General features: G+C 36.1%; 5 protein-coding genes and 1 long non-coding RNA gene across 13 annotated transcripts in view; 3 read left to right on the forward strand and 3 right to left on the reverse strand.

The window, feature by feature from the left end:
• Window positions 1-12063: 12063 nt before the first annotated feature.
• Window positions 12064-13470, reverse strand: LOC109104508. Its single transcript, XR_006161577.1, has 3 exons — window positions 12901-13470; window positions 12724-12805; window positions 12064-12283 (listed from the first exon to the last, which is right to left on the reverse strand). It is a non-coding gene; the product is annotated as an uncharacterized LOC109104508 (long non-coding RNA).
• Window positions 13471-14894: 1424 nt separating this feature from the next.
• On the forward strand, window positions 14895-26582 carry LOC109104063 (exocyst complex component 3-like protein 4). 2 transcript variants are annotated; one of them, XM_042768575.1, is made up of 14 exons: window positions 14895-15191; window positions 16605-16898; window positions 17139-17219; window positions 18366-18578; window positions 19612-20230; window positions 20801-20918; window positions 21037-21162; window positions 22187-22287; window positions 22661-22759; window positions 24085-24208; window positions 24493-24615; window positions 24762-24914; window positions 25001-25119; window positions 25210-26582. In XM_042768575.1, exons 2-14 carry the CDS (start codon window positions 16619-16621, stop codon window positions 25424-25426), a joined length of 2373 nt encoding a protein of 790 aa, XP_042624509.1. In that variant the 5' UTR covers window positions 14895-15191; window positions 16605-16618; the 3' UTR covers window positions 25427-26582. The 2 variants fall into 2 exon arrangements, with proteins under 2 accessions (XP_042624509.1, XP_042624510.1); XM_042768576.1 differs by lacking the exon at window positions 17139-17219 and having other exon boundaries at window positions 14897-15191.
• Window positions 26583-51782: 25200 nt separating this feature from the next.
• Window positions 51783-57644, forward strand: LOC109103835 (tumor necrosis factor alpha-induced protein 2-like). Of its 2 annotated transcripts, none has more exons than XM_042768578.1 (11): window positions 51783-51909; window positions 52823-53483; window positions 53952-54063; window positions 54764-54886; window positions 54984-55078; window positions 55216-55308; window positions 55394-55520; window positions 56538-56663; window positions 56753-56908; window positions 57049-57170; window positions 57260-57644. In XM_042768578.1, the coding sequence occupies exons 2-11, from the start codon at window positions 52939-52941 to the stop codon at window positions 57420-57422; spliced, it is 1662 nt and encodes a 553-aa protein (XP_042624512.1). In that variant the 5' UTR covers window positions 51783-51909; window positions 52823-52938; the 3' UTR covers window positions 57423-57644. The 2 variants fall into 2 exon arrangements, with proteins under 2 accessions (XP_042624512.1, XP_042624511.1); XM_042768577.1 differs by lacking the exon at window positions 51783-51909 and adding an exon at window positions 51918-52057.
• Window positions 57645-58042: 398 nt separating this feature from the next.
• LOC109103836 lies at window positions 58043-65669 on the reverse strand. Of its 4 annotated transcripts, none has more exons than XM_042768581.1 (13): window positions 65287-65669; window positions 64806-65204; window positions 63054-64647; window positions 62019-62520; window positions 61819-61912; window positions 61584-61697; window positions 61372-61472; window positions 61143-61241; window positions 60838-60970; window positions 60330-60446; window positions 60074-60226; window positions 59394-59515; window positions 58043-59264 (listed from the first exon to the last, which is right to left on the reverse strand). In XM_042768581.1, exons 3-13 carry the CDS (start codon window positions 63256-63258, stop codon window positions 59111-59113), a joined length of 1794 nt encoding a protein of 597 aa, XP_042624515.1. In that variant the 5' UTR covers window positions 63259-64647; window positions 64806-65204; window positions 65287-65669; the 3' UTR covers window positions 58043-59110. The 4 variants fall into 4 exon arrangements, with proteins under 4 accessions (XP_042624515.1, XP_042624514.1, XP_042624516.1 ...); XM_042768580.1 differs by having other exon boundaries at window positions 64806-64917; window positions 65052-65669; XM_042768582.1 differs by having other exon boundaries at window positions 64481-64647; window positions 64806-65669.
• A 147-nt stretch (window positions 65670-65816) lies between these two features.
• On the reverse strand, window positions 65817-69001 carry LOC109104280. 3 transcript variants are annotated; one of them, XR_006161472.1, is made up of 7 exons: window positions 68956-69001; window positions 68097-68576; window positions 67678-67765; window positions 66937-67050; window positions 66723-66823; window positions 66513-66612; window positions 65817-66306 (listed from the first exon to the last, which is right to left on the reverse strand). XR_006161472.1 is itself a non-coding variant. In XM_042768583.1 (6 exons), the coding sequence occupies exons 2-6, from the start codon at window positions 68390-68392 to the stop codon at window positions 66582-66584; spliced, it is 630 nt and encodes a 209-aa protein (XP_042624517.1). In that variant the 5' UTR covers window positions 68393-68558; window positions 68956-69001; the 3' UTR covers window positions 65817-66581. The 3 variants fall into 3 exon arrangements, 2 of the variants coding, with proteins under 2 accessions (XP_042624517.1, XP_042624518.1); XM_042768583.1 differs by having other exon boundaries at window positions 65817-66612; window positions 68097-68558; XM_042768584.1 differs by having other exon boundaries at window positions 65817-66612.
• A 2081-nt stretch (window positions 69002-71082) lies between these two features.
• Window positions 71083-71576, forward strand: part of LOC109103838 (eukaryotic translation initiation factor 5-like) — a 6640-nt gene continuing 6146 nt past the window's right edge. Inside the window, exons 1-2 of the mRNA XM_019117180.2 lie at window positions 71083-71228; window positions 71450-71576. The exon at window positions 71450-71576 is cut by the window's right edge and continues 74 nt beyond it. The gene's annotated coding sequence lies outside the window, so the exon portion shown is untranslated. The remainder of the gene's footprint in view (window positions 71229-71449) is intronic.

A 71576-nucleotide genomic window follows, 5' to 3' on the forward strand; every position in this document is an offset into this window, starting at 1 on the left:
ACACGACTCCAGTCCATCAAATTAACATCATGTTAAGGATAAAGCTGTGTGTTTCTAATAAACAAATCCATCAAGTATGGATTTGTTTGTTAGAATGCGTTTTAACTTTAGCACTTCCATCCATAATCCATATTTAACGCTTCCTCCAGTGAAAAAGTCCATCTGCTGTTGTCTTCTCATGTCAAAATCCACCAGCGTATTTATTTAGAATTGTTTTGGACTGTTTTCTCTTGACAAGGTGCTTGACCTGTGCATATTTCTCTCTTGATTCAGACAAGATGACTTTTTCACTGGAGAAAGCAATATTATGGATAAAGGATTCGTATTTTAGCAGAAAGCATCGATTTGAAGTTAAAAACATCTTAATGATGAATTTGTTTATTAAAAACACAGAGATTTTCACTTCACAGTATGTTCATTGATGGAGTCATGTGGATTATTGTGATGTTTTTATCAGCTGTTTGGACTCTCATTCTGACGGCACCCATTCACTGCAGAGGATCCACTGGTGAGCAAGTGATGTTTTGCTAAATTTCTCCAGATCTGTTCTAATGAAGAAACAAACTCATCTACATTTTGGATGGTCTGAGGGTGAGTAAATTTTTTTTAATCTTTATTTTTACAGGCAAGTCATTAAGAACAGGTTCTTATTTTCATTTTTGTGTGAACTATTCCTTTTAAAACATCTCATTCACCATGCTAAGTATCAAAACATGAAACTTAACCTGTTTATTTTCTGAATTTAAGCCCTGAATAAAGGGACTCTACTGACACATGAGTAGGCCATTTCCAAATTTGCATTGCCTGCTCTCAGTTAATATCATTGTTTTCCTTTTTATCTCTTTTCCACTTCAGTCAAAACCCCTCTGTGCTTGTGCTGGGTAACTATGGAGATGGTTCAATGTAGGGGTTTGGTTACATCAGACACGGATAGTGGCACTTAACCTAGTTCAGCAGGAGCCTGATTAGCAACACAGCTATCAGCTGTATGCTCCTCATCATCATTATCCTCAGAGCTGCAGTCTCAATCTTACATCTTTGTTTGTTCATGCCTTTTAGTGAGATATGGTCTATTTTACTTTTTTATATTCTATCAAGGGTATAAATGCATCAAATCTCTGCTCAGAGGGGTGCCGCCCATTCAACAGTATGCTGCACTGAATGGTGCTCTAGTAAAGTTTCTCTCTCTAGTTAAAGGGAGAGATTCGCTTTTATCTTCCCCTCACTTTGTCTCTGCTGGCTTCAAACAGCTGATTTCAAATACAGCTAGGTGAGAAGAGGAAACACTTCCATCTACACATATGCACAAACGTTTGCAAACATACACATATTAAATATCCTCCTACATCCTGCAGTCAGCAGAATTAAAGGAGCAAGTCACACCAAAATAAAAATCTTGTCATCATTTTCTCACCCTTAGGTTGTTCAAAACTACACTGCATTTCTGCATTTTTCAAGTTATCAAATATAATCAAATATATGATTAAGTTGTAATATAATATATAGTAAATTGTAATTTAAAATATACAGGTACCAATATGGCATTCCATAACCTGAAATTGACATCATAATGTTTTATGGTGAATTTATAAGGAACAGACAGAAACTTATGTTATTCGCTAATAATCCTCCTCTCCAGTAAGCCTGAGAAACCCTGAGTCATTGATTCAGTGAGATGAAATTGAGAATTCGATCAGTCTGATTCATAACTGAATCATATATATATTTATATGAGATTCAGTTATGAATTAAACTGGTATTCTGTATATAATCTGATTCAGTGAAAAGGCCTGATTCATTCGTTATCAAATCAGACATTGCTACATTTCTCATGAAATCAACAAGGAGAGTTTTTATTTAACACCCTCTTATGAGTGTTGCATAATGTATCCATGCAGTCTGTATGTTTTAAACCACAGAAAATAGTTATGTTTTTCTTTTATGTTCTCCCTCTCACTTGTTATTTTCTCCCTCCATCTTTCGTTCTAATAAAACTGTTTTTCTTCTCCATTAACCTCTTGGCAGACCTGCTAAATGTCATTTCAATCAAATACCCACTAATGCCATCCATTTATTGTTGACACATGCTGTTAAAGATGGTTGTGTATGTGTGCATATTTCCTTTTTGTGCTAGCATGAACAGTGTTTTTCAATCAAGTATGCATGTGTGTGTACTGTAGTATGTTTTAATAAGTCTGAATGTACTATTATACACAGAACATTTGTTTTCACAGAACATGTGTGTTAGGGTTTTGGTTTTTGGTTTAAACATTGTTCACCTTTTAAAAGAGGAAATATTTACGAAGTATTTACAATCATTTGGGAGATGAAGGAACACAAAACAAGATAAATTGATTCTTAAGAAAGAATTATACCTACACAGTCCCGTTATGGGAAGCTCTCTATTTGCAGGCATGTATCTGCATGTAAGTGTGTGTGTTTGAGCATTTCAGGAAATCATAATGGTGCATTATGAGTATATAGGCTGAAGTCATTTGGACAGGAAGTGACGCTATATACAGTTGAACAACATACTGTTAGGATTATGTTCTGTTTTCGTTTCGTTTGAGCGTTCTTGTTCCTGTCTTTAGTTTGACCTAGTTTCCTGATTCCAATACACATGCATTATACAGTGTCTGTGTGACCTAAAAGTATAACATCTAGGTTCTTAATATTTATGTACAGTATCTTAATAATAATAATAATAATCATCATCATCATCATCATCATTTTAAAAGCTTGTTGAATTATATAGCTAAATAAAATCCCTTAAATGACCACATATATTTCAAATAATTTCAAACATGCCTTTATTTTTGAACGATCACTCCATTTGAGCACGTTTGTGTGTTGGTTTGTATCGCATGCAAAAAAAATTGTATTAGTGGTAGGGATTTTTTAGTCATTCTTTCTGCAGGTTACATCATTACACCATCAGGTGGTGAAAATTTAATTTATGAGCAAATCCTACATTCAAATGATTTGTTCAAACCCTCTGATTCATGACTGGCTTATTAGTGAATCATTGAATCATTCATTCAATAATTAGCTAAAAAAAACACTGGTTGATCCAAAATGGAAAACAACTACTGTGTTCTGCTTTGAATTTGTTTGGAGCAGAAACAGACAGTAACTTAAAATATTCTGTAACTTTATATTACTGTTGTATCATAAAGACCAGGGTGGCCCTGGCCCACACGGAAGACTGATGACAGTCTACCCAATTAAAGCTACCAGAATATAGTAATGATGTGGAAATGGTTTAGCAATCCATTGCTCATGAGTAGCATTGGAAAGTCTGATTAATTTTAGTGATTTGGTTTTATTCTGACATCTTATTGTGAAGGAACTGATTTCTAACAATTTCTTTTTAGAATTACTATGTCTCAGTTAGCCTATATAAATTAGAGAGAATTATAGTTGTTTTATTTTTTTTAGTATAAATGTAACTTTGCTGCTGCTACACAAATAGGCATACATAAATCCCGTAGCAAATCTAGACAGGTATAGCTGGGGGAGGTGGAGGGTTTCAGAGGAGCTCTGATAGCATGCTGCAAAACCAGCTTACCACATACACAGGACCGGACTATTTAAATGTTGAGCAGGCAAGCTCATTGACTGAAGAATCAGCAGTTTCAGCAGCTTGTGTCATGTAGTTAATAATGTGACTGACTCTGTGAACGGAACAAGAAAGCTGTTTTGGGTTCTGTATCTTTTGGAAAAAATAGGGTTCATATGTGGATCAACAGTCAGACACCATGATATAATGAGGACACTCACGCCCTAAAGAGAGCAGCCCGGAAAATGGAGCACAGCTTGAAGAAAACTAGAGGTATTTCATATTGCATTGAGGGAAAGTATTTCCTCCTACAGAAAAGCATAAAAAACTGCTTGATCTGCTTACTTTTCATATTTTTTAGAAGAAAAACAAACACAACCCCAGGTATTTATTCAATATAGTGGCAAAATTAATGAAAAATAAAGCATCAACAGATGCAGACATTTCTCAACAGCACAGTAGTAGTGACTTTATGAACTTTTTTACTTCCAAAATCAATACTATTAGAGATAAAATAAATACAATGCAGCCGTCAGTATCGCATCAGATAGCGCACATTAGATCCCCTAAGGAACAATTCCACTCATTCTCTGCTATAGGAGAGGAAGAATTGTATAAACTTTTTAAATCATCTAAACCAGCAAACATGTTAGGCCCTATACCATCTAAGCTACTAAAAGAAGTACTTCCAGAAGTCATAGAAACTCTTCTGAATATTATTAACTCGTCATTATCATTAGGATAATGATAATTAGGATAACAGGCTGTTATTAAGCCTCTCATTAAAAAAACCCAACTCAATCCTAGAGAATTAGTAAACTATAGACCGATCTAAAATCTAGGGGAAGTCGTGGCCTAGTGGTTCGAGAGTTTGACTCCTAACCCTAAGGTTGTGGGTTTGCGTCTCGGGCCGGCAATACCACGACTGAGGTGCCCTTGAGCAAGGGAACGAATTTGGTTCTGCTCCCCAGGTGCCGCAGCATAAATGGCTGCCCACTGCTCCGGGTGTGTGTTCAGGGTGTGTGTGTGTTCACTGCTGTGTGTGTGCACATTTCGGATGGGTTAAATGCAGAGTATGAATTCTGAGTATGGGTTGCCATACTTGGCTGTATGTCACGTCACTTTGTCACTTTTTATTGTTGAAAAGGCATTATCCTCACAACTATGTGTGAGGATTTCCACTCAATACTGAGACTGCTCTCAACAGAGTTACAAATGACCTGCTCTTATCATCCGATCATGGCTATTATTGCTACTGGATCTTAGCGCTGCATTTGACACTATCGTCCACAACATTCTTTTGAATAGAATAGAAAATTATGGACGGCATTATTAGAATTCCATTGGCATGGTTTAAATCATTAGTTTAATCCAATGTAATACGACCATATAGGTCGTTTGTGCAAGCACCTTATTACGACCTATATTTACGTTTTAAAGTTAAGCTGCCTCTAGCGGGCATAAAAATAATGACAGTATCGCGTTGCGTCTGTCGTCATGAAATGACGTATAACGTCATTACCAATCAAAACACACGTTTATTTAAATGCAATTTGTGGACTTTTAACACCGATCTCACAGTAATTTGTACATATTTTACTAGGTGGCTTATTCGTTCGAATGACCACACCTAACCCCACCCCCTAAACCTAACCCTCACAGAAATCATGCTAAATTATGACTTATTGAGCATATACATTTACCTGCACGTCCGTCCTCTGGGATCAAACCCATGATAGCATGATTGCATATCAAGGTATAACGCAATAATCTACCAACTGAGCTACACGAAACGCAAATTACAGTTCAAATAAAAGAGTACAAAACATTAATATGAAAACAACCTTTTGCCGATAGGGGCGCAATTGTAGTATACTCTGATGGGTCGTATTTCAGGGATTTGGACAAACGACCTATACGAGCGTATTAGTTGGAGGACAGGTTGGGAGTACCACAAGGCTCAGTACTAGGTCCGTTGGTTTTAACGCTTCACATGTTACCCTTGGGAGATATCATCAGGAGACATGGTGTTAGCTTTCACTGCCATGCTGATGATACTTCTATATTTCTTCACGGCCTGACAAAACATACCAAAACTAATTTGCAAAACTAATGGAATGCATAGTTGATATAAAGAACTGGATAAATTCTGCTAAATTCTGAAAAAAACTGAGGTGTTAATTATTGGACCAAAAACCTCTGCATGTAATAAGCTAGAACATTGTCTAACACTTGGTGGCTGCTCTGTCAATTCTTCATCATCACATGGGAATCTGGGTGTGCTATTTGAAAGCTATCTTTCTTTTGAAAGCCATGTTTCTAGCATTTGTAAAACTGCATTTTTCCTTCTTAAGAATATATCTAAATTATGACTTATGCTTTCAATGTCAAATGCAGAAACATTAATTAATGCATTTATGATGCTATTATGTTATGAGCTAAAAAGTTATTTTATGGATTTATTATGATATTATGTTATTTGATATCTGCTGCAATCTCAAAACTCTGGCCATTTGATAATACCTAAAATATCAAAATCAACTGCGGGTGGCAGATCCTTTTCCTATTTAACTCTGGAACATTCTACCCAGCAGTGTTCGGGAGGCAGACACACTCTGTCAGTTTAAATCTAGATTAAAGACCCATCTCTTTAACCAGCCATACACATAACACACTATGACATTTTTATAATTCAAAACAGTTAAAGGATTGTTAGGCTGCATTAATTAGGTCAACCCGAACTGAGAACACTTCCCATAACACCCGGTCTACTTGTTACATCATAAGAAGAATGGCATCTACGCTAATTTTAGTCTGTTTCATTCTTATTCCGTGGTCACCGTAGCCACCCAGATCCAGAGAACTAACTGAGTTGAATGATGACATTACTGAATCAACAATGAACTGACTTTAACTGAAAAATTTAGTGTTTACTATTGTCCTCCTAAATGATCAACACACTATTTTCCATTTTAACAATGTAAAGGGGCTTTGACACAATCTGTATTGTATAAAGTGCTATATAAATAAAGGTGACTTGACTTGAATTGGATCAGTGACATGACACTAGCCAGGTTTCCATCCAAATTTGCAAATTTAACTTATGCACAAAACTGGAATATTGTATAAAACATTTGCGAACAAGCATCGCTTCCATCCAACAAGTCAAAGAGAACAAAATTGTCACTTCCTGATAAACTTGGGTTATTGATATGTAAGTAGAGTAGGAGAACAAGCAGTCATTGCTTTCGGAGGTGGATTTTGCTGTTTGGGAATGCACTCATGTAAGACATTTCTGGGAGGCAATCGTACAGAAATACTTTGATGACAGAGTTTTCTCGTTCATTTTCGAATTACCATATAACAACATTTTAGATGCTGTGGAACAAGATCGGTACGCTGGTTTGCCGTCCCATAGCACAGAGTCACATGACATTTTTTTATAGTGCTTGGAGGAATTTATTTGCAAAATGCATTTCCATCTCCCATTCTTCGCATAAACCCTTTTTCACACAAAAACCACCTCAAGCGAGCGTAAAAACGTTTTTGCAAATTAAGGGATTTTTATTCGAACTTGGGCGTTTCTATCAGTTTCTCATGGGATACTTCAAAATGTGCATTGGGTTTGTATCGACATGAGGGTGAGTCATTAATGACATAATTTTCATTTTTGGTTTAACTATTTTGATGATCTCGTGACCTCGGAGCACACTGATTAATTTCACACCTCTCTGTTTTCTCTCACTGTGTGACTGGTTGTATATGCCTACGCATATGCTTTTTTGTGTAGTCTGTTCCACTTACTCAGGCACGTTTGGCTCAGGTGACAGATGGATCATGAAGAGCTTGTCACTTGTCTGTCAGTGCTTGTTTGTGGAGACTGCATTCATGAGAACTCTATTATAAGCCTTTCGGTGAACTGAGGTTGAGGCTTAGGTCTTGTTAATTTATATTCATTTCGGGAGCATAGTGGCATATTCACCAGTCAAACAACATTTATACTTTTACATGAAAGGGATCCAGTCAGACAACATATAAAAACTCAAATCAGAAGATATACTGCCTCTGGGTAACTGAATGAAAAGTAAGTCACGAAGTGAGAATCTGCCTGCTCTGGATCAATCTAGGTCAATTTATCTTCTTGTGGTATTATTGATTTTTAAAACTGCACCATCAAGATAAAACTGAATCAAATGAGACACATTGGGAATTGAGGGCTACACTTTGTTGCCAATTCTGTTTGTTCTTACCCATAATGCAGTTCAGCTCTCAGTGGTGACTCTCAATCATGATCTTTCTCTCTGACAGCACAGGGAGCGACACAAGCTCGGGTTTGATTTCATCCCCAGACACAAGCACATTTGAAGAAGAGAGCACATCTCTGATGGAGGGAGAACGAAAGAGAGAAAGGTTGTTTCAGGGTCAACAAATGGAGGATTATATGCAAGAAAACAGTTTCATTCATCCCTGTTCATGTCAGCCATGGTTGTTTGCAAAGTTGTGCTCATTTCACTTCAGTCCTTTGTTTTGCTTCTGGCTGTAGACCTATTATGTATGCAAAGCTGTACATTTGCATCAACAAAATTAGCTTCTCGCAAGCAAAAAGTTCCCGAGTTTGTTTGCGACAGATGTTTGTCAGTTAAGTTAGTCATGTCATTTCTTGTCTGTGTGGCAGAGGAAGAAGCAAAAAAATACAGTCTCTGGAGCCACAATGCAGATGATGTTTAATGCATGACAGGTCTTTACAAGACCAATAATTAACACACAAAACCAGTAGACAGGCTATAAATATAATACTTCACAGGGAACTATAAATACAGACTCAGTTAGTGTCTATGTAATATTGTGCAAAAGTAAAGAGGTTAAAACAGGAAGTTGTTTGCTTTAGTGCAATCAGGCAGGAAAAAATGGATAAATAGATTTTAGAATTATATAATAATAATTCTAAAATACTTTTTAGAACTCTTTCTAGGCTGTTGCTCTGATTTTCATGAAAATAAAACCAGATCATCTTCAGACCATACAGACAAAAAGTTGATTAGACAACTTCTCAAATAACACACGAACAAATTCGCCAAAAAACTTGTTACAAAATGTTTCAAGGCAGCGCCCTCTTGTGGTCAATAATAATTAAAAAATCCAAATAACTTTGGATTATTTTTGTCTATTGTCATGAGACTGGTCTTGCAGATTCCTTGGATAATGCAGAGAACATTAATACCAATTATGCCATAAACAGAACTTCTTGTCCAACATTTTGATTGCTTCTATTGTTCTCATCGTAAGTCGCTTTGAATAAAAGCGTCTGCTAAATGATTAAATGTAAATGTAAATGTAAATGTTGAAAACATAGTTTATCAAACTCAAGTCAAGTCAAATCGAGCTTTATTGTCATTCTGCTATATGTGTGGACATACAGTGGAACGAAATGTCGTGTCTAGGACTGGACCACGGTGCTACATAAATAAACATAATTATAAACATACAACACTAGACGAAAGAACAATTTTTAGACCTACACAGCTAACTTTCTGAAGTGGTAGTCTAACTAGATTCAAGATTCAAGTAGCTTTACTGGCATTGGCAAAAGTATCTTTACATTGCCAAAGCATAAAAACATTTAAAAAAAAAACAGTCTAACTATACATACACATAACTTAAGACTGTTTTCTCCAATTTTCTCCAAATTCAAACCAGTTAATCTTCAGACCATTCCAGCAAAAATTTATGGATTTTGTGTCAGTAGACAAAACAGTTTTCATTTACTGCATAAACAAATTTGATGGCATGATGCCAAACTGCACCTGAGGCAAATTTTGATATATTGACACCAAACTTTGTGTGCCATTGTCACCTTACGCTTAACACCATATCAGTTTGGTAACAGTTATTGGTCAAAAGTGATAAGCAATTAAATCATATTTGTGATTGCATTTATGATTTGTCAGCCATTTTTACTAAAACGCATCTTAAAGTGCCTTTAATTACCCCTTTTTTTTACTATATTCACAAGATGCAGGAGTTTCTGAAACTAAGAACTAACGAACAGATGAATGGCAGTGTAACAGCTGAATACAGGCTTCTTTTGAAGTGTAATGTTGCTGTTTCTAAAAATGAGAGTAGAAAACTAGGGCAGTCTTCTCTTATTTTTAGTGAAGCAATAATCAGCATTTGAACCAGTGCTCAGCCTTCATCAGCCAATAAACGAAGGTTTTAAAAATGTAAGACTGCAAAGCAAGATGGGATTTTATGTGTGTTTGAAAAAAAGAGGTGTTTGCCTGTGTAAAAGTGGTTGCTAGGGTATTCTATGTGGTTGCTATGGCATTGCTAGGTGGTTGCAAGTGTGTTCTGGATGATTGTTAGGGTGAATGTGAATGCATTGTGCAAGTTCTGCATCTAAGCATATGGGGATGTTTGAAAATAAATAAATAAATACATGGATCCTGTTCAATAGTAATAGTAATCAAAGCTCTCCAAACCTCCAAACAAACAAAAAAAGAAAAAGATCATGAAATGTATATAAAAAGTGACTGAGAGAAGGAAAGATCTCTTTCCAAATATATGTCTGGTTTTAGGTTCACATGTGTCTTTTTTAACTTAAGTTTTTTCCATTAGCACATTGTCAGTGTTAAATACCGAAACTGATGTTAGACTCATTAGCCCTCCAGTGAAGAACAGTGATATAAAGTGGGTCTGGTGGACCTCGTGAGAGTTTTATTAAACCTGATAGCATTTGACTGGTGAGTTTGACTCCTGCTCCGCATGATAAGGTAAGGCAGGGTGAGAGACATAGAAAGCGCTGGAATGTGTCTGATATCAGGTACGCTATGATGAGCTAAATATAATACTGAGCACCAGAGACAGAAGCCCTGACATGCATTTTCATACACACACAAACACACACACACACATCTTCACAATGACATGACACCCAGGAAGTCATCAGCTGCCTACAGTCTCTGTATACAAATCAGCTAGAAGATATTTGAACAAGCTGCATCCTCTTGAAAGAAGGAGAGGAGGAAAAAGGCAAATAGACCTGTGATCACGTTAAGTAGAGCAAGTTGGAGAAAAAGAGGGATTATGAATTTGCAGGAAGCAAAAGTGATAGAGATGCTTATGTGGAGGTGAGAGGAGGAGAGCAAAGTGTCATTTTTAGCTGAAGAGGACTTGTGGGCGAGCCAGAGACCTATGGCATTTAGTGAACTACAAATATCTTTAAAATCCCCTCCTACCCATTTCATGACATCTAATTCTAGAGACTGTGGATAAGATTGTAATCCTCAGGACATCTGGACACAAGCCAGCCTGTCCTGAAATAACACACTCTCTCAGGCAGATAAACAAATACACTCTATTTGCATGTGGAAATGTGTAAAATGTTTAATAATTATTTCATTAATAAATTCACCACCTCATATAGTTAAGTCATTAAAACAAAATCAAACATGATTATGTAAACAAAGATGGCATCTCACATCAATATCTGTATAAATATCCCCAAAACATTGCGAAAGTATGTAAAAGTAAATATCTGTTCAATAACACACTGTAGCGGTGAAAATGATTTTTATCTACATGTTTTGTTCATTGATAAAAATCAGAGAGAATGTTAGGTTTAGGCAAAAAAAAAAAAAAAAAAAAAAATTTTAAATTTGCATTAAACAAGAGAAGAGGGAGGGACAAAATATGAATAACCAACCAATAGGTTTTGTTGCAAGAGCTGAGTCCACCTGGAGTTAATATTGCACAGCACACACTCAGTTTTGTCCAGCATTGTGTTTTATAATTCACATTTAGATGATTGATTGATATAACAGTAGATAGACTGAATCCACCAAGTCTCTTTATGCATGATTAGGCAATATGGAGGAAATGCGAAATTTGCATCTATAGTTTAATGTCTCCCTCTGTTGGAAAATATACGTACAAACAACCAAAACATACACCAAAATAAGGCTGCACAATAATAGTTAAATGGTTAAATTCTTGCTAAAAAAATAATGGATGGTTAGAGGCAAATAGCACAAGTAGCCTCATAAAATAATGCAATTGTTTATAGTTCCTGATGGTTCCCGAAGCATCCGAATGGCCAAGAGAATCTCTGTAAACATAATAGTGTGATACTTAGATACTTAGAATACATGTCAGCCTATATACATATAAATATATGTATTTATAAAGTATCCTTAAGTAAGGCAGTACAGTGATGTGATCAGATTCTTGTCACTTCATATAAATATATGTATTTATAAAGTATCCTTAAGTAAGGCAGTACAGTGATGTGATCAGTATAATATGAGAATTTAGTGCAATGTAGTCTTTGTCTATAAAAATTGTGTTTCTGGAAAGTACCTCAATGTTAGTGAAGAAGGAGCTCTCATGATTTGTGTTAATAGCATCCCGTTTAAGCACTATAAAGTGATTAATAACATTGTGCATCCTTAAGTAAGGCAGTACAGTGATGTGATCAGATTCTTGTCACTTCTTGTTCTTGCTAGAAATGAAAAGTTAAATACATGATAACTATACTACATGTAATAGTTAAGTGTACAAAACATGTATTGTTGTAAAAATAGCAATATATTCAAAGTTCCTTTAACACTTACCTGATGTCTGGGTAATTACTAACCAGTGCAGATCTTTTATATTTTTCTCATTTTCCATTCCAATAATGTTGCTAAGGTAATCTCCCAGTGGATAAAGCCATTTTAAGGATGGTCCCTGAGTATAAGAATATTTTCATTGCCTCTTCCTTGAAAAATACAGTTGTATATTTCACATTGTTTGATACTAGACTGTATCTTACTATAGCCACAAATAGTTTCTTAAGTTCATTCCACTGTTCTCTCATTTTTATGGCAGCATCTTAGTATTGTTTTTTTTGTTATGCAAATCTTCTTTTGTTATGCAAATCTTCCCACATCGTGACGTAGACATGTGGGGGCATGTTTAAATGAGGCATTTTAGGAGGGAGTGGTTGACTCTTAACTTTTATAAAGAATATCTCTTTGGATTTAAGACTTTCGTCTTTGCAACTTTGCAGATCTTCTTTATGCACCAAGAGCTTGTAACACTCCAACGAGAAAGGAAAAATTTAAATCGCATCATATGACCCCTTTAATATTAAATTTGCTAAACTATACATCCTTGCAGTAGCTTACCATTTAGCAATCACAGTAAGAAGTTTTTATTTTGTTCCGGTCCTCTGCCATTATAAGGGCACTCTCATGGACTCTCAGATCACTGTGGAACGCAAAAGAGATACAATTCAACTTAAACATGAATTAAGCAATGAAGTGTCATTCAGATATTTCTGTGTTTTGTTCTTAAAACCTCACATGGGGTAGCGATGAATAATGAACTCTAGAAGAGCATAGTAATCTTTCACTCTATCACCTTTTCCAGAAGTCTCTTTAGATGCTCTCCTACAGCCTCGTGATAGCAGGACACATAGGTTTCAAACACAATAAAGTCTGATGTTCAGTCTTCACTCTCTCTAAATCCTCCTCCACAGCTTTACCCAGAAGCCCCAGATGCACTGCCAGCCAGGAAGCGTTCTGCTCATGGCTGTCCAGATGAACTTTCTTCAGTGTATCTTGAACCCCGTTTAGTACTGCATCCCTCCATGCTTCCCTCCATCCCTGCATCGCTCCTGGCTCTCCCTGCCTCTTCTCTTCCTCCAGGATAATGTGTGCTACATACACCAGCAGATCTTTATTGCGTGAGGGCAGAGCACTGGAGCTGTGTACAATAACAAACATTTTGTGCTCCATAGAGCAGACTGAGGTCTTTCTCTTTATTAACCAGATTCGTTTGGAAAGCTCCTTCCTCCGGAGTGCTCTGTTCATGCTGGAGTTCCAGGCGCAGAGAGAGCAGGTTCAGATAGGCCTCCTTCAGCATGTCTGTTTGTATATCCAGGCGCAGAGAGAGCAACTATTGAGAAAAACAAAGCGAGAATAAGAGGTTCAGATAGGCCTCCTTCAGCATGTCTGTTTGTATATGTACAGCATTAAATGTGCTGTATTTATTTAAACAACCAGACTAGGGACTTACCTGTGCATGGCTTTTGAGGGATCTCTGTGGCCTTAAATTCAAACTGATCCTCTTTATCCACTGATAAATAATAAATATGTCCATTTATTTTTACTGTCCCTATAGCTTTTTCTGAAGAAAGAAAGTCTGTGAAAGACATCCTTCAATGTGCAAAAACAGAAACTATTGTACATTTTAAACCTCAAAATCATTTTCCATTCCATTCTTATTCTAATCATTTTATGAGAATCTAAACCTTAAAATGAATTATAGCAATACTACAGTACAGTAACAAGGAAGAATTATGATAATAATATACAGTAAATATTAAATACATAAGTGAAACATAATATAAAGGGTTGCTATTTCTTTTACATTCACTCTCAGTCTCGCTGGCAAACAAAATTACTTTAGAGTTACCTCTAAAACATGAGCTGCTGTACTATATTTTCTGCAACCAAAATTTAGTAACGTAAGTTAATAGCTCTTACCTGAAAGTTTTTCAGGGAATGTCTTGTCTTCTGAGAGCAGCTCTATATTAAGCCAGGAAAATTACTTTCACTTTCATCTATACTTGAAAAGACACATGGCATTTAGGTATAAAAACCAGTGCTTTTATCAATGAAAGAATAGGTTATTAGATCAGGGAATAATAATACACAAGTCTTTGCTCTACTTCAGAAGCCAAACAAAAACATGCAGCCAAAGTAAATGTATAACACGGTCACTCCTCGTCACGAACTACACTTCCCAGAATCCACACACACACACACACACACACACAGAGAGAGAGACATTGTGCACTTACAAGAGATAAGATTCAAGGTATCATACAGTTTATTCCATTCACAATTTTTCATCCAAGTCAATGCTCACCTGCCTTGTGTTAATCCTGCCACTGGTTCAATAAACTTAGTCTTGTTCCTGTCATTGAGCTAATATCTGACAAAAACGAGCATTAATGTTTACACATCCATTTAGTTACAAATTAACAGAAAGTGCCATTAACATAGTCCCCATGACATATGTGGACTATGTTTACGACTCTTTTTAAAAATTATTTTAACAACTTACTAGGTGTCACTTAATTAGTTTGCGTAACAAAATTGTATTTTAATAATTTTTTTTTTTTTAAATCCTCTGAATTTTTATGTACTAACCATTTGTATAAATACATAAATAAACCCAAGAAGACACAGAACTTGCTGTTTTGTGAATATGCTACTTGCTCATGAAGGAAACGCATTATGCTTTGCATAACCACTTTTTTTCTCAGTAGTAGGCACAACTGTATTTACACAGATTATGGGAATCAAAAAAGTGATGTGTAATCAACTCTGTCTAGAACTGTAGTGAATCTGAAACTAAAATCTGAAGCTAGTTTCTGCACCAGAGCGCCCCAGTGCACCTATTCAGTGACGTTTCAAGGTGAATACCAGAGGCTCTATTGTGTGAACCGTGTTTACGGGAAATTGATTAGTTTGATCTTGCGGTTAAACCTGTCTGTGCAGCGCGTTTGCCAGCTGCTTGTTTTGCAGTAGTTTATGTGAAAAGTGACAGATCTGCGAGTGGCAGACTTAAGGAAATCGGATCTCAGGTGAGTGCGGGCATCAATTTACCTTGCGATGTTCACAAACATATTTATAAACTCATTTTAAAGTAATAATAGCTACGTTTGTTGGTAAACGTGTTATAATTGACTGACCTATGAACATGTTAAAAGTGTCTGACCTTCAGAATAGCCTACTCCGCTACCTTTAATCCGGGTTGCCGTGGATGTGCTAATAACAGACATTTACGCTTCAGAGAGTTTAGTGGTTAAAACTGATGTCACATTACTGTAATGTGTCATTGTAGCGAATTTCTTTGAGCTGTTGTCCGTGATGACACACTGAAGGAGTAATGTAATCTTGTTCAGAGAGAAACCACTGCTAGTGTTGCTTTCGGTGTTATGTATAGGAGATATTTCCATAACTCAGAAACTTCTTACAATCTGTCATTTTATAAACCGAGGTTATAGGTAATAATTTAAAGTGGGACACCATATCATATTTAGACGTTTATGATTAACTTATACAGCAATACACTTGTTTAAATGGCAGTGGAGTGCAGTGTAGAGTGTATTAACAAATGTGTAAGTTCAGTGTAATGACATGTTGGTTACTTCAGAATGGAATGACAAAATTGGAGTTTTGAAGATGAAATAAGTGGACTTTTTAATTATTGTGTAGGGCTATTTTGTAGAACAAAAACACTAAAAATAAAAAAGCACAGGGAAATGTGCTTGACCACTTGACTGTATTGCCTGAAAAAAAAAAATCTGGGGTTTGGACAGGAGAGGGCTTTGAATTTTCTTCTTTCCAATATGCTTCATTTTTACTTTTAACTATAGCCTAAAAGAAGACATCCTAAGCTTTCCATAAAAGTGTAATGTCAGGTAAATTGCAGTAAAAGTAAAATTTCCTGAAGTGTCCTACTTTCCCAGTATTCACCATATGTGAGGTTAATCTATTAAGTTTGGGACCCGTATTGTGAAATGACTTTACTTTAAATTTTAAATTGAACACTTTAAATTGAAACAGTTATTTTGTCAGGCAGTATGAGAAAGTTAGAATTGTTATCACTCTCGTTTTTGATTGAAGATCTCACATTAAAAATGTACATGGCATCATGATATTTATGGTATGTGAGGTGTGTGTAGCCTAATTATTATATCTGTAGTAGAAAGGCACTACACATCATGATTCATGAACTTAATATGAGTAATATGAGTGTTAATATGAGTTCACGTCTTTTTGTTTTTATGACAACGTATGCCGTCTACACCCCTGTGAAAAAAATGCCATGTTGTCAGTAAACAAAAAACTCCCGACATCATGATGAACCTGCTGATAGATTCAACAGTTGGATTTTCACACTTGGGTGTAGTGGTCAACACCGTCAAACCTTCCACTGCGTTTTTAGTGCAATAATTCAAGATTTCTGAAAGTTGTTGATGTATTTTCTGCAGGCTTTATCTGACTGATGCATGGTCAAATGGCAGAAACTACTAAAGAAGAAGTAGATGCTGGAAATGAGGTTAATGACCCATCCGAATGGGTTGAGGATGCAACCAAGGGTTCAAAAAATGGCGAAGAACAGATGGACAGTCCAGTCAAAGAGAAGAGTCTTGGATTAAGGATGTCGTTCAGAGAAAGTTTGAAAGCGGTCAGTAAAAAGAGCCCTATTGTATTTAAAAGCAAAAGGTCGGAGAACACAGATGACCAAAGCTCAAATTCTCCATTACGACCACCGCAGTCTCCAAGTAAGTGTATAACCACTAGACATGGTGAAAAGTGTTGCTTTTTGTGACAATGACTTCTCAAATTCAGTAGTTTAAAAGCTAAAGCAGAAGTTATGGTACTTATAAAGTGTGTGAGTGTAAACAGTGCTGTTTTAACCCTGATCATAAACAACCAAGTGAACTGTTAGCCAGGAAACAGATGCTTTTTGTTATATTTTATAAGACTTTTAATAAGCTGAATCTGCATGTTTCTCTCTTCAGGTTTGAGCAGAGGATCTCCCTCACAATCTTCATTTCAGAGTCCAAAGGCAGGAAAGGCTTCTCTTGCCAGAACTATGTCAGGTGACTGGTCTTTGCATGTCACTAGATTCACCTCTAGACAAGTGAAAAACAATGTGTGCTATCATGACAGGAAGTGTTGATAGTAAATGTTGCAAACAATACAGAAAGGTTTGTTGCTGAAATGTTTTGTACTCTTTGGGAGTTTAAGCTTTAGTTCATAATTCACACCTGCATTTTGATTGAACACTTTTGCATATTTTTCACATAATTATGTGAAAAATAGCACACAATAGCACACTTGCTGTCATGATAGCACACATTGTTTTTCACTTGTCTAGAGGTGAATCTAGTGACATGCAAAGACCAGTCACCTGACATAGTTCTGGCAAGAGAAGCCTTTCCTGCCTTTGGACTCTGAAATGAAGATTGTGAGGAGATCCTCTGCTCAAACCTGAAGAGAGAAACATGCAGATTCAGCTTATTAAAAGTCTTATAAAATATAACAAAAAGCATCTGTTTCTTGGCTAACAGTTCACTTGATTAGGGTTAAACCAGCACTGTTTATACTCACACACCTGAGAAGAGATGATGCCAACCCCTCAGAGGACCTCAGATGATGCTAACCCAGAAACAACATACAGAACTACCACATTTTGCTATAAGTTTGATTGCATAATTGCTGTTAATAGTGTTAATCGTCTGTTTGTTTACGTCTTTTATTGATTTCGCTGAACATTTCTGCCGTATGCACATAAACTGACAGTCACCACTGATAAGCTACTACTAAATATTGTAGAAACTTTAATTTTCTGTAAAGCTGCTTTGCAATGATTTGTATCGTAAAAAGCGCTATACAAATAAACTTGAATTGAATTGAATTGAATATGTAAAAACAAAACACAACAACACACCTTACAATGTTTATTTCTAAAATTAATAGAACAGTTACATGAACAAAGAATGTGTCCTCTTGACCTTTATAGCATGTTTATTATATCATTAGGGTATAAGGTATAAGGAATATAATACTGCATTAGTTTACATTAAGCTGTTAGATTATTCAGTTAAATATTCTTTTTAAACTATAAATGTTCATTCACTAAAAGGGTCAAATTTAGAGTAAAGTAGCTCACTGTATAACTGGTTAAGTAAAAATATAAACATAATACATAAATCATCTCCAGTAACCGTTTGTGCTATTCTCAGATTCTGCAGTTGAAATAACAGGTTCACTGGTAAAGAGAGGGGCATCGATCAGGCAGAGCTTGGGTCTGGTTACTAAACAAAAAAAACAAGAACCACTTAGACCTGTCACAGAGGCCATGACTCCCTCTGAAGAGCAGACAGAGGTCGTAGATACAGTGTTGGAGCTCAGAGACACATATACTCTGCCAGAGATACCAACTACGCCTTTGTCAGGTGAGTTTGAAAGTGCATGTCCCTTTGCAGTTGACAAAGGATTTACAGTATAATATTAGATGAATGTTTTTGATATTTGTACTGGTTATTTTTTGTGTTACACCAATAACTTTTGGGTCATTTGCTCAAATTAATTTTACTTTCCTAAATATCATCTTTAAAAAGTTTGCTCTTAGCAAGGGTCTTTACACAGTATGGGGCCCACATTTACCATTTTGTCTGGGTTCCTGTGAATTCAAGCTGTGAATCTTCTCTGAATTAAATTAAAGGTCATAACAAGGCATGCAAAAAATTATGTTTTAAAAATGCAGTTTAAAATGGGTTTATATGGTGTATAACCATATGTCATGCTGAACAACAATCCACATATACACTACTGCTCAAGTTTGGGTTAAGTAACCCGACTTTTATTCAGCATTAAGTTACTCAAAAGTGACATTTATAATGTTACAAAAGAATGTTTCTAAATAAATGTTCTTCTGAACTTTCTATTCATGCTAGGAAAAAAGGTATTACAATTTCTGCAAAAAATATTAAATGGCGTATCTGTTTTCAGTTATAATAATAAGTAATGTTTTTTGAGAAGCAAATCATCATACTAGAATGAAGGATCATGTGACACTGAAGACTGGCGCTTTTTTTGCACACCTGTCATGAAGAGGACATGCAATGAAAGTTACATTTTGTTTTGTTTAGTGTTTATCTGTAAAGGTCATCACATATGCTGACATTACCCAGACCACATCAGAAACACTTCAGTGCTAATCAGTGGTAAACAGAGCATATTATAATATATTTTTGGAAAACATGAGCTCATGAGGCAGGGATCTAGACAGAAGCATTCTAATATATATAATAATGAATACAAAAAGTATTTAGACATTTGTCAAATATTTGTGTAACATTCATGACCGAAATATGTTAGTTGTTGACAAAATTGTGTTATGGTTCCAGTATCAGGACACAACTCATGTAGTCATCTGTATTATAATATTTTGCTTTTTGTTCTCCTCTTTTCTGTTATTTTCTGCAGTAATGGAGATTAACAAACTGATGGAGATGGAAGCTTTAGAGGAGGCCTACGTGAATCTGCTGTCTCTACGCCTGGAGTTTCAGAAGGAGCATCAAGCTCTGGATCAAGAAGACTATCCTATCGAACTAGTCAATAAAGAGAAAGACCTCAGTCTGCTCTATAGCACATTAAGGAACAAAATGTTTGTCATTGTACGCAACTCCAATGCTCTTCCCTCATGCAATAAAGATCTGCTGGTGTATGTAGCACACATTATCCTGGAGGAAGAGAAGAGGCAGGGAGAGCCAGGAGCGATGCAGGGATGGAGGGAAGCATGGAGGGATGCAATACTAAATGGGGTTCAAGATACACTGAAGAAAGTTCATCTGGACAGCCGTGAGCAGAACGCTGCCTGGCTGGCAGTGCATCTGGGGCTTCTGGGTAAAGTTGTGGTGGAGGATTTGGAGAGAGTGAAGACTGAGCTTCAGAGCTCATATCCAGAAGACTTTAATGTGTTTGAAACCTATGTGTCCTGCTATCACGAGGCTGTAGGAGAGCATCTAAAGAGACTTCTGGAAAAGGTGACAGAGCTGAAAGATTACTATGCTCTTCTTGAGTTCATTATTCATCGCTACCCCAGGTGAGGTTTTCCTCAGTTTAGATTACGTTTTTCTAAATACAGAAGGTCAATATAACTTAAAACACTTTTCGATATTGAATATTTTGATATTGATACACCACGTCAGTTTACATTTCAATGGCATTTGATGTCATTGACCTGGAGTTTCACTGGATTCACATTCTCATTCACATAAGCCAATCAAAAGACTGATCTACTGTGTCAATCAGAGGTTTTTCAGATGAAAGTCTTGAGCTCCAAACATCCACTTCTCAAATCGTGAAAGGTCTAGTGTTTTTAAATGACCCAAACACAGTTTTGGTTCAGTGTGATGACTAGCTCATCTTGATTTATTCCAGCCGCCTTCAATCCTTATATGGATACTCATTTGTGATCCAGTTGATGCAATTCATTCTGAAGAACTTAGTTTCACAATAATGCATAGAACCATATATTTAATGGATATCCTTTGAGAGTTGAGAGGCATGTTTATGACAGATTATGAGATTGATTATTATAGATGTGACTCTACAATTATTTTAAAGGTTATGATTATGGCTTTAATTATGAATTCAATTGCTGTTTCCATAGTGAGAAGGTAATGGGAAGCAGCTCTCTGCAGCCTGAGTTGAAGGAAGATCAGAGAGTGCTGACACTGGACAACGATTTCCTTAATCAGATAAAAGACAAATACTGTAGTCGCTTACAGGTAGCATAAAAGCATATTTGTCATCTGAGATAACACTAATAGTGAGATTGTACTGATAGTGTGATGTCAGATGAGAACTGAGAGTTTCTGAATTCAGTGTAATCTGTGCTCTTAACAGGCTGACATGAAAACATCACTCAACAGAATTATTGAGCTGGAGAATGAGGAAATGTGGAAAGAAAAGAGAAAACCAGTGATTGATGAGGGAATCTACAGCTCACACATTGACATGGACATCTGGACTGTAAGACTTTCATAATTAGCTCAACTTAACTCAGTTTTACATGGAAATAAAATGAGTGTAAAAGCAAAGTCCATTGATTTCCAATTTATACTGCCACAAACTCACGAGAGCATTTGTTTACCAATAGAGGGCAGTATTGGACATGTATTTTAACTTACTTATAGTGGTCCCAAAACCTATGCTGTTCTCACATGCTATTAGAAATTTTCTGCTTTCCATTTATGAAGTTGCAATTATGAGTTTGTTATGTTCAAGTGCTTTGCTGTCAGAATAAATAGGAATCATGCAGGAAACCAGGTTCATTCTAGCCTACTTCTTGGGGAATTCTTATTAAAGCCTACATGTACTGAAGATATGGATTTTGATTTTGAATAAAATGTAGTGTCTCATTCGTTTACAACTTAATAACCATTGCTCGCACTGTGCATATTTTTACCATGATATCTAGATAGTCATCTTGCTGATGATTCTGAAGTTTCAGTCAAATAAATAGAATAGATTATGCATCAAATGATTATTTATGTACCTATACATAAACATACATGACTTTAACAGCTATAGAGAAAGCAAAGCAGATGTTATAGATAAAACTAATAGTCCAATTTCTGATTAGGAAACTCATATTTATGATAATTCTCACATGGAGGCAGAATTAAGCCACTGTAATGCTGTAATGTAGTGTCATTGAATTAGATTTCAAACTAAGTGCCATTTATTTATTTTTTAAAAAATTATTTTTTTCCATTTTCAAGTACATAATTCAAACAAAGAAGTTTGTTCTGTTTTAAATGATAAAAATCTGTATACTAATGAATACAAAAAGTATTTAGACATTTGTAAAATATTTGTGTAATATGTTCATACCAATGCATCATTCGTATGCAGATGCCGCTTGGTTTTAATATCTAATTTGATGACATTTAGGCATTTGTAAGTGGCTTAAGTGCCCAAATCTTTTCGAGGACACTGTAATTAAAAAACAGCGCAAGGGGACAAAACACATTTATGTTGTTTTCTTTCCCAGAATATTAAAGGGCATGTACAAGGATCCAGAAGAATCGATGTGAACCTTGAGCAGAAGGTTGTGCGCTCCTGTTTGGAGGAACTGAAGACCTTTCCAAAACGGTTTGTGATAAATAACTACAGTAACATGCTAAGTGGAAGTCAGTTTTGTAAATCTACAGCTCTTAAAGCTTCTGTAGTCTATATTTTATGTACAGAGGACAACTATTCAGGTTTCCTTCACTTAACAGCTGTTATATCTTTATGTGCTAATTTTACGGTTATTATAGTAAATCAGATTGGCATATCATTTCAAAGTTTCTTTTTGCCAATCTATACAAATAAAACACCTTTCCCTTTGATCAAAACCACATCCCATAAAACACATAAAGTCATCTGTTTATTTTTAGTTTTATTGCATAGAATTTTGGCAGTATTTAATTATTTTTGTTTGCTTGTTTTATTTCTCTGTATGACTGATTGTGGTTATTTGTAGGTTTGAGTCAGCGTTTGTTGAGTGGAGCAGTCCTCTGTCAAACTCCCCTCTCTGGGCAGAGTATCACATCAGCTACATCAACAGCTTTAGTGCCCTGAAGTAAGTCATTTACACAACACTGGCCAAAAGTTATTTTTGTCAAGTGTTTGGGAGGAGCAGAAATAATACATAGCTAGCCGCATTAGTCTAGTTCCATTATTTCACAAGCACCCATTCAGAAAGAATTTGTGTTTACAAAGCCAGGAGGTCTTTAATAGACAGAGAAAAGCTATTTGTTACCATTCACATTTATATCAATGGAAGAATTTTCATTTGATCTTCTAATCTTTTGTCATAATCACTCAGTTCAGGTACCAGCTGTTTTTGAGCATGTCATTTTAAATGCCATGAATAAAAAACATGCAAAAATAACAATCAGTCATGTGATTTCTAGGAATTTGTGCTATATATAGGCAGTCAGGCAGTTGGCAGGGGAAGTCCTTGACACTGGGGAATGCCAGAATGATGGAAACCACTGGATGTGTCTCCACATATTATGATGAGAGACAAGTAAACAGCCAACTGAACAAACAGAACACACAAACATGCTGAAATGAGTGCTGTGCCTGCCTGTGATGAGACTGTGAATAAAGAAATAAATAAAATAAATAATAGTCGAATTTGGTTAGGTTAAAACAGAAAGCGATTCGGCGCGTTTTTGAAATGCAGCTATGACAGTTGCATTCGCATCTCACACAAGAGATGAATAGAAAGCCATATAAAGTTAACAGAAGTTCAACTTTTAGAAAACATGTCTTGAGAATTTGTGGGGGTTTTATTCCACTCCACTGCCTCTCATTTGTTATTAAATGCAATTGTGTGATCGGCGCTTTGTCTATTTGTATAAAGCTGCATAAATACAATGATGCCGTTTTGTTCATAACTGTTTATGCAATTTACAAAATCATATTCGATTCATAAATCCAATTAGTTTAGACGGTATGCACTTTTTTAGACAGTTGTTATTACATTGCATTGAATAAACAATTTAATGAGGAGCATTATTTTGCTCATTGCGCCCTTCTGTGGCCTCAGGAGACAGGCCAAATGTTTCCTTAACACTTATTTAATCTGCCTATAGAATATAAGAAAGGAGATATTTGTTTCAATTTTATTTTGTGTTTGACTGTTAAAACTAAAATAAGTTGTTTTTCTTAATAAATTGGGCAAATTAAAATACAGTGGTTAAATTTAAACTTTTTTTTATTGCTCTTTGTTTAAGAAAGGTTATTAAAAAAAATCAATAACTATTGATACCAAATGAATTATGAATCATTATATCGTGATAATTTTTTAACTATATCGCCCAACCCTAGTTCTCTTTAAAACAGCTGATACTACAGTACTATAATACAATATAATTTCAATATATTTTATTTCTCCAGAGAGCACATGGAGGGCTATCGAGACACCTGCCCGATTCAACTAGGGCTGGTTCAAAATGAAATAGATGGACTGACCATCAGATTGAGTCAAGCTGTGATGGAGGACTTCAAAACTGATGTCAAGGTGTGAGCTTCTGAAATGCACACTTTTCTCATTGGTAAACAATGGCATTAGTTTGAGAGTCACACCGGACTCTCAGTGTTATGCAGATTGTAACAGGCAAACAACCCTTATGAAGTATTTATTTTAATACAAATCAATATCATATATGTGCAGGATTCTAGAAGTAAAGAAATCACTGAAGTATAAAAACAATGTGATTATGCAACTGGAAATGGATAATTAACTGAATGTATATGTTTGATAGTGGAGTGAGTTAATATTGAGTAAAGAGCTTCTGTTTGTAGCCTTTCCTCAGGAGACAAATGACAGGGAAATGGTTTTCATTTGATGAAGACTTTTCACAGCTGATCAGCAGAACCAAGACTCTTTCTGATCAGAGCAAGTATATGACCCCAAAACTTAAACAGGTGAGAGTGCCAACCAGTTTACTTCATTAATATACACATATACATTAATGTAAGACTCTGCTACAGCTTGAGAGTGCCATCTCTGGCTCATGTTCTTTGCTGTATCCATATTTTTTCCTGTTTTTCCACTGTTTATGGTTTTTTAGGCTTTTGTGAACAAAGCTCACTTTTTTGTGGTGAAGGAATATGTATCTCAGCTGATGAAGAATAACTACTCATGCAAAAACAGGAAGAATGAGACAGCTGCCACTAAGATAACAAATCAGTGGGAGGAACTGAAGGAGATTTTCCAAGATATGGTACAATCTCCATAATGCAACTCTGTACAGCTGTGCTTCTTCATCAGAACATCCTAATATATTCCTTACCATATTCTTTTCTGTAGAACTCAACCTTAGATTGGCTCCATCCAGTCGGGAACCAGCTGAGCATGATCATTGGGTGCAAAAAAAGTGATGTAAAACAACATTTACAACCATTAGTTAATAACTATCCAGACATCAGGTGAGAGTCATATCGCTTGCTGTAGATTTACAATGTCCGTTAATTTAACATTGTTCATTTTACTCTAATTTAAACTTTTACCCCTTTCAGGAAGGGTCATCTTTCAGCTGTGCTGTACTTCCGGGGAATTATAAGAGGCAGGGAAAAGCATATTATACTGCAGCGGCTAGCAGAGCTGAAACAGAGAACAGAGAATACTGGGAATAGAGAGCAGGCTCTCTTTAGTGAGATTCAAGCAGCAGTTAACACAGACTGCCTGACTGGTACACCCTTCTCCTGTTTGTCCTTCATTGTACCAGACAGCTAATGCACTTCATTTGATTTGAAGTGGACAAAATCATTGCACTGTTTGAAAGAGACCATATGTCTAATTCAAAGTATGAGCAATACTAATATATTATGAGCAATAAGGAATGTTCTCATGCATAAGAGGGAGCTAAAATGTTTTTAGTATGTTGTGATCATACTTATGCCATTTGTTAATGCTATTAGTAAATAATGATAAAATACTACTAGGCCTTGGTAATGTGATATTTCTAGATGCCACATTCTAGTCAAGAAGCTTTCTCAAAAATGCATGCTGGTTTCAGTAATCCTCTACAAACAGCTATAAGCTCACATTCAAGTCATGTTAAATTGATGTCTTTCTGATTGACTTCACTCAGAAATGATTCCTTACAGAAATAAAAATAAGTTGTAAAAGTTGAGAACCTTATCAAAACATCTTCTGCACACCACCAGAGGTCTATATAACACTGCAGTGCTTAAAATGACAGATCAGATTTGTTATTTGTTTTTTTCTTAAATATGAATCTCCATTTATAACAATTATTATTCAAAAACGTTCATTTGGGTTTAATTTTCTGGATTTAAAACTTGGCTTATTTTTTTGACTGGGCTGATGTTGTGTCAAAAGCCCCAGATCTTTTTAAAGATGGAACAGGTTTCACTTCCCAAATAAATATGTTTTCATTTGTTCTCCAAGTATTAGGCTACAGATGATGAAAAGCAGTCTGCACCGCTTACCTTACAGGACGACATAAAATAAATAAATCGGTCTGTGCTCATGGCTGTAACCAGGGTTTGAAAAGTAGTAAGGTCTGGGGTGGGGTTTAGAATTGTGCTTTATTATAATAACCCCTACCAAAAACAACTAATCATAATACTTTAAAAGAGACAGACTTGTATGTTTTCTCTGTTTTGGACGGTTGAACACTTTTAAGTTATACCATATTTATTGTAGGCTATCAATATTTGTTAATACTTTAATATATAGGTTAGGGTGGATAATTTTACCAGTTTACTATTCATGCAACAATACAAATTACTTTAATAGTTTTCATTAATAACCATTGCTATAGGCTATATGATAACTCTGTCTAATGCTCTTATGAATGTTTTATTTGCATAACTTTTTTAAAATGTAACTACTATACTGAATAAAATAGACTTCTTCATTGCCAGTGTTTGCATAGGCCTATTTCATTTCCTTATGTACTTGTTCTCTAGATCTGTGTACTAGTGTTAAATGCTGCTGTTTGTAATAGCATTGATAATGTTTCTGACAGATAATATGAGGGTTTTTTTTTTTTTTTTTTCGTTTGCCTAACCGAATATCCTGTCAGCAATAACCTGTCTGTGGGCTTTTTTGATTACTGTCAGTTTAAGTGTGGCAATGCAGTGTTGCCAGATGTTCCTATGAAAACAAAGAAATTAAAATATAAACAAATAAACTGAAATTAGTTCTAATCTTTTGTAAATAAGGACAAATAAAGATATTGCTAACCCTAAAATGCAACTTCCCAAACTTTCTGAATTTAACTTTCTAAATTAATTTTCTAAAGTATCAAATTAAGTGGAAAAGCCATATTTTAAATATAAACACTACTTAAGGAATAACTGATGACGGGCCATTGAATTATTAAAAAAATAATGCACACCTGAGGTGGTGAGACGGCCACGACGCGAAGCGGAGCACCTCGGGTGTGCATTATTTTTCTAATAATTCAACGGCCCGGAGTCAATTATTCCGCTTATGCTACGGTTACCACACCTCAAGACATCGATCAAGACATTAAATCGCTATTGTGAGTAGGACTATTTCTTCAGTATCTCATCCAATGCCTCTTTATAATAATTGCACACCTCAGAACGTTCGTCAGCCAATCAGATTCAAGCATTCAATGGCCCTGTAGTATAAATTAAGTTATACAACAGTCCTTTCTGGTTCTCGAATCTGATTGGCTGATAGGAGTGAGATATTAGAGCCCAACAGAGCTCCTTGACCTCTCCACCGTTAGTATCACTCCGCCGCTTGCCGAAGTTGCCATATTTCTCACAGCGCGTGTATGGCGGACGCCCAAATCCACGATAGTTTTAAAGATAATACTGTTTTGTGGCACTAAATGCAGTTTTTAGAGTTTTTAGGCAAGAATGTGCTTGCTTGGACGTCAGATATGCGGTTTGTTTGAAAATTTGCTTCGAAGTTTTCGGAGACGTGAGCTCCAGTATGGAGACAGATTAGTCTCAAATATAATTCACGCAAAAAACACGATTCACACATGCGTAGACAATTTCACATGCATGAAACCTAATTCACGTACACACAAAAAAAATTCACGTGCGTGAAAAAAAAAATATATTCACAAAAAGCAATTCACATGCGCAAAATAAAATTATATATTCATAAAATACATTTCACAAATGCAAAACACAATTCGTAGATATACAACTGTGCACAAAAACCTTTGAATGTTTAAAATGTACGAGTGTCTGAATGTACAAATCGTCATTTACTACGAATCCACTCGGATTTGTGTGTGTGTGTTTTTGAGACTTTCCTGGCAGAGCTCTCTTCCCACGTGGGTCTGTCGTACTCTTTAGCCAATCAGATGCGAGCTTACCATTCAACCAATCATATCATAAGCCACTGAGACTGCATTCAAGGAGCACGATTCTGCGCACCTTTTGCGCAATATGGATTAATTAGAACGGAAATTAAGCCTTTACATCAGTAATCCCATAGACAGTAAAAGAAATGGACACAGCGACCCAATTGGAACTCAACTGAGACAAGTGAAGCCCATTTTTAGCGATTTTTTAGCACTTCCGTTTCTGACGCGCAGACTCAAACTAAGCTTGATGATGTCAGCAACCTGTCTGACAGATGTAAATCTTCTAGTAGCTGTGCGTGCAAACTGGCATCGTTAATCTTGCAGAGACGGCGTGTGCGAGCGGGGAGTTTTTTTGGCGTGAGTGAGCAGGAGTAAGTATTCTGATTAATTATTTTGTATAGTATTTTAAAATGTAACGCCAGGGCTTCTATGGGCTTCTCTCTTGACGTCTCCTCCGATTGCCTGCGAGCTTCTGAATGCACTCTCGGTGGCTTATGATATGATTGGTTGAATGGTAAGCTCGCATCTGATTGGCTAAAGAGTACGATAGACCCACGTGGGAAGAGAGCTCTGCCAGGAAAGTCTCAAAAACACACACACACAAATCCGAGTGGATTCGTAGTAAATGACAATTTGTACATTCAGACACTCGTACATTTTAAACATTCAAAGGTTTTTGTGCACAGTTGTATATCTACGAATTGTGTTTTGCATTTGTGAAATGTATTTTATGAATATATAATTTTATTTTGCGCATGTGAATTGCTTTTTGTGAAAATATTTTTTTTTTTTTACGCACGTGAATTTTTTTGTGTGTGTACGTGAATTAGGTTTCCTGCATGTGAAATTGTTTACGCATGTGTGAATCGTGTTTTTTGCGTGAATTATATTTGAGACTAATCTGTCTCCATACTCCAGCGGCCGTTCAGCGCTCATTACACCCGCCGAGAGCACCCCAGCGCGGCCAGATCTTCTGGAATTTACCGCTGGCTCTGATGTCTCTATAGTGGTTAAACATCAGATATAATTCGTTTTGGGTAAATCTAACGGGCAGTCTTTGGTCTCATTAAACTATTATTTGTTCCAGAGCAAATAGTTTTAGCAAAATCTAATCATCATGTTTATGTAAATTCAATGCTGTATACACTATATCGTGCTGCCATTGTACGGTTGACCGGATTGCCTAGCAACTTTTATGATGGCTGTTGTTGTTGTTTATTAAATATGATTATTCTATAAATAATATAGCCTATTATATATAAAATAATAATAGTGTTTATTACCGAGACATGGTGCGCGTGTGTTCGTGATGGTGATTTTAGTTACATTGTTCCGCCGTTAGATGGCAACAAGAGACTGTTTTTATGAGTCAGTACTGCAGTAAAGACTTTTACATTGAAAAATACGCCTTTGTAAACGGAAGTTATATTTTTACTTTCATCAACGACGCAGCTAACAAATGCACTGAGCAGCGCTGTCATCAGAAATCACTCTTAACTGATAAAAAGATATTGACGACCCGAAAAAGATAACGCTTTCCTCAGTGGACATTCAAACTTTGTTTTATTGTGTGTAGGAGACTGAGATGCTGTATCAGATGCAGGTAATCACATTCACTCAGTCCATCTCTCTCTCTTAATACTTTATATAATACAGCGAGCTTTTACTACAGTAATACAACAAGCTTTCAAGCAGCTCAGCGTTTCTTCGTTACTAGCTCTAAAGTGACGTTTTGGAATTAGTAACAGAGACGAATGCTTGGAAAAGTCACTTTGAATTCTTTTGGCCACTTCCTTGCCTTTCAATTTGCTGACTCCCAAATATTGTCTCTCCATATCACCGAATGCTGCCTATGCTCTTCTGTATCATCCGCGCCACAAGGATGTGTTTTTTCTACATGTATTTAGCTTTAATTTGAAAGAAATTGTGGCGTGGATGATACAGAAGAGCATATGGTGATATGGAGTGACACAGAGGAGAATGTTGACAAAGGAATTGTTGAATAAAGTCATTATTTTTGTTTTTTCTTCGCTTACAAAAAAGTGTTCCCGTTGCTTCATATAACCCAGATTGCACGTCTGATGGCAGATGGAGTATTCTGACAACGACTTTCATACCTTTTATGGACCTTGATACTGTTATTTTTTTGGCAGTCTATGGGACAGTCTCAAGCCTCCCGGTTTTCATCCAAAATATCTTAACCTTTTCAGTGGTGAGTTTAAAATATTCTAGCGGTCCCCGCAGAGTGAGTTTTTTTAAGGCGACCGTTATTTTAGAACGTTCTCCTTACTGTTTCCATAGTGACGCATCAGGCTCGTCACGTGACACACAAAACTTGCATACCATGTCATGAACAATCTGATATTCGATTCATAAATATGTGTAAATGAGTGTGTTTTGTCATTTAAAAACCTTTCTAAATGATCTTGATCATGATCTGTAATGTGAGATGGGCGCCGCCATGTTTGTTCGCGCTGCAGTGCAGCACGTGAATTCATCAATCTCTCCCGAAATACAGGTAATAAGTGGCGGGTGAACTGGGTGATGAATAGAGTGAACTTTATAGTTACTTACACTATGTGTATCTGATATGAATAAAGGACATCTTTAAATTAAATTTGAATGGATTGATATTGTTGCTTCCATAGACATATGCGTGTATTTTTTATTTATGTGTATTTAAATGTCTGAAACCGAAAATATTCATTATGTGGTTAAGAACACTGCATAGTTGTGATAGTATGACAAAAGCAGTGCACGTCTCTCTCTGGCTCAGCGACAGCCAACAAGCGAAAACGCAGTTTGAATTTGGCAGTTATGTGACGTCAACAAATGTTCTAAATCCAATATATGGGACCATACGCCCAGGGGCACGGAAATAAGAATCCCATATGTGGGACCGTACCGCTCAAAAGGTTAAATTGTGTTCCGAAGATGAACGGAGCTTTTACGGGTTTGAAACGACATGGGGGTAAGTGATTAATGACAACATTTTCATTTTGGGGTGGAGTATCCCTTTAACATACCTCTTATTCCTATGGCTTCTGTGCTGATTGGCTCATACTGTACAGCCTCCCCCTACTGGACGCATCAGGAACAACAGGGGTGTAAAACACAGACGCTATTGGGGTCTGCAGCCTACCCCTATTCGCATCTCTCAGCGATCATTTTTATACCACGGACCCTAAACATTCTTGCAAATTGTCTGTCTAAATTTAATTATACATGCAGATACTCATAAGAGAAGTTTTAAACAGCAAATTAGTTATTTACAGAGGTCCCGATCTCGGTGACTTTATAGTGTCTGTGCTGTGATTAAATTTAGTAGCACGCGTGCGATACAGTTTTGCAGTGAGTGCAAGCCTGTTTACAAATGTGTCAAACAAAAAGAACAATTTAATGACATGTTTTAGTCCAAATCACTTAATAACATAAGTCGAGTGTTTGAAATAACTACCTTCTGAGGTCTGACATGGTTTCATATCACAGAATGAGGCAAAAAAAAAGGTTTTTATAATCGATTAACACTGCATTATAAATATTTTTTATAAAAATACCTGCGATGGCTTGAAAAACACAGATAACTGCAATCGTATGTTTATTGCATTTATGTTTCATCAGGTATTTACAAATAGCACCCTAAACCTGGACAGTGATCTATTCAACCTTTAAACATCCATCATTAAAAGGACATTTTAAAGTGTAAACGCACTAGCAAACATACAACCCCAAAAGCTTGATTATTTCCGCATCAATATTACAGACGTGTTTAATAGTAGCTAATATGTATGGAGTTAACATGCATTGGCTTTATCAAAAATTTTAATTAACGTCGAGTGATAATATTTCAAATATCACTGTTCCAAAACCTTTGCCATGGGTCTACAGAAGTTAATGTGAATCAGTTCACTTTAATTCTGAGGTCAGGATTTTCCATATGTTTAGTCAAATGATATCTACTTCCTCCTCACTTCCTCTTTTCTATCATTAATGATTTTTACTAATTAAGCATCAAATTCCTCCTTAGTATGATAGGCTCAGGGCTTGCAGACTGAATGTTGTTCATCAGATGCTTTTGATAATAAAGCATCATGGTGCTTTTTATATTTTTGTTGTCCACACCCCATCTATGGAAGATTGAAATCTAGCAGGGCATGATAATATTGTCCTGCATACTGCTTACCCACTGTCTCATAAAAATTAGATGAATAAAATCTCTGCACTCTTAAAAATAAACCAACCTGGTTATCAACAAACAGACCCAGTAAGAGATAAAATTTTTTTTAAAAAAAAAACATGATGTCTGATGTCACATTGGTGAACCTATAAACAACTTAAAGGGAAAAAAATACACTATAGTATTCCGATCTGAACAACCAAAAATAATATAAGCAACTTTTTAACTCCATAGAGCCATAAAGTGACCCCAAGAATATAACACAGCATACAATATCTGATATACAGTACCATATACTGCTGTGTGTTCACACGGATGGGTTAAATCCAGAGCACAAATTCCCACGTTCACTTTTCACTTTCATTCTGCTATCCTGAAACAACAGAAATAACCAAATGATGAAATTTAGAAAAACACCAAGCAGTCAGTGTGGCTGGTTAGCATTGTTCCCCTGCTGGCAGATATGGTAACTACACACTCTGATTAGACAAAACATCTGCCTTTCAAAAGCAGCCTTGTATTCTAATGTTTTTTTTTTCTTCAAGAAATACGAATATTGTGATATTTAATTGTATTATAGTAGATCATTTACTAATTTTACTAATTTTAAGGCTCTATTGTTCCCGTCTTTCGCCTTCATTTCACAGCTCAATAGTCCAGTGAAGGGATTTTCCTGTGACTTAGTCGCATGGCATTTAGGTGACTGGCTCGCATAAGCCTAATTCAACAAAAGCACAGAAGGAATCTTTGCCAGGGCATTTGACCTCCAATATCTTGAATGCACTCTAATATCTTCTGTGCTGGTTAAGTCGTAACTTCTAGGGGTTCAAGTGGTGTCTGGTCAAGTTGCTTCCTCTTCTTTTATGCAGCAGGGCTCTTGTCTTTATCCATTTACAGTCTACACCAGATTACAACCATGGTACCTGTCAAAAGTAAAGACAATCTGACCAGGTTCAAATTCATGTCACTGAAGGACTGGTGCATGTGATATCTTATTAGATGTTTTTTATCCAAAGTGACTTATCTTTCAGTGAATTTTATTAAATGATGGGTAGGGTAAACGTACCTATTAAGCTCACCAAAATCTACATTGAGATTTTTAGTGCACAAAATATTTGTTATATTAAAAGTTATGAAGTTATATTCAAATAAAATATTAATCTCTCACACAAAAATATTTAATTTTATTTTAAATGACAAAAGCATTTGAATTAAGATATACATCATTAAATGTAAAAAGTCTGGCTGGGCTTAATAGGTATGTTTACCCTATTTTTAAATGGTAATGAGAAATATCAGTCATGACGTCTGTAAAAACAATAAATGTGTCCACATTGTGGGTATTTTCCCATATTGTACAAGAATTTGAGAAAAAGACTATTTTGCGGTTAAACTATGAACTATTCTTAATTTCCTTTTCACTTTCTCAAACATTTCCTTGAATGTACAGTATTATAATTTAAATATACAACACTATACACAGGTAATGGCAGGTAGCAAGTCGCCTGCATGAAAGTAGACAAAAAAAAAAAAAAAAAAACTCATGAAAGTGAAAGTATTTTACCTGGCTCAGGTGAAATAACCAGGATGCGTGGTAAAGGCTTCACAGTGTTTGAAGACACTCACTGAATATATTTCAGGTAAGAGCTTCACTACCCTGTTTACTGCTTTATTTCTTTAAATAAATTCAGTAAATAATAATAACAACATCTGATTAGAAAATACTAAATTAGGCCATTTGTGGATTATGATATTCATTTCAGCAATTACAGGTGAGATGATTTTAAGGATTTTTCATGTTTATTTGAGACAATCTTTTTTTTTCAATTGTAAAGTATATGTATGATTTATTTTAACATAAAATTAACAAACATTATCCATTATCTACAACTTTCTAAACATTTGTAAACATTATTTCAGTCCTCCATTAGTCTTATGTGATGAGTGCTGCAGTTTTGTTTACTAAGAAAATTTAACAATTATTATTATTAAACAAATGAAAGCATTGTTTAAAATATTGTGATGAATAATTTTGTAATGTACAGTATGTTTATATAACAGAGATGATGATGATGATGTAACAGTATTTGAGTTGGCAACAGCTGAAGATGACAAATCACATTATTTTTATGGCTGTAGTTATTATAGAAATTCGGGTTATTATTACTCTTAATCTATTTATGTAGTATGGATATAACAGAAAAGATGAAGATGAAAAATCAAAGAGCTCTTCCTCTGGAGGAGGAATTCCTAAGATCAGATCCTATAGTCACTTACAGGCATGAAGAACAGAGATCAGAGTTTTCCCAGAAGCTAGTGAACAATACAAGTGACAATACATTCACCCAAACACCGCATGGACCTGATCTTTCTTCACAACCTACTGCCTTTTTTTCCCAGGATGGCTGACTTCTGACTCATTATTACTGACTGAGGCAGGGTTTTCCCGTAATCCACTGATGGTTTTCTGGAATGCTTCTGATACTGTAAGACTGGATCTGTGCATATCTGGCTTGGCACAGATCGATTAAAAGTGTTTTGAAACTGACTCACTGATCTCATATTTCAAGGGATTTTTTGCAAATTGGTTGGAAATAAACTGCTCAACAAAATGAAAGGAACACTTTGAAAACACATCAGATCTCAATGGGGAAAAATATCATGCAGGATATCTATACTGATATGGACTGGGTAATTTGTTAGGAATGAAAAGATGCCACATTGTTTAATGGAAATTAAAATCATCAAAGTAGTTTGGGCTGATTTGTTAGACACTCAAAATTAAAGTGAAAAAAGGGTGCAGCAGGCTAGTCCATTAAGGTGAAATTTCATTTCAGCAACTCAAAATGGTACTCAGTAGTTTGTATGGCCCCCACGTGCTTGCGTGCATGCCTGACAACGTTAGGGCATGCTCCTAATGAGATAAAGGATGGTGTCCTGGGGTATTCCCTCCCAGATCTGGACCAGGGCATCACTGAGCTCCTGGACAGTCTGAGGTGCAACCTGTCGACGTCAGATGGACCGAAACACAATGTCCCAGAGGTGTTCTATTGGATTTAGGTCAGGCGAGCGTGGAGGACATTCAATGGTATCAATCCCTTCATCCTCCTGGAACTGACTGCATACTCTCGCCACATGAGGCCGGGCATTGTCGTGCACCAGGAGGAACAAAGACCCAATGTACCAGCGTAGGGTCTGACAATGGGTCCAAGGATTCCATCCCGATACCTAATGGCAGTAAGTGTGCCATTGTCTTGCCTTCCCAGACCATCACTGACCCACCACCAAACCTGTCATGCTGAACAATGTTACAGGCAGCATAACATTCTCCACCGCTTTTCCAGACCCTTTTACATCTGTCACACGTGCTCAGGGTGAACCTGCTCTCATCTGTGAAAAGCACAGAGCACCAATTCTGGTGTTCAATGGCAAATGCCAATCAAGCTACACGGTGCTAGGCAGTGAGCACAGAGCCCACTAGAGGACGTCAGGCCCACAGGCCACCCTCATGAAGTCTGTTTCAGATTGTTTTCTCAGAGGCATTCACACCAGTGGCCTGCTGGAGGGAGCAGATACAGGTCCTGCTGATGGGTTAAGGACCTTTTACTGCCCTGTCCAGCTCTCCTAGAGTAACTGCCTGTCTCCTGGAATCTCCTACATGCTCTTGAGAGGAGTTGGACTGCCTGTGCAACCTTTGTAGGGTCCAGGTATCGTCTCATGCTACCAGTAGTGACACTGACCTCAGCCAAATGCAAAACTAGTGTAAAACAATAAGAGAAGATGAGTAGGGAAAAAAATGTCAGTGGCCTCCACCTGTAAAACCATCCATGTTTTGGGGGTTTTCTAATGGTTGCCCATCTAGTGCACCTGTTGTTAATTTTATTAACACCAAAGCAGCTGAAATGAATTAACAACCCCCTCTGCTACGTAACTGACCAGATCAATATCTCAGAAGTTTAATTTACTTGATGCTATATATATATATATATAAAGTGTTTCTTTAATTTTTTTGAGCAGTGTACCTTAAAAACCTTTCCCAGATTCACTGGCATGAATAATCGTTCTTATGAGGGTTTAAAAAGAAAGGATTTTTTTATACATATTGTGGTGCTACACAATAATTGATTTCAATAGTTATATTGAACAAAATGTGATTTTTCTTAATTACACTTTCATTTATCAATGTTGAATGACTAGGCGCCACATTGTTTAAATAGCAAATGCATTTGCGCCCATGGGCGTGCTGATCTGACAACGAGGTGTGTTCAGGCGCATCGTTGGCACGTTGCTATTTCGAGGCAACTGAAATAGACTGCGCCATTGTAAATAACAAATGACAAAAGATATATATATATTTGTTATTTAAAGTTAGTTAGTAGTAATGTTGTTTTTTGGGGTGAACTGTGATAGTATGCCTATTATATTTGTTATTTAAAGTTAGTTGGTAGGTATTATAATTTGAGGGATTACTATGTAAAAGATTATTATTGTGCCCAGTAGATGGTCTGCTCATGCGCTTTAATCTGGTTGATTTTTCAGTTTTTGCTATGTAAATAGTGACTCTGCCATGGTTGCTGCGCAACAGGCTTTTAAAGGGAATGGGAGACTGACTGCTTCTGGTTGGACTCTGATTGGACAAACACACCCATTACTCATTATAAAAAGCGATAAAGATTACTAATATGTCATGAGAAAAAAAAGTGGCTGTCTTGTGCAAAATTATAGATGCCTTTCTTGTATCACCTTTCACTGCGAGTGAAATGTTAATCTGGTGAAAAGCATGTTCATTTTTCTTAACTGATAAACGGGCAATCTCATCACGATGGTTTGTTGTACGTATAATGATTCATGGTGGTACGAAAATAAATGTGACTCTGCCTCGGCACAGAGGGACATGGAATTTTCTATGCATTGCCTAACACAGGTATGACGTACAAGGATGCAGAAGCTGCACTAAAAGCCTACTTTGTGCCAAAAGCTAACATAGTAGCTGAACATCATGCCTTCCGTAAATGCTGCCAGGCTCCTCAAGAGACAGTTATAAAATACTTTGCTGCTTTGCGTGAACTTGTTGTTACATTTGAATCCGGTGCCTGTGCTGATGACCCTAACCCTAACCCACCTGAATACTAATCACACATACCTGCTACTCATCTGCACAGTCATCATGCTGGCTTCAAAAGCACACACATCATCTCACACCCGTGTCCGGTCTCGTTTTGCCACAAAGGACTCATTTCTTACCCTAACAAATTCTAGTTCGAGTAGATATTACCAGTGACGTTCCTGTACTTACCTCCTGTGATTTTTCCAGCGTGTCCTCCTCATCTTCGTCCTCCCTCGTCTCGGGGCCTCTGCTACTACCAGCAAGTCTCACGGGTGTGTGCTCCTCCATCCATTCGACCCATCCATGATCTCCTGATCCTGTAAGACAAGACTGCCATCACATTCCTCTTCAGCTCATTGAATATATCCTTGTTGCATTCACTCACCTGATTCCCTGCTGCTCAAGCTGTTGTCAATAAACATTCTGTCAATCCGTCATCTCTGAGTTCTGAGTATACTTCCATAACAATGACAAGATTCACGATGAGTTAGTGGAAAATGTGCTTAGCCCACGAATACGTGAGAGACTTTTACTCTAAACTGATCTCACAGTAGACAGAGCTGTCATGATAGCGAGTCAGATTGAATCTGCCTCTGATCAGGCTAAATCCATTTCAAATTCCCGCTAAATTACTGCCCCCATGCAAGCAGTGCAGCATGTAGTAAAGCACAGGAGAGGAAAACCATCACATGCACCTCCTAATTCTGTTCAAGTGGGGAAAAGGAAGTCCTGCTTTCACTGTGGCTCAGAGGCATATGTGGCTCTTTTCCGTTGCCACATATGGATTAACAGCTTGCTGCTCTTAAAAGTTCTGCTGTCTTCACTATTGTTGACCTGACCAATGCTTACTACAAAGTGCCGCTACGTAAGGACAGTTGTGACCTCACGGGCTTTATTACCCATGATGCACTGTACAGATTTTGCCATGTTCCTTAAGAATGAGCTTCAGTGCCTGCGGTGTTCCAGAAGTTGATGACCATCATCTTTACTGGCTGGTCAGGGGTCGAAAATGATCTGGATGATATTATCATCCATGGACGTGACATGTCTTCGCATGACAAAACACTTCAAGTGGTTTGACAGTGCCTAGAAGCTGCTGGCTTACAACTAAATAAAGACAAGTGTTGTTTCTGGCAAACCAGTCTGCTGTTTTTTAGGACATACAGTTTCAGCAGAGGGCCTTTGTCCCGATGAGTCACGAGTACAGGCAATATTCAATGCCCCTGCACCCTCTGATGCATCTACAAACCCGATTACAAAAAAGTTGGGACACTGTACAAATAGTTGGGACAAGGCCATGTTTACTACTGTGTGGCATCCCTTTTCTTTTTATAACAGTCTGCAAACGTCTGGGGACTGAGGAGACAAGTTGCTCAAGTTTAGGAATAGGAATGTTGTCACATTCTTGTCTAATAAATATTCTAGTTGCTCAACTGTCTTAGGTCTTCTTTGTCACATCTTCCTCTTTATGATGCGCCAAATGTTTTCTATGGGTGAAAGATCTGGACTGCAGGCTGGCCATTTCAGTACCTGGATCCTTCTTCTACGCAGCCATGATGTTGTAATTGATGCAGTATGTAGTCTAGCATTGTCATGTTGGAAAATGCAAGGTCTTCCCTGAAAGAGACGACGTCTGGATGGGAGCATATGTTGTTCTAGAACTTTGATATACCTTTCAGCATTGATGGTGCCTTTCCAGATGTGTAAGCTACCCATGTCACACGCACTCATGCAACCCCATACCATCAGAGATGCAGGCTTCTAAACTGAGCGCTGATAACAACTTGGGTTGTCCTTGTCCTCTTTAGTCCAGATGACATGGCGTCCCAGTTTTCCAAGAACTTCAAATTTTTATTCGTCTGACCACAGAACAGTTTTCCACTTTGCCACAGTCCATTTTAAATGAGCCTTGGCCCAGACAAAACGCCTGCGCTTCTGGATCATGTTTAGATATGGCTTCTTTTTTGACCTATAGAGTTTTAGCCGGCAACGGCGAATGGCACGGTGAATTGTGTTCACCAACAATGTTTTCTGGAAGTATTCCTGAACCCATGTTGTGATTTACATTACAGTAGCATTCCTGTATGTGATGCAGTGCCATCTAAGGGCCCGAAGATCACAGGTATCCAGTATGGTTTTCCGGCCTTGACCCTTAAGCACAGAGATTATTCCAGATTCTCTGAATCTTTGGATGATATTATGCACTGTAGATGATAATAACTTCAAACTCTTTGCAATTTTTCTCTGAGAAACTCCTTTCTGATATTGCGCCACTATTTTTCACCACAGCATTGGGGGAATTGGTGATCCTCTGCCTATCTTGACTTCTAAGAGAGACTGCCACTCTGAGAGGCTCTTTTTATACCCAATCATGTTGCCAATTGACCTACCTGTCCCAACTTTTTTGGAATGTGTAGCTCAGACACTGATCATGCAGGCTGCATTCCCCATAGTGCCCCCTAGGGGGTGCAGCGTCTCGTTCCCTCTTGTGGGATCATGTTACCCCTGAAATAACCACATTTATTAACACCATTTATCTTTCTTTTTTTATATATACTCCCACAAGAAGAAGTGCAAGAGATCTGTTGTTATAGAAAGGCCTAAACTACATCACATGTCTTACTGAAGGAGAAACAGACCATTGATGATATCTAATATGTTGGCAGGATTCCTTAAAATGGACTTTGCAACACCGGAGAAAGAAAAATGTGCAGTATTTTTGTCCATGCTTATAAAAAGATTTTGTTGATATTTTTATGCTTGTGTTTGTTTGTGCTATTTTAAACCATTTTTAATGCACTCACATGCAATTCAAATATCCTGAGCTAATATCTTAGCCAGTAGTTTTCTCTGAAGACCAGCACATTTAAATCATATAAACAACTTAGGCGTGATTAGTTGACATTTAGATGCCTCTCATGTGACCTGGATTCAGGGACTTTCCCTGTAATCTGTGGGCCTTCCCTGTAGTGCTTATGTTATTCTTTTGAATCACATGATTTTTAGGTTGTAGTGTTTAGATAGTGACATTCCACAAGCTGAACAGTATTAAATTTAAAGTTAAATAACCTTAAAATGTATTTGTCTATGTAAATAATGTGTACTGTTTTGCCTGAGATGAACAAACATGCCCTTTGATTGTTATCTGCTTTTATCAGATCTTATTACTGTAAATACTGTAATATGTGAGCTGCTTATTTTTCTGTAGTGCACATGAGCTGACTGTAAATAATTTTACTTACTCCAAATTCATGTGTCATGAAAATAGCATTAATATAAAAATGGCATGACTCCATAGCTGGTGTTTTATGTTAACGGGTTTAAAGAGACTAGTCAAAAACTGAGAAGAGGGGAAAGTTAAAAATAAATAATTCCTCAATACAACTTCTGCTGGGTAGGTATTCGTTTGATTTCTTGGTTTGTCTTTGCATTTAAAGGCCACCTGATTCATTAACTGTGCTATCAGGTTTTGGCAAGGGCAACTGAAGTTTAAATAAGGTTTCTAAACAGTTATTTTGCTTTTAAATGTCTATGAAACTTCTTGACAGAATGTTAGGAACAAAAAGAGAAACTGATTTAAGTATCTGCTAAAAATACACTGAACTGTTGAATTATCTTCTGTCCTCTACATTTATGGACTCAGTTGGAAGACAGAGGTCATTTGAGACCAATATGAGAAATGTAATAAAGGGACTTTCTTTTTTAATTGAAAAGAGGTGTTTATTGTTCTCTCTGTTCAGCAGTCCATATTAATGTGTGAGCTGTAGAGTCCCTCACTCTCTTGTTTTCTCCTTTTTTTCTACATATCCTCATTTTTCAAACCAATTTAAAAAAAAACTTAGTTTCATGTCTGTTTTATGCAGTAATTTAGAAACTCTAAACTGTCATGTGGTAAGTGCATGTGCTCCAACTCCTTATCTGGATGATGCAATTTCTAATCTGGCTCATGGCATAGTCAGTCCCTCTCCCTTCTGACGTCCTGCTTCAGACAGGTATTTCTTGCCCTGTCTCTACTGCTTCTATTGCTTATCTAACTGTCAAAGGCAAATAAATAAATAAATAATCCTATGTTTCTTTCATTTGCAAAACCTGACATTTCACTGCAGTTTCCAGCTGAAACAACATTTATTCCTTTTCCCAAAAATTATGACATATTTTATGACTTCAAAACATTTTTACCATAGTGCATGATTTGTGAAGGAATACATTTTGACATTTGCATCGCATAACCAGCTACATTTGTATACTGTAGCTTTTCTTATGCAGCCTCGTAAACTTGCTTGTTAGCTCACCTGGTACACTTGACATGCAGAGCGCTTGGGTACGAGTCCTGGAAACACAAGCCATAACACAATAACCCCCCCCCCCCCCCCCCCAAAAAAAAAAAAAACAACTCAAAGACTCACAGAAGCAAGCTAAAATAGCATGGTTGCTTTAGCAAATGTGGTTTTTAACTCATGTTTGCATTTGCTCACTATCCTTCAAGTAAAGGGTGCGGTTTAATGTAGGTGATATGTCCCTTACAAAAACTACCTATGGTTTTAATATAGTAAAAGTGTTGTAACCAAGCTGTTTTTTGTTGTATTTTTTTGCCGTATTGATTACCATTTGTATAACCACAGTTTTACTGCAAATACCATGGTTAAATTATGGCAACTGTAGCAAAACCATGGTTAATTTGTGGTTACCATGGTTTAACTATAGTTACCATGTTTTTGGGTTTTATTTGAAGTAAACCTGTGGTATCTAGCAGTATAATTTAAAAGTAAAGCAGATGAGACAGGAGTAGCGGACACTCAGGATGTTTACTCAACTCACAACCTACGCTCACTTCCTTACATCATGTCCATATAGATACAGCAGTTCAGAATTTACTCTTTCAAAATAGTAGTCACAATGCAATGTTACTCATGAACGCAACATTTTCCCCCTTTTAAATAACATACTTCGTGGGTTAACTAGGCAGCAATAAAAATTGCTTAATCTACTAATTATTAATCTAAAAGCAGTCATCTCGTTCATTTAACCAACCTCTAACTCTCTAGTATGTAACACTGTAAAATATATTTGATAACAGCAGTGGTACAGATTGTAACAATTCTGTATTATTAGAACTCATTGAGTCAGTATAGCTCAACTTGGAAGCATAAGCTATGCAGACACAGTGCATGCAATACATCAGATCTAAGGAACATAGTCATTTAACCAACTAGGTTTGTGAACATTACATTTAGGTCTAAGGGTATGAGTATTGGTATATTGTCTGTAAAACAACAGTTGATTTTTGATTAAATTGTTTAATTTGTTGTTCCAAGAAGTAGTTCGGCACATGCTGAGTTCACGGCTGAAGACGAGAATAAAAGGATTCTGTTGTCCCGTTAAGACCAGTGTTTTCATTAAAACCTTTACATTGTCCATTGTTCTCAGCAGGAGTTGATGTTGTGCATGGGAATGCAGTGAGTTTGGAAGCATTCCAAATTTTCCCATCGCTCAGAACATACAGGTGCTGGTCATATAATTAGAATATCATCAAAAAGTTGATTTATTTCACTAATTCCATTCAAAAAGTGAAACTTGTAGATTATATTCATTCATTACACACAGACTGATATATTTCAAATGTTTATTTCTTTTAATTTTGATGATTATAACTGACAACTAAGGAAAATCCCAAATTCAGTATCTCTGAAAATTAGAATATTACTTAAGACCAATACAAAGAAAGGATTTTTAGAAATCTTGACCAACTGAAAAGTATGAACATGTACAGCACTCAATACTTAGTTGGGGCTTCTTTTGCCTGAATTACTGCAGCAATGAGGCGTGGCATGGAGTTGTGGCACTGCTCAGGTGTTATGAGAGCCCAGGTTGCTCTGATAGTGGCCTTCAGCTCTTCTGCATTCTTGGGTCTGGCATATCGCATCTTCCTCTTCACAATACCCCATAGATTTTCTATGGGGTTAAGGTCAGGCGAGTTTGCTGGCCAATTAACTACAGGGATACCATGGTCCTTAAAGCAGGTACTGGTAGCGTTGGCACTGTGTGCAGGTGCCAAGTCCTGTTGGAAAATGAAATCTGCATCTCCATAAAGTTGGTCAGCAGCAGGAAGCATGAAGTGCTCTAAAACTTCCTTGTACACGGCTGCGTTGACCTTGGACCTCAAAAAACACAGTGGACCAACACCAGCAGATGACATGGCACCCCAAACCATCACTGACTGTGGAAACTTTACACTGGACCTCAAGCAACATGGATTGTGTGCCTCTCCTCTCTTCCTCCAGACTCTGGGACGCTGATTTCCAAAGGAAATGCAAAATTTACTTTTATAAGAAAACATAACTTTGGACCACTCAGCAGCAGTCCAGTCCTTTTTGTCTTTAGCCCAGACGAGACGCTTCTGACGCTGTCTGTTGTTCAAGAGCAGCTTGACACAAGGAATGCGACAGCTGAAACCCATATCTTGCATACGTCTGTGCGTAGTGGTTCTTGAAGCACTGACTCCAGCTGCAGTCCACTCTTTGTGAATCTCCCCTACATTGTTGAATGGGTTTTGTTTCACAATCCTCTCCAGGGTGCGTTTATCCCTATTGTTTGTATACTTTTTTCTACCACATCTTTTCCTTCCCTTCGACTCTCTATTGATGTGCTTGGACACAGAGCTCTGTGAACAGCCAGCCTCTTTTGCAATGACCTTTTGTGTCTTGCCCTCCTTGTGCAAGATGTCAGTGGTCATCTTTTGGACAACTGTCAAGTCAGCAGTCTTCCCCATGATTGTGTTGCCTACAGAACTAGACTGAGAGACCATTTAAAGGCCTTTGCAGGTGTTTTGAGTTAATTAGCTGATTAGAGTGTGGCACCAGGTGTCTTCAATAATGAACCTTTTCACAATATTCTAATTTGCTGAGATACTGAATTTGGGATTTTTCTTATTTGGGAGTTATAATCATCAAAATTAAAAGAAATAAACATTTGAAATATATCAGTCTGTGTGTAATGAATGAATATAATATACAAGTTTCACTTTTTGAATGGAGTTAGTGAAATACATCAACTTTTTGATGATATTCTAATTATATGACCAGCACCTGTAATTGGCGGAGATGGTGCTGCTGAGTTCGGATGCCGTCCAGGTCGCTCTGCTTAGATTGTGTTTTTATTTACTTTTTACTTTCTTTTGCTCTTTCTTTTTACACACATATCGTCTGCACTGATCACTTACGACAAAGGAACACTTTTGGACATTGGACACCGCTTCACTAACCTGTTTCAGGACACTTTATCCTCCAACCCATCGTGGCCATCTGAGATTCTCCGGAACGCTGAGATGAACAATGGCCACTTAAATAACCCACCACGGAGACGGATCAAGAAACACAGCGGGAAACGCACTGGGATTCGCAACAGACTGAGGAAAAGAGCACACAGCTCTCCTCTACCGAGCATTCTGCTTGCCAATATCCAATCTCTGGAGAATAAGATGGACGATCTTAGAGCCAGGATAAGTTTCCAACGGGACATTAGGGACTGTAACATCCTTTGTTTGTCTGAAACATGGCTAACGACCTTGGTCCCGGACACTGCTGTAACGCTGTCTGATAACTTCTCTGTTTTACGGATGGACAGGACAGTAGAGGCCGGTAAATCCAAAGGTGGTGGAGTGTGTTTCATGATCAACAAGAAATGGGTGTGACCCCAGGAATATCTCCACTCTGTTGCACTCCTGCTCGCCTTATCTGGAACATTTATCCATTATTTGCCGCCCTTTCTATCTGCCCCGGGAATTTTCATTGATCATCGTTACTGCTGTCTACATTCCACCACAGGCAGACACAAGCTTGGCTTTGTCTAAGCTTCACGATGTGCTAAGCGGTTACATTAACAAATCTCCTGATTTTAACGATTTTAACAAAGCCAACCTCAGGCAGGTTGTGCTTAACTTTTATCAACATGTATCCTGTCCAACCAGAGGACTGAATACACTGGATCATTGCTACTCTCAGTTTAAGAATGCCTACAAAGCTCGCTCACTACCGGCTTTTGGCAAATCAGACTATGCCGCCATTTTCCTCACACCGGAATATAAACAAAGGCTCGTTCAAGAACCCCTGGTGCAGAGGGTGGTGGTGGAGGGAGGAATGCCTACAAAGCTCGTATGGGGGTTGTGTGTGTTGTGTATGGAATTTTGCTATCATCTTTTATCCTATTTTTTCGTAGTTGTCTTTGGTTTTTTGGTGTTTGCACTCGTAATTGTTTGTGATTTGACTTGCCAAATATTCTCGTTGGTCTTGACTGAGTCCAGCAATATGCTTTTTTCTACTTCAAAACAAAAGCACATTTGCATGTCGCACCTGAAAATGTGTGGAAAACGTTCTATGCTTGCGCTCCAGGTGTCACCATTTAAGCAACCTCCTTTTTTCCAAAGCACTCTGTAGCCTGCCTTTCTAGGATGAATCATTTTAAAAAGGATGAAAGCTGATTCGTTGATTCAATTCTTGTCACATGACCAGCGGTGCACTTGCTGCGTTCTGAAAAGTTTAGATGTTTCTAATTTAATTTTCTACCTGTTACATTGTGTTTTATTAACGTCTAAATCCTACATAGCCTTAAACTTATCCTTTACAATAATGAAATACTAATTAATGTTGTACAGTGTGACAAATTAGGCTATATTTATGTGCACATGCCCAGTAGTGCCAAACGTATCCCTTCTAGCTTTAACCGCGCATATGCGTCATATCCCGAGCTTTGCGTGTCTGCGCTGTGCCAAGGCATCAGTCATCTTAATTTTTGACCACAGACATGATGTCAGCAAACAGCAGCATTTAAAAAAAAATAAATGTAAATAAAGTACATAAAAAATAATTTTATCCTACAGCTCCAAATTTATCCCACAGTGTCCTGCAGAGTTTAGCTCCAACCCTAATTAAACACATTTGAAACAGCTAATCAAGCTCTTACTTGACACACTAGAAACTTCCAGATAGGTGTGTTAAGGCCAGTTGGAGCTAAACTCTGCAGGGTAATGTAATAATAATAATGTAAATGTAAAATTATTTTCTTAGAATAGGAGATATGCTGTCTCTCGCATCATATGCATTATCAATAGTTAAGTGTGTGGTCTTGAAGAGGATAATTTTAGACCGCTACTTAAAGACCCTGAAAAGGGGAGCAGTCACTGAGCTAGCACATAGATATCATCAGATAGCTATGTACCTAGGAAGGACTACCAAAAAGGTGGCCCGATTGAAACTACCCAAACTACAAAGAGTAGGCTGTCTACTTACGACCCAAAGGAGGGGAGACAGCACTGTCTAGGGCTCAAGAAAGGGCTCAAGAAACTGCTACTTAAAGCCCTAAGCTTTAAGTAGCAGTTGGTCTGCCTTGGTCTCTCACACGCACTTCAAACAGACGGCTCCTGAAGACAGCAAAGTGTGGATGGGTATTCAGCAGGTGCCCTTTTATAGTTCCAGGCATCCCGCCAATGACACCATGGGCCAGGTGGGCCAATAAATTGGTTGCCGTTGTTTCACGATTGCTTCAGACACCGGTCATGCAGGCTGCATTTCCCATAGTGCCCACTAGGGGGGACAGAGTTGAGTTTCCTAGTAGGGGAACAATAACACAGGGTTAAACGTTTGCATGTACACTCAAAAAAATTATTCTCCAACACTGTTCAGTTTATTTAGAAAAATCTTTTTCATTTAACACCATTATGTTAAGTTTCCCATTTAAATAATTGCATTGTGTTAAACCAGAGGTGACAAATGTCGGTCCTGGAGAGCCGCAGCCCTGCAGAGTTTTGCTTCAACCCTAATCAAACACATCTGAACAAGCTAATCCAGGTCTGAAGGGTTACTAGAAAGCTACAGGCGGGTGAGTTTTAATTAGGGTTGGAGCTGAACTATGCAGTTCGCCACCCCTGTTTTAAACTGACTTGAAATAAATGCGTTTTGATTCAACTCAATATTTTCATTTTGAAAGAACATGTTTCAATTAAGTAGCCCAAAAATGTGTTGCTTTACTACGATTTACTTAAGTAAATTAAGTTAATCCAACACAATTTTTTACAACCACTAAATTCATTTGAGTTGAGAGTACATAAACAATTTTATGTAGGAAGTGGATTTTCCCTTCCCATCATGCTATGCACAGGGCTTGATAAGGAGAGTAATATTGAAATAAAATGTTATTTTAGGCATTTGTTATTAAGATGATAAAATTGGGAGGCTTGTTAATGTTTAATGCTCTTTTATGTTTGTATTCAAAACATTGTGGTGAAGTGTAGTGCATGTGCTTGGGTAAAGGACCTACTAACATAAATCAAAGTTGTTTTAATAATAAAAAAGCAACCACTTTAGGCATGTCATGAATCTAACAATACCATCTTATGCCTATCAAATTGGCTAATGCTTTAAGTAAAGTAAATTCTAGGATGTCTGCCTAATAATTTATTTTCCAGTTAATTGTTTTAGTTTGAGTTCAACAAGCATAAAAAAATCACTTCGTTAATTTCATTTAAATTATATTTGATCAAAATGAGTTGGCTCAACTCAATTACATTTCATTGCATGAATTTGTTTTTTATGAGTTGGGGCTACATATATTTATTGGATGGAAATCCTGCCCTTAATTAAATTGAGTTAATCCAGTGAATTATTTTTTGGGTGAGAAATAAAATAATGTAAAAGCTTAAGAGTGTGCAATTTCTACAACACTAGCATAACTAAACCAAAGTTTCAAATGTGTTTATGCACTTATATATTTGTTTCCAATCTCTTTTAAAATTAAAATGGGTCCTATATGTTTACAATTTTGAATGAAAATATTTCAGATGAAGTGGGGGTGGATTGGGTTGGTGGTGCTGGGGGATGGCATAACAATGTTGAACAGGTAAATTTGATTGACACAGTAAATTCATGCAAAAATGTAAAATTTTCGCAAATATCCCAAATATATTCTATTAGTTTTGCATCCCATTAATGAGTGAATTAGTCTGTCACCATGCAGGCATGTGTATTGGCATTAATTTACAGTTTAGGAATAAGTTGTTTATGTATACTTATGTATGTATACAAGTCTGATTTGATTTAACTATAATTTATAAACACTGGAATATTATTTCAAAGCATTTGAGATATTCAGGTAAATGCCCACACACACAAAGAGACATTGTGCATGACCAGTCTTGTGAAACGTTTTATTTTTGTTTCCAGGCAGTTACACAACCATCAGGTTTCGAATCATAATGATATAGTTTTTTTTCCACCCCCGTGGAAAAAGGGAGGGTGTTTTTAACTGTTCTTCAAAGCTTCCATAAATTATATAGCAGAATATATATATATATATATATACATTGATATCTTTTCAACAGTAAAGTGGATGCCAACGGCTGTTCCTGGTCCACATACACTTTCATTTTCCAATTCATATAGCCTTGGAATGACATGAAGTTGAATAAATAATAAAATATTGAATTACCAAATTTTATTTTTTTAAGTGAATACATCTTTTGAATAATACCAATCATTTTTGCTGGTTTGTCAGATTTGTGTACATAGCAACAGATAAGTAAGTAACACTAATGTGAGATGTGTCAGATGACAGCTCTCACATGACATGCCCAAGTTAAAATGTTGTTGCTTTACTAAATTTGGAGAAATCATGTTTCTTATTTTGCTTCCATTTTACTTCTTCATCTGCAGATTTGCAACACTGAATGTATGAAAAGGACACATGATTTACATTTCTAAAATGTATAACGCTGTTATTGACTAAAATCTTTATAACATTTCATAACATTTCTTAACATAAAGTTAAAAGCATAACTATATGCATATATGTTTTTATTATGATTGACTTTTTGTATGATTCATAATGAGTCATAATGAGTGCTTTTTGTACGCTCATCAATATCTGGTTCAAAACATGAGAGAAGTTCTGCAAAGAATGCATCATTTTATGCTAAAATGTGAATGTGAATTGTTAAAGTGTAGCAGGAACCATGCATTGCAAGTTCACTCATGGCTGTCAACTGTGACATTCACAGAAGTGTAATCAGAATTATTAAGTGTAGTCTGATTCATCAAACAGTAGAATACAAAAAAAAAAAAAGACAAAAGTGTTGTCCAAGAGTGCATCTTGTACTCTAAAAACTATTTAGAAACTGATTAAAAAACTGCAAAAAGCACATTACTAATTAGAAATCTAAAAGTAAAACTAAATTTAACCTAAATTGTAATATTTAAAAAAGCAAAATTGAAAATGAAAATGAAAAGTATAAAAATTCAAAAACATTAATAAAAACCTTAAAATTATATAAAAAATTGTAAAATAACAGTTGTGTAGATCAGTTGGCATATTTTGCTTGTTCTTTTGCTTGCATGTGAAACATGGTAAAAGGTTCTCAGCTCTGACCACTGACTTTGCATAGTACATGCTGAGGTTATAACACCTGTAAGCAAGACGTTTATTTTAATCTTCATCATTGTGTTTAGATCATCTTGTAAAGCTGGGGCCTTTTCCCACTCCTAACTGAGTTGCAAGACATGTAATTCATTCATTTTTTGAACCTAATTTTTAGTATTTGCTTCAAGTTAAACTGATTTTATCAGCAACTTTCATTGTCATGTCCATTTTTGTTGTCTGCAGACGTGCATCTTAGACAGACCTGTAAACTTGCGACCTTATCTCGGACTGGTGCTGTCCAGTAAAACTCCAGCTAAGGAAAGTTGCTGTAAAATACAAAATCATAAAATATAACTTTTAGTATTTGCTTGAGGTCCAGAAAACTATGTTATTTAGAAACGTCATCACTATTTAAATTTTTTAGTTTTGGAGAACATATTTTTTAAATTTGCAAATAAATAAATGTAAATACCTACTTTTATACCCATGCTTAACATCACCTTTAAGAACGAGCCTTTTTTAAGTTCTCTGAAACACATTCAGGATAGTCTGTTTCAGAAATGGTTACAAACAAGTTCATGCAATGCATAAAAGTTGTTCCTCCATCATACAAAAAGGTTTTGCAACATCGTCTGATGCATGTGAGAATGAAACATTTAGAAACACTCATAGTATTAGCACAGAAACATCAACATGAACAGATCTTTGGACTTTTGAAATAAAGCATAATGACGAATCCTCCTGTTCAGTATCACCGCACTGACCCCAGTCCTCCCTGACACTGTTTCCTAATGGATTGTTATAATTTTTCAGCTGCGTCAGGTCAAATGCAGTATGAGATAAAGCTAGGTCAAGAGTTTAATTAATTACACTCCTAAATTACTAATTCTTTTGACCAAGGCAAGCCACTGGGGTCAAAAAAAGATGGTACTTTCCCTTCACTGGGATTTTCCAATAAAGCAGGGCTTCAGACTTCCAGTAAGATATTCCCAATAACCAAAAGGAAAAGGCAGGATAAGGACATCCTGTGGATTTTACAGATGTAGAGAGGGAATGTGAAGATATGTTCAGAGTAATGAGGCTCCCATAAAGTCTTGGTTAAGCATACGATAGTATAATGTTTTAGAGCTACATGAGAACAGAGCTGACAGGAAACATGCACCATCAAATCTCAGGTGGATTTACATTATAAATGCAGAAGCTGTACATTTACATTTAGCAGGTGCTTACAAATCCTTAAAAATGAGAAGCATTTTATTAATCATAAGCAATCATAATCAGCAGTGTTTTCAGTATTGCAATGTTATGTTTCAGAAGTAAACTGGAATAAAAAATAAAATAGAAAAGAAGAAAGATAGGATAAAAATATAATATATTTATTTATATATCAGACATCACATATGAAAAATCTTTGTTTCTTTTCATTTTTGTCATCACAAAAAATGTTGTTTATTGTCTGTTTTCACTGACGGATCACTAACAATGAACTCTGATTCATCATGTGTCTTTCTTTCATGTGGCTCAACCACCAGAAAAAAAAAGTTTGAATTAAAAGTTGTAAAACCAAGATTATTGGAGTATTTTTTACGAGAAAATGCTATTTCAGCTTTTCTTCTTCAAAATTTTGAGTTTAATTCAGTGTTTTACTTGATGTCTCTTTACTGATTCAAAAAAAATTCTACACCAGATGTTAAGTTATGCCATCCCAGAAAACCAGTGACACCTTTCATTTATTTATTTTTACAGTGAATTTCTGGCAACCACGGCTGCCCTTTTGTTGTGTATTTTTGTGTAATTATTTTGTTTGTTTGTTATAGCCATAAATAGGCTATATATAGTCCAAGGATAATATCCATATCACTTTTTTAGCCATTTTAATAGTATTAACTATCAGTTAAATTATTGTAAACAACCGAGAACCTAAATCAGGTAGAAGAACAGAAGACATTCATGAAGTCACTAGGCTGCTTTAAGATTTTTTTCCCGCCTTATGATTAAGAGCTCCCTGATGTTTGTGTTTCTTATCTCATGTCTGCTTATGTTTCTGGTTGCTATATAAATCCTTGCCTTCCCCTCTACTGATCGGTCAAGTACGATAGCAGTGGAGAGCTGTCTTCGGGGATACACTGTGTTGCTCCACCCAACTCTACGCTCACGCTCATGAAGCCTATAAAAACTGGGTCCGTTATTTCCACAAACTGTTTAAGGTGAATGAAAGAAGATCGAATTGAAATTCTGTTTTTCTTTCTTGCGCGTCCGATATCAGATTTGTTTTTCTTCCTTCAGAAGAAATGACAAAAAAGCTCAGAATGCTAAACATTTTAAAATGGCATCCCAAAAAGAACAATATTCCAGGTAGGAAGAGTTAATCCTTTTTAGATCTCCTAGTACCATTTTAGATTATGGAACGCTATTCACTATTAACTAGCATGCATTTCACTAGCATATTCAACTAAACATAACTATTACAACAACTATACTTACTATCAATAAGCAGCAAATTAGGAGTTTTAGTGAAAACTCTTAATGAATAGTGAATATGTGTTCCCTAATCTATGAAATGCCTTCAGGAGTCTTCAATAGTCAATCATATTTCAAAATTTTGTGTACTGAAACACAAAAACATAACCTTATTTTGTTGCGTAACCTATATGTGCATAGTAATCTTGTTTATAGTAAAGATCTGCATTAACATTCTACATTGTACAGAAATTTTAAAAATGTGTAGAATTTTTTGTCCAGTGTTTTGTCAGCAGTAAATCATTTCACTGTATATTTCAGCCCACTTAAATGAGAATCTTAAGTGTAATATTTAAAATGTATATTATTGCTGTTGTTATAAATGTATTTGTATGCAAGCAAGATCAGTTATTATTACTGATAATTTATTTGAATTTAATTACTGACAATGACAATGATGTTTTTACAGTAATTCAGGTGCATCACAAATATCAATATCTCATATCCTAACTAGGCTATTCGTGTAAACTCCATGGAAACTTACTTTTTTCCATATACATTACATCATACTGTATATATGACTGACTTTTAGAATGATACAATCCAACGTTGTTTGTGCACAGTTAAAAAAAAAACGTATTTTTTTTCTGATTTCTACAGCGGTCCCCACTTTTAAGCAGAATCTACAAGAACGCCGCTTTGTGGACGCAGGGAAACATCTGATCACCCGAGAAGACCGTCTGTTTGAGCTGAAGCAGGATGGGATTGGATCCAAAATGAAGCTGGTGGAGGAAGAGGAAGATTCAGAGGCTAGACTAGCAAAAGACTACGAGGACTGGCTGGAGTCGGTGAAGCAGACACTGGAAAACTCCCTCGACTTCCAGAGTCCTGAGGAGCAGGAGGTGCTGAAAGAAGCAGTCCAAGCCATACTGCAGGAGGAGGAGCAAGACATGCGCTGGGAAGGGTTTCAAGAAAAGGAACGCCCACCATGGAGGCCGAGGAGGTGTAAACAGAACCACGAGGATCTGCTGAAGCGACTTGTTCAGAGGAGGATGGAAGAAGCACAGTTAGATTCAAGCATTGAGATAAATTCCTCCTTGCAGCAATCAATCATTTGCAAAGCGAAACGACTGAAAGAAGACTTGATGAAAGTTGCAACATGGGTGAGCAGCTGCTACCCAGAACAGGAGAATGTGTGCCAGCTTTATGCCACACTGTACCATAAGACCTTCAGTGCAAGACTGAGAGAAATCACAGAGAACACATTGTGTGATGAGGACTGTGTCCTTTTATTGCAGTTGGTGAACGAGGATTACCCCAAGTAAGAGAAGCAAGTGACACTATACTGTTTTATTGTTATTTTAGGGAACTTTATTTTACTTTTCTTTACTTTACTTTACAAGTGAAACAAGGATTTGTTATCACTACATCAGATGTTTCTCTTGGTTACTTGATTATAATTTGGTCTATAAATTGGTTATTTAAATATAAAAAAAAAATATTCTGTCATCATTTTCTCACCATCATGTTGTTCCAAACCTGTATTCGTTTTTATTGTTATTATACTGTATTTGATTTGTGGACTCCACTGACTTTCAGTGTAAGGACAAAAGCAGTTGAGACATTCTTCAAAATATCTTCTTTTGCACTCCGCAGAAGAAAGTCAGTCAATACAGGTTTGGAACGACTGAGTAAATGATGACAGAATAGTAATTTTTAGGTGAACTATCCCTTAAAATGGTCATTTTTCTTTCTTAGTGAGTTATATTTTGTCTTTCTTTGTTTGCAGCATTCTAAATGGCAAAATGCTAAAAGAAGTGATTGATCACTCCAAGCTTGATCCTCTGCTTCCTGAAGACAAGATTGCACCACTGGAACAGCAGTTTTTGACCATAGAAGAGGTTTGATGTTTTGTGATGCCTTTAAATGTTATAAAACATGGCTCTATTTTCTCCGTCACTTTAAGGCAAGACACCACAGGTGAACAGGGTAATGTGAGTTTTTAATAATAGATACTTCCCCAGTTAATTAATTGCATTACGACATTACATTTTTTTGTAACTTTTCTGTAATGTTATGCTTATATATGCACATGAGACATTTTTACGATACTTCCCCAGTTAATTAATTGCATTACGACATTACTTTTTGTAATAAAAACATTAATAAAAATATAGATTCTTATTTCATTTTGTTGAAAATGATTTAAAAGGTTTTTAGGATCTCTTTTTATCACTCAGTAAATCAGAAAAAGCTGTCACCAGCCTTTTTTTTCAGAGTAACATATTATATAAACCAGGCAAATGATATGAAAAATCCCTCTGTAATAACCTTCAAAACATATAATAACACTGTAAAGTTAGGTGTCTGATAGTGTTAATGAAGTGGCTTAGTGAAGGAGCAAAAAACACATTTAAAGCTATATTTAAATCTACAGACACAAATTGATAAAGTGTAATAAAATAAATACATAAATGTCTGAAAAAAATATTTTTTTTGGAAGCAAAATTTACCAGTGCATGAAATAAAAACAATGTTTTGTTTGTAGAATCTAGCCATAGAAAGCTTAAGTTTTAATTTTCTCATATTATTGTTCACTAGAGGGAGGTGACCAAGTGCCTTCACAAAATTTTGGAGAGAGAAGAAACAGCCTGGAAGGAGGGAGAACTTCCACAGCTGAGAGACCAGGTGTATTGCTGTGATCAGGCCATTGATGTCATCCAGGTAATGAAAAAGAGGAAAAAGCAACCATTCTTTCCCTTCAGCAAATAATTGATTTCTGGATGAAAACATAATTTTTTTTCTTTCCCCCATCTCCTAGTGCTTTCATAAACATGTAGAGTATGCGCAAAAGGTGCTTGGCGATGAGACAAAAGCACAGAGGATCACATGCCAGATGAGACATTTTCTGACAGAGTAAGCTTTTTTAACTCATTCGTTTTATATTCATCTCTTAAAATACCAATAAGAGCCTTGTTTATCATTCCTGCTTGTCTGTGCTGCTAAATATTTAACACAAATTATTATAATTAATCCAATTTCCATCCCTACAGTTACAAAGCATTTCATGCAAAGGCCATGAAGAGCAAGCAGGCCAACACTGAGGCTGTTTTGATGGTCAACCTCTCATGCCTCATACAGTGCAGGTGGGTGTCACTTTTATTCAGCTGTAACATCATATCAAATCTTTTGAATTTGTGTTGAAAGTGTTCTCTCTCTCCCCCCATACAGAGACTACATTACAAACAAAGCTCATCTGTTCCCTGAAGATGTGAAAACTGATTGTCTCTCATTATTGGCTACCATGATAAAAGGCAGCCACTACCACTTTACTTCTAATATGCTTAAGGAACTTAAGGTAAAAACTAAATGTAGTTTCTTTCACTGTTATGTAATAAAAAAACAACTGTTATTGTTTGCCAAAGTTCTGTCAAACTTTTAGCATATGAGTTGTGAATGTTGATGTTCAGTTTTAGGATGTAGTATATCTTACAACATCTGAGCATGAGAAAAGTAAAAGATAAAAATAATAAAATTCCTGAAATTTATTTTAAAGGACAATGTTATGTAGAAAAGGCTTCTGGGCCATTTTTGGGAAATGGTGGAATTTTTACTATAATTAAAAAAAAAATATATGATCATTAGTATTTGTATAATATATATATAAAAAAATATATACACTTTTGTTAAAAAGTTTGGGGTCACACAGTTGTGTTTTCAGGACTCTTTCGTGAATGGGAAGTTCAAAAGAACAGCATTTATTTGAAATAGAAATATTATGTACATTTATAAATGTCTTTACTTTCAATTTTGATCAGTTTAGTTAATCCTTGCTGAATAGAAATATTCATTTCTTTTTTTTTAAATTCAAATTTTATAATGGTAGTAAATATAAAAATACGCATATATTTTATTTGAAAAAGTAATTATTACTAAAAGTTCAAGAAATCGTATTTTCACACCTCTGGCCCCAGGTATGTATATGTATTTTAATATTTATATATTTAATACATGTAATTTAAATAGATAACAGATTTTTCCGCTAGCTTTATCAAAACACTCCTATTTAATTATGGCTATAAATAAACCAGACCCTAATCTAGACCAACACAATAGATTTTCCTTATTTTCAAAAACCCTCATTGAGGTGATTTGTCTTGGCAGTGAACACACTCATGTGAGCAGCTGGCTGCCACGTCCTGATTCTTCCATTGTATATAAAAAGCCAAACTATTACCTTTTATTAAGTGCTCGTCTAGTTCATATGAAAGGACTACATAAATGGTGGCTTGAGCAGGTCCAGATCATGACCAGATCCTGCATCGTAGTTCATATGCATTAAAATAACCATGTGTCAATGTATGTGTTTCTGCAGGACTTGTACAGGAAGGTTGGTTCCAGCGAGTGGCTCAAAGACAGTGAGGTTGTATGTGAAGAGCTGCTTGCAAAGCTGGACAGACATATTCAGAAATTCAACAATTTGGATAAAATGTGTTGCCAGGTATAAACATATAAAAGATTGATTTGCTGAGTCATTTTTGGTCCATTTCAGATTGACTGATTGTTTTATTTGATTGATATGATGACTAGGAGCTGCTTGGTGGAATGCATAAGGAGTTTCTAGCTGAATATGTCCGGAAAATGATGAAGCAAAAGATCAAACTTTCAGATAAAACACAGCAACAGATGGCAGCATCATCACTCTGTATAAACAGTGAACGTATACATACATACTTCACTGCAGCTGTAAGTACGCTCGTCCTACTTAAAGGTCATTGTTTTGTTCAACTATTGTCTGTTATCCCAGTTTAATATGCAAATAATTGCTTAGGAAACCAATTTAATGATTATTTAATTTTTAAATCCTCATTCATTCATAATGACAGGGATCAAATATGGATTGGTTGAAAGACATCCTTCCCAATTTAGCAGGCCTGCTGAAGCTACAGGACCCAAACACTATAAAGTTAGAGCTGGCAAGTCTGATGAAGCTTTACCCTGATCTCAGGTATGGTGGTTTCTGCTGTGCAATTATTCATGCAAAAAAAAAAAAAAAAAAAAAGTTGCACTTTTCTCATGTCTGTTTTCTTGTTACAGTGAGTGTCATATTTCCGCTTGGCTGAGACTCAAGGGAAATCTTTCTCCATCAGACCTCAAGAAGATCTTGGAGACCATCACTTTCAGCAAGGATCAGCTCAGGGAAATGCAGGACTCACTTCAGTTTGGCAAGAGCTTCTTTTCTATAGTGAGGGTCAAATGAATTTTGCTTAATAACATTGCTTGTGTATGTTTGCTTGCTTTTGTACAACTGCTTGTGCTTGATCATTTTGTAATCGTTTTGTACATAGTGAAATTCTTTGTGAATAAAATTGCAAATCACCATTTTTATATTTTGTGTTATTCCTTAAAAATTTGTCTTTGTTTTTATTCTCCAGTTTACCACTGTAATGTGGATTATGAAAAATAAACCTCAGAAAATTTATGGTAACTGTGTCTTGTTATTAACATCGGAAAATTCTAGTACACACATCTTAATAGTTCTTTGCCCCTTTGTGTGGTGATTACTGGAGGGAAGGGAATGCCATTAACAGACGTCTGCAAACAGGATATGCTGTTATAGGCTCAAGTAGTGTGGAAGTTACAGTTCGGAAACACACCTGCTGTCACAATGCATGAGTAGTTCCTGAAAGAGTCTGTTAATAAAGATTTCCCAGCAAGTTGCATCCTCTACAGAAACACAGGATGTAGTGGTAGTGTAAATCTTTTTACCTCCTTCTTCCTATCCTTGAAAAATAACCGTCAATCAGCCATACAGACACACAATACAAATGCATTTCAAATGCAATGCATTCCAGCAGATCAGAGACAACCAAGCATCAATACTGTTAAAAATGTCATTTATGTCTTTATTGAGGTACCAAAGTCACTTGTTATACTTTTAAAGTTACTTGTTATAGTACCACTGACTCTTGTATGATAAAATAATCTTACATAAAAGAAATACTGTGTCCTATTTTCAAATAAGAATAAATAAAAGAAAATACAACCAATATAAATATTAAATATTACAACAATAATTTAACAATAATTTAAGAAATAAATGGACATGTGGTTACCATCCTCACTGATAAAAATGAATAGTAAATACTACGGAAAAACAAATGTTTAGTTCAGGCAAGAATTAAAAAAGAGTAAGTTCTATATTAGTATCCAATTTAAACTTGTAGAAATTAAAGTTTGAACTTATAAGTATATTTTACTTGGAATTGTTTGTTATGTTTACAAAGATTCATGCACTGGGGAATAAGTAATTATGTTTTCGAGTTCTATTTACACTGTTTTCTTGTTGCTTTTGTTGTTAGATTTAGTAACTGTTGCTCATTTGGGTAAAAACTATATTGTGTAAACATATCATCTTAAAAAGGATAAAAAGCGGTTTGCTTGCTTACATGTTTGTAAATGAACCACATGCTTTAATAGCATAGTTCTTTTTTTTCAGTGCTACATTGTTTGAATGAAGTTTACAAACTATGATTGAGTGAAAAGTACTTGAGTATTGCAATAATTAAGAAGAAATTACTCATCAAACTCTAAATAGCTATGTTAAATTGACTTATTTCCTTTGCGAATTTCACATAACTTAAGTCAACTTTAGGTAATTCCATATTTAAATTTTACTTAATTTTTTAAACTTAATTAATTATACTATCATAGAAAAGACATACCAAAAAGGGTAATTTCATTTTTTTCCCGGTGGTCAGATAGAAACATGATTTCCTATTTTCAAGTAAAATCAAAAGGTTAAAAGGTACAAAAATATTGTATCTGATTAAAATATAAATGTACCTGTATAAACAACTAATGTTCACTAATGTTCACAAAAGTCATGTCATCAATTTAAACTTGTAAACAGAGGTTTCACAAATCTGGCTGATGTTGCTATTCATATCAAAGACAACAGCAAAGCCCCTTCAGACGCTGACATGTGACACGTCTAGGCTTTAGATCCAGAACGAGATCCCGGCTCACAGTCAGCACTTCCTTCACCTGTCGCTCTGATAACACACCTTTCCAGCGCAGCAGACCAGGTACATACTGCTCACTGCAAAACAATCAGAACAAGACTTCACTGCACTATCTGATGAAAACAATATCATAAAACATATATTTCCAGGCCTGTAATCATGGGTACAAAGTATTTACGAAGTTAAATATTATTGGCTAAGTTTACCTGTCTTGAGGGAAATCCCTGAACAAATCACAACAGGTAATCTTCAGTGCATCTACATCACTGCAGAGCAAAACTTCACTCATTCTCTGAAGGAGATGGTACCTCTGGTCATCACTGCCATTCTGTAAAACAGATACATTGTCTATGAAAATACTGCATTGCATTGATGCTGGGGCTAATGTTAAATGAGTAGTACTCTTGGGAACTCATTGTCACTGACAAAGTTCTTTTTAATTAATTCTGAGAACATTTTATGGACATTTTAGTTTGCATTGCATCACTTGCTTTAAAAAGCAATAGCAGAAATCAGTTCCCTCAACCTACTGTATGTTGTTTTCATCCATGTAACAGTTATCAATGGGAACCTTTCACTGACTTGAACAGGAGACCAAAATGCAGTTCAGTTTAAAAAAAAAAGGTTCTTTACTGGCATCTGTGGTTCTATGACAAACCTTTAACATCCTTGGAACCTTTCAAGCTTCTTTATAGTGTAAAAAGATTATTTAGATCTTTAAAAATGTCTACACACTTAAGGAAAAAAATGGTTCTTTTGAAAACGGTTCATTGAAAGGTTCTTTGGGGAGCCAAAAATGTTTCTTCTATGGCATCAATTTGAAAATCCCCTTAACCTTTAAGTTTATGAGTGTAATTTAATTGAATATTATAGAGTTATTTTTCACCAGTTCAGTAAATGTGTTGTGAAAACTGAGAGCATCCTCTCTCATCCTTTCTCCGACATTTCCCCATCTCTTCTCTAGCCGCTTGAACTTGCTCTTCATCAGGCAATCCAGATATACGTGTGAAATGCAGTCATAGGCTACATTTACAAAGATCTGTGGGGTAGAGCAGCAGAGAATAAGTGTAAAAGATGATGTAAAGTTAAAATTCTGTTCTTGAAGAATTGATTTTGACTGGTAATTTGAGCATAGAACCAACCTCCTGAATCTCTTTTCCCACATGAGCCTGAGGCAGAGATGCACACCGCTTTTGAATGCCCTCTGTCAGCATTTGAATTTGCTCACCTTCTTTTTTGAAATATTTTCTCAAATAGCCCTAGAAATAAACATTTACAAAGAAACTATTAAACTTCAAGTTTTTCCTAAATTCAGTCTATTGCAAAACTGAACATAACTACAAAATCCTGCCCTCTAGAGTGCATAAAAACAACATGTTTATATTGTTTATGTCATAGTGGCTTTTATTAGTTAATGCGCTTATTTATCATGAACAATAAATATACTCTAGGTTTCAAAAGTATTGTTCATTGTTAGTTCATAATACCTAATGCATTAACTAAGTAAACAAACTGAACCTTATTATAAAGTGTTTTCACTTCATTGTTGGAAAAACCTGACTGAATCTCTATTAATGTCTGGGACGTTCCCTTTTTAGGAATTTGGGAAATCCCTCAACTTTCCTTCTGTTGATGATGAAATGATGTTACCTGCGCTAAGTGTTTCATCATCTTCTGTACAATTGACAGAACGTGATCTTCCAGCTCCTCTAACATGCAGATGATGTTTGAGAGGTCGTTACTGTTGTTAATATCCGGATTGTTGAGTCGATCAGCAAAAAATCTACAGCAAAATAAATATATGCATAAAACTGTTTTTATGGCAGAACTATGAACCTTAAGCAGGATGAATCTGAACATTATCCATAGGGAAATGCCAGTTAAGTATACACTGGCAGGTTTTGAGTCATTTATAAATGTATATATATATATCAACCATAAAAAATAGAAGTTACCTGAGTTGCCTACTGGTGCTGATGAGCCGAAACAGATGCACATATTTTGAGTTCAGGGGTTTCTGTTTTCCCAGACATTTTTTCTGTGCATGTGCATACCTAGAAAAACACATAGGAATTGAAGTAAAAGTTCATATTAATGTTCATATCATTTTTATGAAGAAAAAAAATCCACAAATATGTATTTCAACAAATAGTTGGATGATGTGAAGACATTTTAGACACTTACTCCTGAACAAAATGATGAAGCTCTTTAAGGCAGAGCGTCTGTGCTGTACACATCAGGGTGTTACTAAATTCTTTAGAATTGTTAATAACAGCATTCAGACACTGAAAGAAATAACATACAATAAGTGTGCAATACATCATATTTAAAAACCATTTAAAATCACACTATATCTCACTGAGAAAAAAATAAGCATTGCATAGTGTTTTCTTTACCTGGGTGACATCTAAGTGAACTCTGATGAAAGTTTCTTCATCCATTGAGTCCTCATTATGTCCATGTTCCTCATCATAGTGTCGGATGTTCTGTAGAGTCGTGGAGATGTCATCCTGTGGCAGTTAAAGTGGGACAGAGACACATGTTTTATGTTCTTCCTTTTTTGATTTTGGGTGCTTCTTTTTAGCCTATTACACTGATAATATTTTTAACAAAGATGGAGCATATCAAGACCTCCAGTTTTGGCAGCAGCTTCCTTGTTGCTCTCTCAAACCAACCTGTCAACAGCAGAGGGTCGTACACTCTGAAGAAATGCTGTGAGTCTGGACTGAAACAAATTAGTATATACAGTATATATATATTTGTCAACAGATCATGGTTCATTTGTTTATTACACACAAATGAAGAAAAGTAAACAAGAATCAACGTCATACCTGAAGAAAACATTTTTTCCCCACATTAGAAGGCAGAAAATTTCATTCGCTGAAAGATCTCTGTTTAGGAGCAGGTCCAGGTTGGTAAAGAGGTGATGGCTGTAACTGTCCATCAGATGAACTAGCAGTCCAGCATCTTTCAGTAAAGGTGTTAATCGACACACCTCATCATATATAACACTCTGTGCACTGTTTAGAAATTCTTGCATCTGCTCTAACTGAGATCCTTGTGGTCCCTCTGCTGGCAGCGAGGGAAAGTTTTTCTCAACAAACTGATCTATTTCCTGAAGGTACTCACAAAGCCAGTCTTGAGAGAAGCTGTTGTTCAGTTTGCTCCATGTTTTCAGCACCTCAGCTGCAGTGTCAAAGTCCTCAGGGGTTGATTGGTCACTCAGAATCATTCTGAGAATATTAAGCACTCTCTTGTTACTCGCTTCAACATCTAGAGCGATGAGATCAGGAACTCCGGACTGCTGTGAACTGTATTCAGATGTCTGTTCCCCTGTTAAAAAGGAATTGAAATTGTAATGCTAAGTTCTTTCAAATGTATTTTTTGCATTTATTTTAGTTACATGTTTTGAAAACATTTTCAAGTAAAGTGTAAATTCGATGTCATGTAGTGTAACCATCAAATAAAAAATCCATCAAACCATTTAAATTTTAATTTTTGTTTTTATTTTTGTTAGTTGTTTCATCTCGAACATATTTCAAAACCATTAATTATTCTTTCATAAATATCATGTTTTGGGAATTTTTTACAAATTGAACTAACCATCTTTTGTCATAAAAAGTAAAATTCTCTGATAGTTTAGGAGACTTACAAAGAGACTTTTTTGCTGCATATTATTTGCTCCATTTTTTTTTGATAAGTAAAATTATTTGGGGACTTTTTTTGCTGCATGCAAACTTTAAAACAACATGCTTGCATTGTATACAGATGGAAAGATGTCTGCTTTTCCAAGTGCTAAGATGCTTACTTTCATAAATGTGTGAGATCAATGCCTATTATAGAAAAATAACAAGAGACTGTCTTACCATCTGTCTGCTCTATGTTTTTCATTAAAGGGGTCTCTTCATTCCCATTCTTTTTTTTCCGCCTCAACACGCTTAGCATTTTTGTTTGTTTGAACTTCACACAAATAAAAAGCTTGCTTGTCCCGCAGAATACATGAGAGTAAATGGTGAGATTGCAGTGCTCACAGCAGGTGCATTTATGGGAGTTTCCCTCATAAATGAACATTCCAGCCAATGGGGTTGCAGCTTATGTTGGTTGCTTGGTACTTTCCTCATACCTCACTGAATCCATGGCTTTGGATCATAAAGGCTTTTTGAAAGCTATGACATGTGACATTGTGTAAGTGAAAATGAAAGTGAAACCTAGCCTTTGAGTGTGCCAAATATTCACTACACTGTGTTACAAACTAAAATCATCATATTGTACATAAGGCCAAGTACATTGACAAGAAGTTACATCTTATAACAGGGAAAGGGAAAATGAAACTGAAAAAACAGCCCCCTTAGAAGTGCCAGGGCAGTGCCCTGCGCTTATATTGAACCAACACACAAACTTGGCAGATCATGTAGCAGTAATGTGGTAAGACAGAACTCATCTATTCCCTATCACCATAAAATGATGGCATGCCGACAACCATGCTGATTTCCTTTCAGTGCTTTAAAGCTGCTTAAACCCTAAAGCCTACTGTATCATATTTGATACACAAATTTCAAAGGCTTCTAAATGAATATAATCAAAACCTTGCTTAAAAGCCTGTTGTACACAATGCCACACCTTTTTTTAGGAAGTAAAAGGCCTTTAAATATAATCGTAAAAACGTCCACCTTCAGGTCATGGTGCACGTAATTTTTTAAAGTAAATGTAAGAATGACTTTTATATTGTTATTAATATTTAAGATGAACACTTACTGGATGGAAGCAGCTTAGGTTTAATTGATTATCCTTTTTTTTTTTTTGAAAAATCATGTTAAAATGCATATTGAATATTACACATAAGGCTTTCTAGAAATATTTATTTGTTCATTTCTCAACAATTATTGCATTGCATTGCATTATATGTTTTGCCCAACAATAAATAACTACAGAGCTTTGATAATAAAACTAAGCATTTAAATATCATTTTACTAAGACATACTATTGGAAGATACAGAGTGACAACTAATATTTAAATGCATTTTATGTAAGTTGGCATATACATTTTTAATAAACTGTCCCATTTAAAAAAAAAATTGTTCTAACTATTATTTCAAATGTCAGTCTTTACAGAGTAATTGTTTCCAATTCACCTGTATTTTCACTTTGTTCGGAACACCAACAGTTTGTTTTAGACAGGTGTGAACAAAAAAGATTTAGGACATATTTTAAAAATTAACATCAGATCTGAATGCTTGAAAATATAAATAGCACAATGTTCAGAGAACATTCTCCATAGCTTACTTTTACTGACCTCTGACCTCAAGCTATTTACAACAAAAAAGTCCCTTCAGAAGAAAACAGGTGACATGTGTAGGATCTGGATTTTGGCAGGGTTCCCGAATCTCATCCAGCACTTCCTTCACCTGTTGCTCTGATAACACACCCTTCCAGCGCAGCAGACCAGGTACATACTGCTCACTGCAAAACAATCAGAAGAAGACTTCACTTTCATCTGATGAAAACAAAATCACTCATTCTCTGTCTGAATACTCACACAATGAAAACAGCTACATTTAATCAAATGTGAATTCATGTTTGCATTTGTAGTGAAGCGTTAATTGTTGATCTGGGTTTACCTCTCCTGAGGGAAGTCTTTGAACAAAGCATTGGTAACGTCCTTCGTTTTTACATGACTGTAAAGCAAAACACTCATTCTCTGAAGGAGCTCTCCTGGGCAGCAATGCCATTCTGCAGGTAGAAATCACTTTACTCAAACCATGAGCTTTTTATTTGTGTAATGAATGAAAAAACACACTGTTCTCTTAGTCAAAAGTTAAGGATTAAAACTAGGATTATGCTGAGAAATAGAGTTAATTTTTCACCAGGTCAGAGAATATTTGGTGAAAATGTTGAACATCCTCTTTTATCTTTTCCTCAGCATTTCCCCAAAGCATCTCTAGCTTTCTGACATTTGTCTTCATCAAGCATTCCAGGTACACTTTGGAAACACTGTCGTAAGCTATTTTCACAATGACCTAGAGATTGTAAGAGAGGCCGAGGGTGAGATATGAATCTAGAATCTTTATGATTGGTTTTAAGGTCATACTCTGCGCAAACCGTTTTGATCTCTGAAGCAGTCTCAGGCAGAGATGCACACTGCCTTTGGATTGCCTCCATCAGGATATCAATATGCCCATCTCTTTTCTCAAAATAACCTTCTAAATTGGCCTACAAATGAACATTCAAAGAGAAACAGGACTGTAAGTTTGATATTAAATGTGTTAGGAAAGGTTACAGTATTCTTGTTGTTTAGATCAGTAGCCCAGAGAGACAGTCTGATATGAATGGATGCAGCTAAAATAATCCTAGTAAGATTGTATTGATTTCACAATTCTGTGGACTCAAATACTTAATTTCACTTGCACAACTGTGGTCTTGTCCTCTGAACACATCACTGAAAAAAATGATTAATTGAATTTACAAAAAAAATTTATGGTAAGTGGTTGCAATCAATTTATTTTAGCTACATTTAAATAATTTTTTTTTTGCTGAAAGTTAATCAGCTAAATTTATTTAAATATAGATAAAATAAATTGACTGCAACCACTTACCATAAAAAAATTTAGATTTATTATGAAGCTTAGTTATTGAGGAGACATCTCTGCTGTTTGTATTTGGACTGATTTGTGTAGCACAACATCTACAGGTAAAATATTTTCATTCCAGATAGGAAAAGGACAACTTAGCACAAATATTTTTAAAATAATACACTCACCGTATAGTGACTCTAGTTATAACAGTGACCTAGAAAAGCTGTTTTATTCTACACAAGGATTTTCCCCAGTGGTTCCCAACCCCGGGTCGTGACACCACTAGGAGTCGCTGAGCTCGTTCCAGTTTGAGGGTTATAAATAGAAACAGTTGCAGCAAACCATGATGAAATTCCAGACGGTAAGTCAGGGACGGATTATGACACAGCGGTGCCCTGGGCACGGACCAATTAAAGGCCCCCCTTGGTTGAAATTTCGTTAAACTCACTCAACCAACGTTATTTTTTCATTTAAAAATCTTCTGCCATCATTGTTAATGTCACTGATTCATTGATTCAAAAAGGTTGACTGTTAAAATAAGGGTGCCCTGGAAAAAAGGCAACCACTGTTTTAGTCAAATATGACAGCCAAATATTAGTCATCTTAATATCTCCACAATTATACTGCCACTTGAATAAATCAAGGGTGACAAATATGTCTTATTCTTCAATTAGTCCAGATTTAATTATACACTGATACAGTTTCTGTAACAGCCATGTATTAGTTCATTACTTAATCATCATTAATAAATACCTGAGTTGCATGCAGGTGTTGATTATCCGAAACAGATACACAGAGTTTGTCTCTGTAAACGTTTGTTTTTTATAGACGTTTGTTCTTAGCATCCACATACCTAAGAAAACATATTTATATTAAGTACAGGATTACAAACCTTCCCTCTCCAGCAACCATACACTTAAATGAATATAAGGATACTAGATAATAATATGAGGAGAATCCTACTTCTGAACAAAACCATGCAGCTCTCCACTACAGAGTATTTGTACTGCATGCATCAAAGTCAGACCAACTTTTTTAGCATCAAAAATAGCATAGTTCAGGCACTGTGAAGGCAAAAACATGAAATAAGTGAGCATTAAAAATAAAACCTTGAAGTCTTTCTTCACTTTCTGTCTCTCTCTCTCTCTCTCTCTCTCTCTCTCTCTCTAAGAGCTACCTGAGTGACATCTAAGTGAACTCTGATGAAAGTTTCTTCATCCATTGAGTCCTCATTATGTCCATGTTTCTCATCATAGTGTAGGATGTTCTGTAGAGTCTTGGAGATGTCATCCTTTGGCAGTTTAAGTTGGGCAGAGATACAAGTGTGTTACACCTCATGTGCATGTTTTGGGTCCTTTCATGCATTAGTCAGTAATGAGAGTCAAAGAATTCAAATAACAGAAAGTCATACCCACCTTTTTTTTGCAACGCAATCTTTTCTGTGAATGTACAAGACTTCCGTTTCATTAATTGCTATTGTATATACTCTAAAAAATGCTGGGTTAAATGCAACCCAGTGCTGGGTAAAATTGGACAAACCCAGCAACTGGATTGTTTTGACCCAGCGGTTGGGTTACTACCCAGAAGGTTGGGTTAAACATTTAACCAAACTGCTGGGTCAAAACAACCAAATTGCTGGGCTTGTCCATATTTCACCCAGCACTGGGTTGTTTTGACCCAGCATTTTTTTAAGTGTAAAGTGCAGAAATTGTAAAACTATTTGCACTACAAACCAGTGTATTTATTATTACGATAATACATTTAAATTACACCATAACAAATAGCAGTTTGCAATATCAAGCACCAGAACAGACTGATTTTGTACAGCTAAAATAACTAGAAGTGGATGACAGCGGAAGCCTCGCACATTTAAGTGGCCATGCTGTTAAAAAACAAGGTGGATACCATAAAGTCCTACCTGAAGTACTTGAAGCAGTTTCTGCTTTGCTCTCTCAAACCTTCCTGTCAGCAGCGAAGGGTCGTACACACTCAGTTTTGAGTCTGGACTGAAACACAAATGAGCACATTTACACTGCTGTTCAAAATTTTGAGGTTGGAGGGAAGTAGGATTTTTAAATGTTATTTTTAAAAGAGTCTCTTATGCTCATAAAAAAATGCATTTATTTGATCAAAAATACAAACAGCAACATTAAGAAATATTATTAGAATTTAAAATGACTTCTATTAAATATTATTAGAATTTAAAATGACTTCTAGAATATATATTTAAGTCTTCAGGACCTATAGTTTTAATAAGCAGTGTTCATTTCAACACTTTAAAATTAACTTGTTTGCTGTATGTGCTTATTACATTTACAACAAATTTGCAGTACATACCTGAAGAAAACATCTTTTTCCCACATAATAAGGCAGAAGATCTGTTTTACAGACAGATCTCTGTTTAGTAGCAGGTCCAGGTTGGTAAAGAGGTGACGGCTGTAACTGTCCTTCAGATGAACTAGCAGTCCAGCATTTTTCAGTAAAGGTGTTAATCTGCGCACCTCATTGCATATAATACTCTGTGCGCTCTTTAGAAAGTCCTGCATCTGCTTTACTTGAGATCCCTCTGGTGGCAGCGAGGGTAAGTGGTTCTCCACAAACTGATCTATTTCTTGAAAGTACTTTGGTGCCATTCTTGAGAGAAGCTGATTTTCGGCATTGCAGCTGCAATGTCTGCGTCCTCAAGGTTTGATTGTTTACTCAGAATTGTTCTGAGAATATTAAGCCCTGTCTCGCCACTCACTTCGATACCTGATCCAGATGGCATCGCAGAGTCGACTGTGCTTTCCTGTTCTCCTGCTGAATGCATATGAATTTCTGTGCATGAATTGAACTCAAAATTACCTTTTTTTTTACTCAGTTACTCAATTTACATAATGGTACCACTATCCAGTAAGGTTCTCTGTGTTAACATTAGTTATCTGCATTAGATATCATTAACAATGAAAAAAATATTTCATTAGTATTTATTAAATTTAGTCAATATCAGTTTTAACAAATCAAAAATTGTATCTGTTTTTTCATGGAACTGCACTAACAAGACCTAACAAAAAACAGTTGTATTGTTATTAACTAACAAAGATGAAAAAATACTGTGAAAAATGTATTGCTCGTTGTTAGTTAATGCATTAACATAAACTAATATTGTAAAGTGTTACCAAAATAACACCTTTCTTAAAATAAAATATTGACTTACCATTGGAGGCTTGCATGTCTTTCACCAGAGGATACCACTCATATTTGGTTTGCATGTCTTTCACCAGAGTTTTGGACTCATCTTTTATAATAATGGCTTTTAGATTCTGCAGTCTGTTTAGATCTATGAAAACGTCCGGTTTTGTACAGGTGCGATAAATGGAAAAACCATGATGTTTTTGTTCTTCTCTTATATGCACAGGATATGATTGTGGTTAATTTGAAGTAGCTGCAGCAAGTTTGAGAAGAAAGTTTGAGCAGGGTTCCATATTAAATGAAAAATGCAACATGTATGGTAAATCAGAAATTATTCTCTATTTTGATCAATCACAATTATTATCTTCCATCCATCCATTCTCTATACCTTATCCTCTGCTTATCCACTGTAAGGTCGCGGGAGAATGGGAGCTTATTATTATTGTTATTATTATTACTACTATAAAAGACACAAAATAGGTCAACATGAAAATGTAATCTGTGAAGAATATAGTACAATCAGTTACCAAATACCATATCCCATACAGGAAATTCAAAAATGCTAAAGATAAACATGACAGACAATCACTAGTTAATAATAAATGCTTATAATTGCAGTAGAAACAGTATAAAGCAGTGATACGTGAGTACTTTTAAAGTCTACATTAACATTAGTCACTTGCATGTGACTTACAAACCTGAATCATCAACATTTTAGGGTAAATATGTATAAGAGAAAGTTTATATCATTGGGACCCACATTTTGTATGTCTCTCTCTTATCTTACAAACTCAGTTCAGCTCAATGAGCTCTCTCCTAATGAGCCGATGATCAGGTGTGTTAAATAAGAGAGACATGCAAAATATGAAGAGCTTTCATCGTTTTCTTTAATGTTACATTATCAAGATTTGATTTACAAGTTTGTGTAATTTTTTAAAATAATACAAGTGTTCATTGTAGTCTATAGTTAACTGTAATCTCAATTAATGTAAGCACATAAATGTTTAATAATAGCAAAACATATAAAACAAATAGCAAAGCCAGAACCAAAACTTATACAAAAGAGAGGGATTTGTGTGTTTATATTTATATAGCACATACACATTTTATTACAGATTTAGGTTAAATTAAGATGTCAGTCTTTATTTTTCTTCTTTTTAGGGCAGCCCCCAATGCAGCAAACATTTGAAAAACAGATCAAAGAAAAAAAGAGAAACAAATACAACTCTTCCAGATATTCTGTATGTTGCTCAAATATAAAATATATTTTGTTCGATTGATTTCTTTTTATTGATTTCATTTTCATTTTATAGCTATAAGCACAGTACCTTGATACAGGGTTACCATACTCTCAAAATTTAAGAGTTATGACTATTGTTTTATATATAAACAGGATTAACAATTTGGCATTATACACCATGAAATATCCACATTTCCACATATAGCTCACCCAAAACATCAAATTCTGTCACTTACCCATGTAGCAACAAACCCTTTCAACCGGGTCCCACTAGGGGGTCTCAGCAAGGTTCCAATAGATCTTAAAATTATAAATGTTTTGTTTTGTTAACAAAATCTTAATTAAAATGCTAAAACTAGCATGGCCTTATATTACTGTCTTCTTGTATAAAGGGAAGGGAAATGGGTTTGGGGGGCTGAGGAGTCAAAAAGGCTCAGAAAGTGTTCTAAAGACATATTGGTAACACTTTACTATAAGTTTTAATTTGTTAACATTAGTTAACTACATAATATAACATGAACTAACAATGAAAAATATGTCTAAACTAGCATACCTATAGCACAACAATCATACAGTATGTAATATTTTAAGGGTGCTTTTTCATCTTTTGTGAATATGATTTGCAGGTGGTGACATCATATTCAGACAACATTCTACGTCAAAACAGAAATTCAAAATTTATATTTTAATTACTATTTAGGTCACAGTAGCCTAGGTGTTACGAGCTTAACTCCCTGTACTACCTTTATTCAAAATTCTCTTTTAGAGGACATTGCATTTTCTTTGATGCAAAAAGCCTAAACTAGGCTAACTTACATAACCTATAACTCTCCATTGCGCAGCATGCGTTGCACCAGAAGAACATAAACCGAAACAGTGATTATGTGGTACAGTGATGATTGACGTTAAAAGGAGCCAGTCACCGTTATGAAATTGAAACCAGGAGTAATGGTAGCCAATGAATGAGCGCGGTGGGCGGGGCGATGTGTCTTCCACGCGAAGTACACGCCCACCACCAGCAGCGCCGACAGCTCATTCTGCCATTGCGTTCTGGGAAGGTAAGACGTGATCTGAACCGATATTAAAACATCACTTGCTGATTAATTAACACGTCTCAGACATATCTGCAGTGTCTGAGTCTAGCAAATGCCAAAGCAGTCGTTTGAATAAAAACAGTTTGTTTTCTTATCATAGCGAGTCGGAGAGCTGCTTATCTTAATAAGTGTGTTGCCAAGTTTCATTTGACCAATCTAACGTTAACCCTCTTCTTCTACTCCAGCTCCTCCCCGGAGATCTGACATCCCTCGACTGATCGATCGGCTGCATCGCTCAGCACTCCCCGGGTCTAATCTGTCTTCACCGGTGTGTCGTGTTACAGTGTTTGGATCGCGACCCGACATCTCCAG

This window comes from Cyprinus carpio, chromosome A13, assembly GCF_018340385.1.
Source record: "Cyprinus carpio isolate SPL01 chromosome A13, ASM1834038v1, whole genome shotgun sequence".
Lineage (NCBI taxonomy): Eukaryota > Metazoa > Chordata > Actinopteri > Cypriniformes > Cyprinidae > Cyprinus > Cyprinus carpio.

Excerpts from the sequence above, each read along its gene's own strand:
- LOC109104063 (XM_042768575.1), top strand. The coding sequence starts at position 16,619 with ATGCATGGTCAAATGGCAGAAACTACTAAAGAAGAAGTAGATGCTGGA. Across the intron at positions 18,579-19,611 it reads ACCAACTACGCCTTTGTCAG|TAATGGAGATTAACAAACTG; the intron begins GTGAGTTTGAAA and ends TATTTTCTGCAG. Across the intron at positions 21,163-22,186 it reads TTGACATGGACATCTGGACT|AATATTAAAGGGCATGTACA; the intron begins GTAAGACTTTCA and ends TTTCTTTCCCAG.
- LOC109103835 (XM_042768577.1), top strand. The coding sequence starts at position 51,994 with ATGACAAAAAAGCTCAGAATGCTAAACATTTTAAAATGGCATCCCAAA. Across the intron at positions 52,058-52,822 it reads CAAAAAGAACAATATTCCAG|CGGTCCCCACTTTTAAGCAG; the intron begins GTAGGAAGAGTT and ends TGATTTCTACAG. Across the intron at positions 55,079-55,215 it reads ATGAGACATTTTCTGACAGA|TTACAAAGCATTTCATGCAA; the intron begins GTAAGCTTTTTT and ends CCATCCCTACAG.
- LOC109103836 (XM_042768581.1), bottom strand. The coding sequence starts at position 63,258 with ATGTTCATTTATGAGGGAAACTCCCATAAATGCACCTGCTGTGAGCAC. Across the intron at positions 62,521-63,053 it reads AAACATAGAGCAGACAGATG|GGGAACAGACATCTGAATAC; the intron begins GTAAGACAGTCT and ends CCTTTTTAACAG. Across the intron at positions 61,913-62,018 it reads GGAAAAAATGTTTTCTTCAG|TCCAGACTCACAGCATTTCT; the intron begins GTATGACGTTGA and ends AATTTGTTTCAG.
- LOC109104280 (XM_042768583.1), bottom strand. The coding sequence starts at position 68,392 with ATGGCACCAAAGTACTTTCAAGAAATAGATCAGTTTGTGGAGAACCAC. Across the intron at positions 67,051-67,677 it reads AACTGCTTCAAGTACTTCAG|GATGACATCTCCAAGACTCT; the intron begins GTAGGACTTTAT and ends AAACTGCCAAAG. Across the intron at positions 66,613-66,722 it reads CTGCATGGTTTTGTTCAGAA|GTATGTGGATGCTAAGAACA; the intron begins GTAGGATTCTCC and ends ATGTTTTCTTAG.